Source organism: Enoplosus armatus, chromosome 3 (genome assembly GCF_043641665.1).
Source record: "Enoplosus armatus isolate fEnoArm2 chromosome 3, fEnoArm2.hap1, whole genome shotgun sequence".
NCBI lineage: Eukaryota > Metazoa > Chordata > Actinopteri > Centrarchiformes > Enoplosidae > Enoplosus > Enoplosus armatus.
Window position 1 is genome coordinate 28,313,757 of NC_092182.1, and position 70,588 is coordinate 28,384,344.

General features: G+C 43.2%; 7 protein-coding genes across 7 annotated transcripts in view; 5 read left to right on the plus strand and 2 right to left on the minus strand.

Moving 5' to 3' along the window:
* Positions 1–7,407: 7,407 nt before the first annotated feature.
* On the minus strand, positions 7,408–16,194 carry mkrn2 (makorin, ring finger protein, 2). The gene is made up of 10 exons (XM_070902659.1): positions 16,125–16,194; positions 12,321–12,449; positions 12,066–12,199; positions 10,378–10,506; positions 10,016–10,191; positions 9,192–9,257; positions 8,948–9,096; positions 8,601–8,711; positions 7,894–8,038; positions 7,408–7,789 (listed from the first exon to the last, which is right to left on the minus strand). The coding sequence occupies exons 1-10, from the start codon at positions 16,148–16,150 to the stop codon at positions 7,625–7,627; spliced, it is 1,230 nt and encodes a 409-aa protein (XP_070758760.1). The 5' UTR covers positions 16,151–16,194; the 3' UTR covers positions 7,408–7,624.
* A 1,716-nt stretch (positions 16,195–17,910) lies between these two features.
* LOC139283402 (MKRN2 opposite strand protein-like) lies at positions 17,911–19,621 on the plus strand. Its single transcript, XM_070903402.1, has 4 exons — positions 17,911–18,113; positions 18,461–18,507; positions 19,016–19,184; positions 19,360–19,621. The coding sequence occupies exons 1-4, from the start codon at positions 17,911–17,913 to the stop codon at positions 19,619–19,621; spliced, it is 681 nt and encodes a 226-aa protein (XP_070759503.1).
* A 2,154-nt stretch (positions 19,622–21,775) lies between these two features.
* Positions 21,776–32,692, plus strand: tsen2 (TSEN2 tRNA splicing endonuclease subunit). The gene is made up of 12 exons (XM_070903241.1): positions 21,776–21,946; positions 24,100–24,166; positions 24,257–24,296; positions 27,345–27,584; positions 28,041–28,194; positions 29,383–29,457; positions 29,596–29,646; positions 29,747–29,891; positions 30,148–30,184; positions 30,684–30,795; positions 30,867–30,956; positions 32,219–32,692. The coding sequence occupies exons 1-12, from the start codon at positions 21,776–21,778 to the stop codon at positions 32,276–32,278; spliced, it is 1,242 nt and encodes a 413-aa protein (XP_070759342.1). The 3' UTR covers positions 32,279–32,692.
* An 8,857-nt stretch (positions 32,693–41,549) lies between these two features.
* On the minus strand, positions 41,550–46,088 carry LOC139282984 (pyruvate dehydrogenase [acetyl-transferring]-phosphatase 1, mitochondrial-like). The gene is made up of 5 exons (XM_070902913.1): positions 45,888–46,088; positions 45,395–45,811; positions 44,460–44,560; positions 42,488–43,059; positions 41,550–41,824 (listed from the first exon to the last, which is right to left on the minus strand). Exons 1-5 carry the CDS (start codon positions 46,086–46,088, stop codon positions 41,550–41,552), a joined length of 1,566 nt encoding a protein of 521 aa, XP_070759014.1.
* A 1,826-nt stretch (positions 46,089–47,914) lies between these two features.
* On the plus strand, positions 47,915–55,511 carry cnbpb (CCHC-type zinc finger, nucleic acid binding protein b). The gene is made up of 5 exons (XM_070902843.1): positions 47,915–47,956; positions 51,048–51,164; positions 52,671–52,736; positions 54,671–54,869; positions 55,394–55,511. The coding sequence occupies exons 2-5, from the start codon at positions 51,062–51,064 to the stop codon at positions 55,509–55,511; spliced, it is 486 nt and encodes a 161-aa protein (XP_070758944.1). The 5' UTR covers positions 47,915–47,956; positions 51,048–51,061.
* A 1,825-nt stretch (positions 55,512–57,336) lies between these two features.
* On the plus strand, positions 57,337–63,611 carry isy1 (ISY1 splicing factor homolog). The gene is made up of 11 exons (XM_070902755.1): positions 57,337–57,431; positions 57,694–57,716; positions 58,160–58,211; positions 60,121–60,186; positions 60,606–60,648; positions 60,786–60,898; positions 61,822–61,939; positions 62,032–62,154; positions 62,717–62,835; positions 63,047–63,136; positions 63,412–63,611. Exons 1-11 carry the CDS (start codon positions 57,429–57,431, stop codon positions 63,517–63,519), a joined length of 858 nt encoding a protein of 285 aa, XP_070758856.1. The 5' UTR covers positions 57,337–57,428; the 3' UTR covers positions 63,520–63,611.
* A 2,209-nt stretch (positions 63,612–65,820) lies between these two features.
* LOC139283059 (haloacid dehalogenase-like hydrolase domain-containing 5) overlaps positions 65,821–70,588 on the plus strand; it is a 12,916-nt gene continuing 8,148 nt past the window's right edge. Inside the window, exons 1-2 of the mRNA XM_070903002.1 lie at positions 65,821–65,919; positions 67,212–67,403. Of these exons, the coding sequence (XP_070759103.1) occupies positions 65,821–65,919; positions 67,212–67,403 (291 nt within the window). The remainder of the gene's footprint in view (positions 65,920–67,211; positions 67,404–70,588) is intronic.

Here is a 70,588-nt window from a genome sequence, read left to right on the forward strand (position 1 = left end):
AGTGCTATATCACTACATTTCACCTTATATTATACTGTGTATCCCATACTATATAATACTGTACTATACTATATCATGTTCTATTGATATGTATTCATATACATTTATTACCCAGTTTTAGCACAAAGATAATGGTGAAAATATACAAAGATGATCATCAGTGTTTTTCACCTGACAGGTGAGTTTCAAACAGCAGCCCGTCTGTTGACTGAAGCGTCACCTGTTGGAATATAACAAACACAGGAACAGAAAATATTCATACATAAAAACAGATCAAAGCCAGATATTCCCTCATCTGCTCATTTGTTTAGCATGTTGAATTGCAGATGTGTATGAATTGTGCTTTATAAATAAACCTGCCTTGAGTGGACAAAAAAACATGAATTAGGAAATATATAGATGTATAGATACTTGTTTTTGCAAATGAGCTCAAATGAAAAGTTAACAGCCTCCAGGTGAACGCAGACTGTGGACGAATCACATACACACAGCATGACAGGATGTTAGTATTGATCACTACTCCTGTGTGGAATCACCTGCATTCATGATGTTTCGCTGCTCATTGATTGTTGTTTTAGACCTTTAATTTGTCACCTGTCTGTCAGACTTGTTGAACAGAGTTTGGGGGGATTCTGGCAGCAGCTTATGAAGCCAATGTTGAGTTACATAAAGAAATGTAATATTTCCTGTGTTTGTTATATTTCAGGAGGTGAAGCTTCCGTCAACAGACTGACTGCTGGAAGTTTGAACTTCACTCACAAACTCACCTGCTGTCTGCTGGGCTGGAGGGAACAAATTACAAAGTAGTTTTAGTTTTTCAGAGTACTTTTTTTTATCTTGTACTGACTTATTGGTTCACAGAGGAACTGACGGCAGAGCCTCACTCAGCTCCATGTCTCAGGAGCTCAGTGGGACAGAGACGCTGAGTGGACTGGTAAACAGAGTTCGGCAACAGCTGATAAGTCAGCGAAGGAAAACTAAGCAGGCAAGAGGCAAGAAATGACAGATGTTAATGACTGAAAAAACAAGAAAAAGAGCAGAAATGTGCAGAATGACTGAAGAGAGGGGGAAGTACATCAAATCTGATTTACTTTTTACTTTTAACATTTTTAGATGAGTACTTTTACTGCAGTACACTTTCTTTCCTCTGCCGATCTCTGCCTGTCAGGTGAGAAACTTGTTGACTCTGATGCAGATCAACAGGTTTTCTGTCAGTCAGTAAACAGAGGTCTTCACTCCCTGCATCAAACTATTTACTTTAGATTTAAATGACTTTAAGTAGCATTAACGTCATGTTGTTTGTCAGGTAAATACTCTTTCTTGTTGCGTGTTAGCTGTGAAAGAAATAAACGAAAACATACAACCTGGTTGATGACCAGGTGATGTCAGCCTGTTGGAGAAGCTGGCACTGATGTTAGCGTGTTCTCTTGTGTTGTTAGAGTCAGTGTTTGATTTTAGTGAAATATAGAAATTAAAAAACATATTATACAGTATTACAGTAAAATGCTAATGTTAGCTACAAACGTCTTCTTCACAGACTGCAGATGAAGTTCTATCAGCACAGTAATACCTGATACACAGAAGATCCTGTTAGCCTCTCATTCTGGGACTAAAGGATTTCAATGAACCTTGAAACAAGAACCCTTTTTTGACTTTTGTGGCAGAAAAGGAAGCAACGCACCTCATACCTTCATACCTAAAAAAAAAAAAAAAAAAGTAGTTCAACAGAGCCGTGTCAAGTGGCCTCCTGCCAGCCATCAGAGATTTTGATGAGGATGCAGCCAGAATCAAAACATCAGACCAGGCGGACACTGACAGAGAGCTTCAAACAGAGACTACAATCATTGTCAGCTACACCACTGAGACCACCAGATCCCATTACACCATGAACCATAGGAAGAGGATCGCGCTATCGCAGGCGCCATGACCAGGTGCAAAAGGCAGAGTGCATCTCCAAAGCCATGACCAGAGGCTGCTGAGAGGGCCTAGAGATGGATATGGATCAAGAAGGGCGATCTGTGGGCCAATGCTGCTGGGACACATGTCGGACAGTCAGTGTAGTAGCTGAAAGTTGAGTTCATGGTCTAGCAGCAGTTGCTTTTCGTTGAGTGATATCTGGTTTACACCTTTTAGAAGAGCCTTGCAGCAGTCCAGTCGTGATGAGACAAAAGAATGTACAACTTATGCATCTTTAAAACTTCAAACTGGTCAAATCTTGAGATGTCTTAGATGATAAAAATATTTATTTTCTTATCGATTATAAGAGTTGAATTGAAGAAAATCTGCGGCCATCCAATCTTTCACATCTGCTGATCATTTAACCAGACAGGAGAGATCAGAGAGGTTATTGGGCTTCATGGGGAGATGTATCAGAATATCATCTGTCGAACAATGACATGCAACACCATGTAATGATGTGACCGAATGGGAGCATGTACAAGGAAAATAAGATCCTAAAATCAATCAATCATTATAGCCTTAAATTAAAGATTTACAATCTGTACAACATACAAGATCCTCTATCTGTACCTTCGATTCAAAGGAAAGAAAAACTCCGTCCTCCTGGTCCAGTAGACAGCTGGACCAAAACATCAGAAGCCCCCCTAGTGGGTTTTTCTCTGGATTTGAGCCAGTGTAGTCCATTTCCAGCCTGAAACTGTTTCATTCCTACATGTACTTAAAATATTCAAAACTTATGTTCACGCCTGCTAACAAACACGCCTGTCGCTGCTAACAAAGTTAGCTTGTAAATGTATTTACCATAAAACATGAACAGCCGACTCCTAGAGTGTCTTTTAGTATAACTGAACGCCTCTATCCTGATTGACAGGTCGCTGTGGTTGCAACTTATCAATCACAATGTTGCCCCGCCCTAAAGCATACCCAGCTCTATAGTCTATTTTACTCTAAATGGGACCATAATTTACTAAATGAACATTATGCTGTATTGAAGAAGACTTGAAACTCGCAACTGAGACCATAAACTCATCAGGAAAATTACTGAATAATAAATCAAGTGAGAAGTCGGGTAATTTTCTCATAGACTTCTATACAATCAGCCCAGTGGAGTCACCCCCTGCTGGCCATTAGAAAGAATGCAGGTAATGTTTTTTGGGGGGGTTTTCTCCAAGATTTATTTTTGGCCATTTGACCTTCCTAAGGATTCCTATGCCTAAGCCTATGTAGTACCAATGCAACGTCAATTTTATATCCTGCTTGTGTATGTATGTGTATATATGTGTATATATACAGTTAGGCCCAGAAATATTTGGACAGTGACACAAGTTTTGTTATTTTAGCTGTTTATGAAAACATATTCAGGATAGAGTTATATAATCAATATGGGATTAAAGTACAGACTCTCAGCTGTAATTTGAGAGTATTCACATCCAAATTGGAGGAAGGGTTTAGGAATTACAGCTCTTTAATGTGTCGCCGCCTCTTTTTCAAGGGACCAAAAGTAATTGAACAATTGACTCAGAAGGCTTCATGGGCTCTTCCCTCGTTAACCTGTCATCAATTAAGCAGTTAAAAGGTCTGGAGTTGATTCCAGGTGTGGCATTTGCATTTGGAAGCTGTTGCTGTGAACACACAACATGCGGTCAAAGGAGCTCTCAATGGAAGTGAAACAGACCATCCTTAGGCTGAAAAAAAAGAAGAAATCCATCAGAGAGATAGCAGAAATGTTAGGAGTGGCCAAATCAACAGTTTGGTACATTCTGAGAAAAAAAAGAGTGCGCTGGTGAGCTTGTCCACGGAAGACAACAGTGGTGGATGACCGCAGGATCCTTTCCATGGTGAAGAAAAACCCCTTCACACCCAAGTGAAGAACACTCTGTAGGAAGAAGGTGTATCAGTATCGAAGTCTACCATAAAGAGAAGACTTAAAGAGAGTAAATACAGAGGGTTCACCACAAGGTGCGAACCATTAATCAGCCTCAAAAATAGAAAGGCCAGATTAGACTTTGCCAAAAAACATGTGAAGAAGCCAGCCCAGTTCTGGAACAGCATTCTTTGGACAGATGAGACTAAGATCAACCTGTACCAGAATGATGGGAAGAAGAAAGTATGGAGAAGAATTGGAACAGCTCATGATCCAAAGCACACCACATCTTCTGTAAAACATGGTGGAGGCAGTGTGATGGCATGGGCATGCATGGCTTCCAATGGCACGGGGTCACTAGTGTTTATTGATGATGTGACAGAAGACAGAAGCAGCTGGATGAATTCTGAAGTGTATAGGGATATACTTTCTGCTCAGATTCAGCCAAATGCAGCAAAGTTGATTGGACGGCGCTTCACAGTACAGATGGACAATGACCCAAAACATACTGCGAAAGCAACCCAGGAGTTTTTTAAGGCAAAGAAGTGGAATATTCTGCAATGGCCGAGTCAATCACCAGATCTCAACCCGATCGAGCATCGATGCATTTCACTTGCTCAAGACAAAACTTAAGGCAGAAAGACCCACAAACAAGCAACGACTGAAGACGGCTGCAGTAAAGGCCTGGCAAAGCATCACAAAGGAGGAAACCCAGTGTTTGGTGATGTCCATGGGTTCCAGACTTCAGGCAGTCATTGCCTGCAAAGGATTCTCAACAAAATATTTAAAATGAACATTTTACTTATGGTAATGTTAATTTGTCCAATTACTTTTGAGCCCCTGAAATGAGGTTATACTTTGTATAAAAATGGTTACAATTCCTCAATGTTTCATATTATATATATTTTTGTTCAACCCCTTGGAATTAAACCTGAAAGTCTGCACTTCAATTGCATCTTAGTTGTTTCATTTCAAATCCAATGTGGTGGCATGCAGAGCCCAAATCATGAAGATTGTGTCACTGTCCAAATATTTCTGGGCCTAACTGTATGTATGTATGTATGTATGTGTATATATATATATATATATATATATATATATATATATATATATATATATATATACACACACATATATATATATAATATACATATATATACATATATGTGTATATATATTATATACATATATATGTATATATATAATATATACATATATATATATATATATAATATATACATATATATATATAATATATACATATATATATATGTGTATATATTATATATATATACACACACACACACAGTCAAAAGTTTGGACACACCTTCTCATTCAATGTTCTTTCTTTATTTGTATTATTTCCTACATTGTAGATTAATAAAGACATCAGAACTATGAAGGAACACATGGAATTATGTAATAAACAAAAAAGTGTTAAACAAACCACAATATGTTTTATACTTTAGATTCTTCAAAGTAGCCACCTTTTGCTTTGATGACAGCTTTGCACACTCTTGGAATTCTCTCAATCAGCTTTATGAGGCAGTCACCTGGAATGGTTTTCCAACAGTCTTGAAGGAGTTCCCAGAGGTGCTGAGCACTTGTTGGCTGATTTGCCTTCACTCTGCGGTCCAACTCATCCCAAACCATCTCAATTGGGTTTAGGTCGGGTGATTGTGGGTGCCAGGTCATCTGACGCAGCACTCCATCACCCTCCTTCTTGGTCAAATAGCCCTTACATAGCCTGGAGGTGTGTTTGGGGTCATTGTCCTGTTGAAAAACAAATGCTGGTCCCACTAAACGCAAACCAGATGGGATGGCATGTTGCTGCAGAATGCTGTGGTAGCCATGCTGGTTAAGTGTGCCTTGAATTTTGAATAAATCACCAACAGTGTCACCAGCAAAGCCCCCCCACACCATGACATCTCCTCCTCCATGCTTCACAGTGGGAACCACACATGTAGAAACCATCCGCTCACCTTTTCTACGTCTCACAAAGACATGACGGGTGGAACCAAAAATCTCAAATTTGGACTCATCAGACCAAAGTACAGATTTCCACTGGTCTAATGTCCATTCCTTGTGTTTCTTGGCCCGAGCAATTCTCTTCCTCTTGTTGTTCTTCCTCAGTAGTGGCTTCTTTGCAGCAATTCGACCATAAAGGCCTGATTCACGCAGTCTCCTCTGAACGGTTGATGTTGAGATGTGTCTGCTACTTGAACTCTGTGAAGCATTTATGTGGGCTCTAGTCTGAGGTGCTGTTAATTTGCGGTTTCTGAGGCTGGTAATTCTAATGAACTCATCCTCTGCAGCAGAGGTAACTCTTGGTCTTCCTTTCCTGGGACGGTCCTCATGAGAGCCAGTTTCATCATAGCGTTTGATGGTTTTCGCTGCACTTGAGGATACATTCTAAATTCTTGAAATTTTCCAGATTGACTGACCTTCATGTCTTAAAGTAATGATGGACTGTCGTTTCTCTTTACTTAGTTGAGTGGTTCTTGCCATAATATGGATTAGAACAGTAGCTGAATAGGGCAATTCACTGTATAGAACTGTGTACCGACCCTACCTCTGCACAACACAACTGATGGGCTCAAACACATTAAGAAGGCAAAACATTCCACAAATTAACTCTTGACAAGGCACACCTTGAAAACCAGGTGACTGCCTCATAAAGCTGATTGAGAGAATGCCAAGAGTGTGCAAAGCTGTCATCAATGCAAAAGGTGGCTGCTTTGAAGAATCTAAAGTATAAAACATTCTGGTTTGTTTAACACTTTTTTGTTTACTACATAATTTCATATGTGTTCCTTCATAGTTCTGATGTCTTTAATATTAATCTACAATGTAAAAAATACTAAAAATAAAGAAAAAACATTGAATGAGAAGGTGTGTCCAAACTTTTGACTGGTACATATATATGGTAAATATACATATATATATATATATATATATATACACACACTACTCACAAAAAGTTAGGGATATTCAGCTTTCACATGAAGTCGATTCACATTGAGCAGAAATGATGGTGATGTTTTTATTGTTTCAATAAATTGTTTGAGATGAAGAAATTACCATTGCATGCTTCTACTTAAATGCCCTACTTTCATGATATAATATCACTGTAGCATGAACTTTTTACATTTTCCGTAAATTTCACCCGAAAGTCAAATATCCCTAACTTTTTGTGAGTAGTGTATATGGTACATACCGTGCAATGGTAGAAATGTGTCCACTGGCAGTAGTATTTCCACTGCTCTGCTATATATGAGGCTGGATTCCTGTGTGAGACTGCATGATCTCACAAATTCAACTGCCTTGCAAGGGTAAATAAGTATGCAAGTATGGATGAATCTACAATTGTTATAACTTTTTTCCTCTTTATTTTTTCGTTTTTTTTCTTTCGATTTCTTTTCTTCTTTACTTTTATATTGTTTGAGATAAAAGTTTGAGATAATAGACTGAGTTGGGTAGGTTTAGGGAGGAGGGAGAATGATGACATTTCTGTTATCTAAAAAACAACATTAAAAAAATTCAATAAATTCAATAAGACACCAGTGAATGACTTCACACTGACTCTGTATTTACTTATTTACACAATAAATAAAATGTAATTACCAAACGTGGACATGACATGATGGATTTAGTTTTCCATACTGAAACACACCAGAGAGCTGTGAGAGCACATGATTTAATATTTCAATGACTTGTCCACAAACATGGCCGTCACGTCTAGAATCCCTCCCCCTTAGCCACCGGTTACCACGGAGGCCAGACGACACAGTCCGGTCTCTACTAGTCTGCGCTGGGCGGAGTCTCCGGTCCGTCGCGGCTTGGACCCGACATTTGCATGAAGAGCTCCCTCAGCTCTGTGATGTCATCATCAAGGGACGGCAGGGGCGGGGCCGACCGCTGCCCACGCTCCTCGATGAAATCCCACAGACGGACGCTGTTCATGAACTAAAAGAAAACACACAAAAACAATGTTTATAAACTACAAAACTCAGGAGCACTTAGCTGATGAACCACATCTTTGAATCAAATTGGCGGCTGTGTTTTCTGACCCGGACGTTCCCCTCGGAGCTCAGCTGTTTCCGCGGCCGGTCAGGTTCTGCTCGGGTTCCATCTGGGAAGGCGTGAAGATACAAACACTTCCCTCCGAACGGACACGAACCTCGACCCTGATCGAAGTACTTACAGGCCTTCTTACTGCAGACACAGGAAACAACAACCAAATGGCCTGTAGTTTGTTTAATATTGCATCAGATCTGAGGTCAGTGTGGACATATTAACCTACAGAAGGCAGCAGGAGGTTCACCACGAAATGTATTCAGAAGTTTATCAACAGAAACTATCTTGATCAGCTGAGAGAGAAAATACTGTCCAAGAAGACAAAGAGAGTAGAAAGAAAAAAGTTTAATTAACCTCCTAAGACCTGGCATCCACATACGTGGACATCACATTTTGGGTTATACCATAATACTTAATTCTGCTTATATGGAAATTCAAAATTGTCCCTGTATGTGGAACTACATCATGTCAACAGATGATGCTTAGTTTTTATACTTATCAGGTCCCAATAAGCCCAAATAGCAAAGAGAAATTAAGACAGAGCTTGGGTCTTAGGAGGTTAAACAAGACTGAGACTGTGAAGTCTGTTATAATGTTTCATCTGTTGAAACTGGTACTGTGATACTTCAGGTACTTCAGGTACTTCAGGCACTTCAGGCACTTCAGGCACTTCAGGCGTAGCAGATTTCCAGTCGCTCACCTGACTCCAGACTTGAAGAGATCTATGAGGTGATCCTTGTCGTCCTGGTCCTCCACCCAGTAGACCGAAGGGATGACAAACTCTGAGACGACTCGACACTCTGGACACGACCTGAGACAGAGAGAGAGACATTAGACAGAAAGACTGTCCTAACCTAACAGACCCTGTACAGGACTCATAAACCATCTAGTCTAGATCTCACAGATCCTGTTTCGATCTCACAGATCCTGTTTTGATCTCACAGACCCTGTGCCGGACTCACAGACCCTGTCCTGACCTCACGGAGCCTTTCCCAGACTCACAGACCCTGTTCCGGACTCGTCTGACCCATCTGAAGAGACTCTTACTTGATGATCTTGTTGCTGAAGTTTCTGGTGACGCGCCACTGTCGGATGCAGGCCAGACAGAAGGTGTGACAGCAGGAGGACAGAATGCCGAACCTGCGGTCTGACGGGTTCACCTTCTGCACCACCACCTCCATACAGATAGAACACACCTGAACAAAAAACAACAACAACAACAACAACAACAGTTACTGTCACTGTCATTGTCACCATAACAACCTAACCATCAGCCACTGACTGAACCCACCTTGTCCTGGCTCAGCTGGGCTGCAAACGCCTTCTCCATGTCAGCCTCAAAGGCCAGCAGACACATCTGCAGACAGACAGACAGACAGGTATAATGAGTGCCATCTCATGATCCAGTATCAGGTGATGGATGGTTTACATGTGTTTCCAGGGACATGTCTACATGAAAGCACTAGTTTTCTTTTCACCTGTAAAAGAATAAACAGCTGTTAAGCTCATGCTGTTTGGTTTGTTATGTTCTATCAACCAAATAATTACTAACACAGCGGTCCACCCAGACACAGAACAGTTGTCCGGTATCTAGACCCTATGCTGGTCAGGTTAGCCCGTGAATGTGTAGCTCATATATGATGAATGTAAAAGGTTCTTCAGCTGTACCATTGTGTCTTTGTGTCCCCGTAAGTTACAGAAACAATGGCCAAAGAGAGGTCCATCAGATGAAAACCTAACATTAATCAGCTGAATTGAAGTAGGGCAGACGCTATTTTATTAATCTAATATGTTGCTTTAATTCACACTGCAGGTGTCGTGTTTAGAGAGAGCACGTATGTTAAATTATAACAATCGTGTAATGTAATGTTATTGGTATCAGTATCACTGAGGTCTATTGAACTGTATAGAATGTGTTGTCTCTCAACAACTGAACACATTCACAGTAAAGCAGAGATGTTTGACAGTTAAATCATTCTCATACATCAAAGCAGGTTTACAGTGATGTCATGATGATGGGAACGTTTTCATTAGTTATAATGATTCCACAAAAACAGAAGAACTCCAGACTGCTCCGTTACATTAAATTAAATTAAATTAAATTACAGTGCTCACCTTCTCGTGTGCTCTCCTCTGCTCGGGGTCGTGGGGGTGGAGCACCTGCAGCCCACACACCTCACACAGGTCACCATGGAGATACGTACAGTTGTCTTCATAGTAACAGTGTCCAGCAGCAGCGTAGGGACACAGCTGGGGGAGGTCCTGGTAAGCCCCGCCCACTGGGGGAGGAGCTGCAGCGAGCACAGGTACACATTAAAAAAAACCACATAAATCTGCTTGTCAGCATTAAACATCAGATGTTATTAAACATCAATTAACGTCATCAATCAGGATACCTCATCGTGTACTACCTCATCTACTGATTACATCACAAACACTACCCAGCCAATCACAAGACAGATATTTCTGTAACTGACCTTGTTCCTGTGCTGAAGCGTCCAGACCCGTCCTGATGGCATCCACATACGACTGAGGAGCCGCTGCCGCTGCGACCTCTGACCCCAAACTGTCTGCTGGACCCCCAAACATAGTGTCAACACCCAGGACTGAGAGACAGACAGGAGGAGAGAGAGACAGACAGACAGACAGACATGGTTAAAGATTAGATGGTCAGGTTGTGTTTGTTAACTTTCATCTTAACTTTGAATCAAATTCAAAAGACTTTATTGACACACACATTTCAAAAACGTTACCAAAGATTCAAAATACAACTGACTACAGACAACTACAAGTACACAGAAATAAGAACACGACATTAAGCTTGACATGTATGCACACATATACACACACACACACACACACACACACACACACACACACACACACACACACACACACACACACACACACACACACACACACACACACACACACACACACACACACACACACACACACACACACACACACGACCTCCTGTGTTTCCTGGCATTTAAATGGGGCTTTATTGGCTTTTCACTAACAAAAGTCTTATTGCAGCTACATTAATGAGGGTAGTTGTTATCAACACCATTAAACATTATCTTTCACTTCACCTGGGAGTTTTCTCAAGAGGAGAGACAGTATGCGTGGTCATAAATAACAACAAAGTCATATTTTCTGATCTGCTAATCTCTTCCTAAAAGGAAGTGACACATCTAAAAGGAAGTGATGTACCAAAAAGAAGTGACGCATCTAAAAGGAAGTGATGTACCTAAAAGAAGTGACGCATCTAAAAGAAGTGGCATACCTAAAGGAAGTGACGCATCTAAAAGAAGTGACGCATCTAAATTAAGTGACTTACCTAAAAGAAGTGACACATCTAAAAGTGACACATCTAAAAAGTGACGTACCTAAAAAGAAGTGACACATCTAAAAGGAAGTGACGTACCAAAAAGAAGTGACACATCTAAAAAGAAGTGACATACCAAAAAGAAGTGATACATCTAAAAGAAGTGACGTACCTAAAAGAAGTGACACATCTAAAAGGAAGTGACGTACCAAAAAGAAGTGATACATCTAAAAGAAGTGACACATCTAAAAGGAAGTGACGTACCAAAAAGAAGTGATACATCTAAAAGAAGTGACACATCTAAAAGGAAGTGACGTACCAAAAAGAAGTGACACATCTAAAAGAAGTGACGTAACTAAAAGAAGTGACGTACCTAAAGGAAGTGACGTAGCAAAAAGAAGTGACACATCTAAAAGAAGTGACACATCTAAAAGAAGTGACGTAACTAAAAGAAGTGACGTACCAAAAAGAAGTGACACATCTAAAAGAAGTGACACATCTAAAAGAAGTGACGTACCAAAAAGAAGTGACACATCTAAAAGAAGTGACACATCTAAAAGAAGTGACACATCTAAAAGAAGTGACGTAACTAAAAGAAGTGACGTACCCAAAGGAAGTGACGTACCTAAACGAAGTGACATACCTAAAGGAAGTGACGTAGCAAAAGAAGTGACGTACCCAAAGGAAGTGACGTAACTAAATTAAGTGACATACCTAAAGGAAGTGACGTACCTCTCTACTAAGACCCCAAAGTTCATCAGGTCTGCAGATGGACATTTCCAACATGGCTGACATGTCTGAGCGTGTATAGTCAGGCTGCAGTGTGTTAGTCACCTCTTTCTCTGAGGACCAGTGTCTTCTTAACTCCTCTGCCAGAAGCCCCGCCTCCAGCTCCTCCTACATCTGCCTGATCACCTGAAACTCCTCCCCCTCCTCCTCCTCTGGATGAAGATTTGATGTGGTCGTACCTGCACACAGGTCACACACACAGGAAGTGATAACCACTAACAGGGAGTGATGTAATGGTTTTACCTCTAGTGACAGTAAACACAGGATACAATTGGATGTTCCCTATCAGGTGAGCGTTACCTGCAGCGTTCTCCATAGGCACACACTCCTCTCAGGTAGAACTTGCAGATGGTGGATGGTTTACTGTTGGCTGGGTCATGAGAGAACAGACAGCGGCTTCCCTCCCTGCACACACCGTGGAGGAAGTACCTGAAACACAACACACCTGTTACAAGTGACATCAGCAGCTTCAGCAGGACCTTGGGTACCTCTTCAAGGGCCATTTCAAACTTCTCAAAGACCATTTAACCTTCTTAAAGACCATTTGAACATCTTTAAGGACCCATGGAACCTCTTCAAGGAACATTTGAACCTCCAAAATGTCTTCTCTATGAGCTGTAGGTGAAACTCACTCACTCACAGCATCACGGTTAGCTCGGTGCACTCCAATATGTTGTTTACAGTCACGTGACTCTGATGACACTCAAAATTCAGAATGAGGCAGGAAGTGAAAGGCAGAATGGACGAGATGGAGAAAAGCCTGTACTGTGCTAGTTATTGTTAACTCATTGAGTCGTCACAGTCAACATGTGTGTGACATCTGGAGTCGATAAATTCATTCTTAAATTATGGCTAAAAACCTATTTTGAGGCCACAGTGACCTTTGACCCTTGAGTCAAAAGTGTCCTACCAGCTGTGAAATATGGTCATCCGTTCTTCAGTTATGGCCAAAACTCTAACCTTTAACCTTTGACCACCAAATTCTAATCAGTTCATCCTTCAGTCCAAGTGGACGTTTGTGCCGAATTTGAAGAAAGCTGAAAGAATGAATCAAACTGCTAGCGTTAGCGTGAACATAATAGAACAGAATCATGTGCTTATCGGTTGATTGGATCATATGTGCATCTTTTAGTGTTTCCTGACAGCCTGCTGTTATTCTGACTAGTGAAAGCAGAGTGATGTCTCCTCTGCTTCCCCCTCTTACAGCCTCCTTTGCTCTGTTTGGGACCGTCTGACTCAGGATGCTTTCCTTTGAGAAGCTCAGGGAAGGGGCTGAGAGCTGCACTTTATCGGAGGTGCTGAAGTTAACATTAGTGTGGACAACAGAGCCACACAGAGGTGACATTTATGATCACAAGTGTTCAGTTAGTCTCAGATAAAGAGCAGCAGTGTCCAGACACGGTCCCTAACGGGGTCAGGTGTCTATCAGACTGTCTGATGGGGGACTACCGTATCAGCAGACTGTAGGACAGGTAGACTCTGGCTGCCTTTAATCTCTTTCTGATGCCATAACTGAACTCTGTTCTCAGCTGTCTGGAGAGAACCAGGTACTGCTGCTACATGTTGACGCATACATTATGTGACTGCTTTCGTTTTCTCTGATAATAAGATCAGGTGCTTAATGCTGAAACCTTCAGGTCTTCAACATTATCTGACACATAAAGACACCAAGATATTCTACAGTATTTAGCACACTTTTTCCTCCACATTAGACACGACTGTCAGCTCTCAACAACACACCTGTTCAATGACTGGCTGTTTGTGTGTCACTCAGGGGACTCAAGGGATTTGATAGGCTTTTTAAGAGCCATATTCGTTATGTACTTTCATGGCGGTTTGTATCTAATGCATGAAGTGAAACTATTAAACAGTTTTCATATTGATATTGATGAAGCGTCTGTCGCCTGGTTCATATCATTATCGTTTTATCTTCCAGGCGGTTTACTCTCAACTATATAGCTTCGGTTAACATGACACAGCTTTGTGGGACAGATATAGTGATAGTGACAGTGAGTGATAGTGAGTGATAGTTAGATATAGTGATAGTGATATAGTGAGATGTAGTGACAGTAAGTGATAGTGAGAAACAGTGATAGTGAGCGATAGTCAGCACAATCAGCACCGGCTCCCCTCAAGGCTGCGTTCTTTCTCCTCTACTCTTCTCCCTGTACACCAACAGCTGCACCTCCAGTCACCAGTCCGTCAAGCTCCTGAAGTTCGCGGACGACACCACCCTCATCGGACTCATCTCTGGAGAGGATGAGTCTGCCTACAGGTGGGAGATTGACCATCTGGTGACCTGGTGTAACAGCAACAACCTGGAGCTTAACGCTTCAAAGACAGTGGAGATGGTTGTGGATTTTAGGAAGAATGCAGCCCCACCCGCCCCCATCACCCTGTGTGACTCTCCAGTGGACACTGTGGAGTCCTTCCGTTTCCTGGGCTCCATCATCATCCAGGACCTCCGGTGGGAGCTGAACATCAGCTCCCTCATCAAGAAAGCCCAACAGAGGATGTACTTCCTGAGGCAGCTGAGGAAGTTTAACCTGCCACAAACAATGCTGGTTCACTTCTACACTGCCATCATAGAGTCCATGAGTCTTGCACTGACCCCCCCCCCCCCCCCCCACACACACACACACACACACACAAACACAAGTTATACGTTATATTAACGTACACCACCCTGTCCCCCCTGCATTACATTAACGCACGCACCCCCTACTGGTCAATACTGGACACTTTACCTGGACACTTTATTTTGGTCACTGCACTGTTTGTTATTTATCTTATCTTATTCTTTTACCTTTATATTTTTACATGCTTGTTGTCTGTCAGATGTTATATGTTAAAACAATGTAGCACCATCAGACCACTGCAAATTCCTTATAATGTATGTTACTTGGCAATAAATAGTTTCTGATTCTGATAGTGATATAGTGAGATGTAGTGACAGTGATATATAGTGATATATAGTGAGATACAGTGATAGTGATATAGAGAGGTGTAGTGACAGTGGGTGATAGTGATATATAGTGAGATACAGTGATAGTGAGTGATAGTAATATATAGTGAGATACAGTGATAGTGATATAGAGAGGTGTAGTGACAGTGAGTGATAGTGATATATATAGCGAGATACAGTGATAGTGATATATAGTGAGATACCATGATAGTGAGTGGTAGTGATATAGCGAGATACAGCGATTGTGAGTGATAGTGATATAGTGAGATACAGTGACAGTGAGTGATAGTGATATAGTGAGATACAGTGACAGTGAGTGAGTGATATATATAGCGAGATGCAGTGATAGTGAGTGGTAGTGATATATAGTGAGATGCAGTGATAGTGATATAGTGAGATTCAGCTATTGTGAGTGATAGTGATATCGTGAGATGCAGTGATAGTGATATAGTGAGATGCAGTGATAGTGTAACTGAGTGCTGATTGTGATCCTTGTGGGTGAGTAATTGAGGTGTGCTTTATATTGTATGGCTACATCACACACACAAACATCACATGTTAGATGCAGGTGTTATCAGTGAGAGGTATACTCTCCAGTACTGTACACCCCCCCCATCAATAAAGTATTTCTGATTCTGATGTGTTTACCACTGTTTACCACCTCTCCTCGTGTCTTGTGGCTGTCTACGAGCAGCGACTCGACCCCGGCATGGCTGGTTTTGTTGTTTTTAATGGGGACCGACAGCGGATTATATTTTCATATTGAGGTCATATATTTTTGTCGACACCCAAATGAATGTTCCAACAGACTGTTTCTATTGTAATGTCTCAAAAGACATCGCGTCAACAGCCACGCCTACCGCACACCTGCCTCGCGCACGGGGATGTCAGCAGGTAATTGAACCACGGATCAGATACGTTAGAGTCCAGTCTGACTGACTTTTAACTTCAAACTCAAGTGACAGCGGAACACAAGCTAACAGCTAGCAGCTAAAAACATTAGCACAAGGCTAATGTGTCCGCCGTGATCTCAGACAGAAACAAAGCGCGAGACTGACTGACAGACAGACCGACAGACAGACAGGTGACAGACTGGTAGACAGGTGACTGACAGACGGGAGACTGAGCGACAGACTCACCTGCAGGTCACCTGTTTGGTGCTCATCTTCTTCACGGAGCTTCAGCTACACGGCTGCTTCTAAGTTGTTACGTTGGTGTCCCGTTCAAACACTTCCGACTGACTCCTGCAGTCACAGCAGGAAGGTTCCTATTGCGTTTATCTGACAGAAAGTAACCATATTTACTTAAGTACAAATTCGAGGTACTTGTACTTTACTTTATATTTCTCATCCACCACATCTCAGAGGGAAATATTGACCAGCTGTAGTTACTGCTTCCTTTACTGATTAAGATATTTCATACATATTCAAACATATGGACACCTTTGAAATTATGATGCATTTGTCGCCTCCTTCTTATCAACTAGTTTTAGTCTATAACTGAGTGATTTTCTCTAAACGTGATAAGAAATATTTTTAAGTTTATTTTTTCTTAATTCTGGTGCAGCAACACACTGTATGCTTCTTGTTTAAGGACAGAATCAGCAAAACAAAACCCATGAATTCAAAGAAAACACATAAGATTTAGACTTTCTTATCCTCCAAGAGACCTGGTGTAGATCTGATTCCAACATCCACTGTCCCCCAAAATACAAAGAAATCTTTGTGTCCTCAATTAAAAACCCAGCAATTAAAAGAGAGGAGAGATTCAGGAGGCATTATAATTTGGTACAAATCTGAACTGTCAAAATATATAATAATTATTATTCCTGCTACAACAAAGAAATTTTCCCACATCTGCAGATTTCAGGCCTAGGAAAATGTGCAGATCTGTGGAGACCTCAAAGCACGTACTGCCTCCTGTCCAGACTCAATCTCTGAGATCGAAAACAAACCATATTTGGACAAAACTTTTCCCAAAACACCACTAACCTTCCTCAAAATAATACTGACCCCCCAGGTAAATGAGACCTGCTCCAGCTCTGTCAACGGCTGTTCACACCTGCCATTAACATGCGTCTCCAGTGAACACTTGTGATTGGATCTCACTTCCCGCTCTCTATGCAAATAAATTCCTGTTTGATGTTTTACAGTGTGGTCACGTGACACACTGAAACTGTCTGCAATGCACACACACACACACACACACACACACACACACAGGTTGACAGGTGAGATGGAAAAAGTGTTGACCTACATTCAGTCTGTCTGCTGAGCCAATCAAATCATAGGGCCTTTAAAGTTGCATTTGGTCTTTTATTTTGAAGGTAACTCTGGTTCAGTCAGCACTTCAACATGGAGAAACCAGTTATTATTTTTTTTGTTTTCAGTGTTGAATCAAACTAAATGCTGCTCTATGGATGAGATGATCATCACAGACAAATGAAGGCCCCCAAAATTATAACAGAATTATAATTCCTTCTTTTATTCTGAAGGCCAGACATGTTTGTACAGATGTCTGAGCTGACATCAATCTTCTATGTGACCTGTTTCTTTCTTTTAAGTTGTTAAATGTCAGAGTGACACCAACACCGCTTTGAAGGTCAACGCCGGTCTCCATGACAACGCTGCCAACACAGTCCAAAGGTCACCTGTTCAGACTGAAGCAGGAACAGGTGAGCCAGGTCACATGGCTGTCTGAAAGCACATGCAACCTGATAGACTGGAGCCAGGTAGTGATGTCATCTGATAGGCTGTAATCTAGCAACCAGGTGTGACACGGAGGAGGGGATAAGAAGGACCAGAAGACAGACAGACAGGCGAGAGAAGGAGAGAAGAAGAAAACAAGTCAAAGAAGAGTGAAAAGTGGAGAAAACCGGAGGAACAGAAGATTTGAGGAGTTGAGGAGTAAAAGGAGGAGTTGGAGATGGATCGCAGTGTGATCCGGCTGAGTCACTGTCAGAAAGAGATCTTCTGTTTCTCAGTGCCGGAGGAGTGTCCGAGCTGTGGGGGGGAGCTGAGGGGGAGCAGACTGCAGGAAGCGCCGGTCAGCCTCCCCTCCCCCCTCACCAACGGACATAAGAGCTCCTGCTGCCTGCTGGTTGCACCTGCACACAACAACCTCAACAGGTAAACACACACACACACAGGTGTAACCCAGTGTAACCCAGTCTTACTCATTATATTTTTTATGAAACCAGTTGAGACCAGTATAACCAGTTGAGACCAGTATAACCAGGTGTGACCAGTATAACCAGGTGTGACCAGTATAACCAGGTGTGACCAGTATAACCAGTTGAGACCAGTCTGACCCAGTTGTGACCAGTATAACCAGTTGAGACCAGTCTGACCCAGTTGTGACCAGTATAACCAGGTGTGACCAGTATAACCAGTTGAGACCAGTCTGACCCAGTTGTGACCAGTATAACCAGTTGAGACCAGTTTAACCAGTGTGTGTCCTGCTGTTTATTCCTCAGAGACTTTGATGGGTCAGATCTGCACACCGGCATCTCCAACACAACAGGTAGGTGTCAGGGGTCAGAGGTCAGGCTGTCAAGTTCCAGTGTCCCCCCCCCCCCCCCAGCTGTTCACAGACTCTGGTGGTCTGGTTCAGTCTAAGAGGGTTCAGGTCCCAAGTCCAAGTGGTTGACTGTTTGAGCCTTCATGAACACTAGGTCTGAGAGGAGGTCATATGACTCAGGTCTGTTTGGTGACACCTAAAGTAGCTTGACGTCCTCACAGATCCACGTTCATCAGATGTGTTTGTAGTCTTGTTGTCATCCTGATGGTCCATGTGTCCTCATGTTGGTCTGTTCTGCCCACATCTACATCCGGTCTGTCCGTCCTGTTCGTCCTGACCGTACGTCCTGTCCATCCTGTTTGTCCATCCTGTTTGTCCGTCCTGTCCGTCCTGTCTGTCTGTCTGTCCTGAACATTATACCTGCTAAACATCAGCAACTGTGTGTGTGTGTGTGTGTGTGTGTGTGTGTGTGTGTGTGTGTGTGTGTGTGTGTGTGTGTGTGTGTGTGTAGGAGTTGTGTATAACTACACTCGTGGTGGGGTTTGTAGAGATTTGATTGGTTGGGAGCGCTGCGTCAGCGTTCCTCTGGTCCGACCCGACATGTTCCACCTGCTGGCTCAGTGGGACCAGTACCTGGACTGCTTCTCTGACGGACCCATGTGGGACCCCGCCTGGCACAGGTACACTTCACACCTGTTTTGGTTAAAAACAAAAGTTCCAGTCTGAAACTCTGCAGCTTCCACCTGACTGTCCACCTGTCTCTCCCCTGTCCACCTGTCTCTCTCTCCTGTCCACCTGTCTCTCTCCTGTCTACCTGTCTGCCCCCCCCCCCCCCCCTACCTGTCTGTCTCTCAGGTTCCATGAGGAGGACCATAACTGCTTCAGTTTCTGCCTTCAGTTCATTAACAGTGTCCTGGCAGCAGAGGGGCAGAGCTCTCTGAACAGAGAGACCTTCACTCACAGCTTCATCCTGCCGAGGATGCGGAGGGTCTCCAAATACACCACGTTGTACCAACACATCCAGAGACACCAGTACTACATGGTAGACAGACAGGAGGACAGACAGGAAGACACACCAGTTAAACCAGACTTATTTTCAATCAATTCTGTTTCATAAAGTCTGATCTCAGTTACCATGAAAACTAGTCCTCCAGACTAACTTTATTTTGTCCCTGAAAAGTTATCTTATCCCCTAGTCCTGCTGACCGGTGTTTCCACAGTAACAGTCAGTGACACCTGCTGGCCGGTGTTTCCACGGTGACAGTTGATCAGTTCTTCTGCCACAGCTGAGCAAAATAACATACGTCAGTGTGGACGTGTGGATATAAACAGGATGTATAAATATACATGTGTACATGTTCTGTGTGCATTTGGATGTTTCTTTCGTGTTGACATGAACATGTTTGGGCTGTGGAAAGTCTGTCTCTCTGTCTCTTTGTCTGTCTGTCTCTCTGTCTGTCTGTCTCTGTCTGTCTGTCTCTCTGTTATAACAGTAACATCCTCAACATCAGCAGAGCCCCTCAAAGTGTCCTCAGTCTTTAGCAGCGCTCCACCTCCATCTTGACCTTCACCTTCCCCTCCACCTCTATCTCCACCTCCACCTCCACCTTGCATGTATGTGTAGAATAAGTGTGTATTTCATGTACTGTGTTGATGTTTCTGAGTGGAACATGGAAACAAACCTTCCTCTGGGACAATAAACACTGTCTAATCCAATATGATGTCATCTGTTCGTGAATCTTTGACTAACATCCTGCAGACTTCCTCTCATCACTTTTGGAGCTGTGATGTCATCAGTCAGCTCACAGTATTACTGCATGAACACAGTTTTACATGATGAAGCTGTGCACACACTGGACCGACCACTAAGAGGCGCTACTGAGAGTCTGTTCCAGTTCATTATGACAGTTCTCTGTTTTGCTGTTTAGATGAAAAGTCTCAGTATTTGCAGCAGTGACATCGCTGCTCACATGGAAGCGTCTCAATAACAAACTCTGCTACTGTTATTAACCTCAGTTATACCCCGAACAACAACAATCAGAATCAGAATCAGAATCAGAAATACTTTATTGATCCCCGGGGGGAAATTGTACAGTACCGGTGCTCCCATTCAAGAGTAGAAAGTAGCATAATTTAGAACTAAAAGTTTGTACAAAATATAAAAATAAGAAATAGAAAATACAAAATATACACATTTACAGTATTTAAGTGAAATGAGGTGAAATGAAAAATGAAATGAAAATACAAAATATACACATTTACAGTATTTAAGTGAAATGAGGTAAAAATATATACAATAACAATGTATATGTATGTATGTGTTGCACTAAAGTGTGTGACTATATATGTATTGCACTTAAACATTTTGAATAAATAGTGAGGTGGTGTATGAACAGGTGAGGTAGATATAGATACGGATTTCCAGTCTCTTCCTGAGTGTCTGACACTCAGAGAGAGGAGTTAAACAGTCTGATGGCCACAGGCAGGAATGATTTCCTGTGTCGCTCAGTTGTGCATTTGGGAGGAATGAGTCTCCCACTGAAGGTGCTCTTGTGTCCGACCAGTACGTCATGGAGAGGATGTGAAACATTGTCCAAGATGCCCCGACTTGGAGTGGAGGATGCCATCATCTACACAGAAAAACACAGAAAAAGACACAGAAAAATACATTAATATTGATATTAAACAAAAGCTGGCTGTTGGAAGAGTAATTTGAACTAACTGGAGCTCCTCTGGATCTGACAGCAGGTTTATTGACTGAAGGGCAGCAGGAGACAGATTTAAACATTAAAGCCCGACGTTAAAGGTGTGCTAGGATGTGACGACTGTGTTCAAGGGAGGAAGTGCTTATTTAGGTTTTTAAGGACGACTGGACTGGAAAGACAGCTTTAAAATGAATGGATAATGAGGGAGAGTAGGACCGGAGGGTGGCAGTAATGCAATGTAGTGCATACCAACTGCCACCAAAGAAGAAGAAGAGGAACCGTGAGAGGAGGCCGGTAGCTCCAGTCGGACATAGACTCGGTGACACCGCAGCGTCCGACAAAAAAAACCGAACCGACCAGAGAGTTGTGAATGAATGAAACCAACAAAACGAACTGAAACAGCTGTTAACAGGCTAACAAGCTAACAAGCTAACAAGCTAACAGGGCTATTAGAAAATAAGGTAATGATCTAGATGACTAACAGTTAGCAGCAGAAACATCAACACAGTCCGGGTCGACCAGAGGACTAAAACAGCTTCGACCCGGTCTGACCCGGTCCCGGCAGCATGCAGGCGGAGTTTCGGGCTCCCCGGAGACGCACACGGGTGCGGGAGGAGTACGAGGCTCCGCTACCGGTGAGCCGCACCACTGAGGAGAGGAGCGACTTCAGGGCGGAGCTCATTAACCAACACGTGCTGGTCTGTCATCCGGACCACATCCAGAAGATCCACAACCAGGTCTGAGTCAATCCACATCATGTAAAACCAGGTCTGAGTTAATCATCGTCATCAGAATCAGAAATACTTTATTGATCCCCGGGGGGAAATTGTACAGTACCGGTGCTCCCATTCAAGAGTAGAAGGTAGCATAAATTTAGAACTAAAAGTATGTACAAAATATAGAAACAAGAAATAGAAAATAAAAATATACACATTTACAATATTTAAGTGAAAAATAAAAGTTAAAAATATACCCCCCACAACGTCACTGGCCTTGCGGATCAGTTTGTTGAGTCTTGTTGGAGTCCGCCACCCTCAGCCGGCTGCCCCAGCATGCAACAGCATAGAGGATAGCACTGGCCACCACAGACTCATAAAACACCCTCAGCATAGTCCGGCAGATGTTGAAGGACCTCAGCCGCCTCAGAAAATAGAGACGGCTCTGGCCCTTCTTGTAGAGGGCATTAGTGTTCTTTACCCAGTCCAGTTTATTGTCAATGTGGACTCCCAGGTACTTGTAATCCTCCACAATGACCCCCTGGATGGAAACAAGGGTCATCGGCGCCTTGGTCCTCCTCAGATCCACAGTCAGTTCCTTTGTCTTTGTCACGTTGAGCTGCAGGTGGTTCTGCTCGCACCATGTGACAAAGTTGTCCACAGCAGCCCTGTACTCCTCTTCATCACCCGTTACTGATATATCCAACTATTGCTGAGTCGTCAGAAACCTTCTGAAGATGGCAGGTCTCTGTGCAGTAGCTGAAGTCCGTGGTGTAGATGGTGAAGAGGAAGGGAGAGAGGACAGTCCCCTGCGGGGCCCTGGTGTTGCTGACCACTCTGTCTGACACACAGTGTTGTAAGCGCACATACTGTGGTCTGCCAGTCAGGTAGTTGACAATCCAGGACATGAGGGGGGCATCCACCTGCATCTCTGTCAGCTTCTCACCCAGTAGAGCTGGACGGATGGTGTTGAACGCGCTGGAGAAGTAAAAAGAACATGACTCTCACAGTGCTCGCTGGCTTATCCAAGTGGGCGTAGACGTGGTTGAGCAGGTAGATGATGGCATCCTCAACTCCAGGTTGGGGCTGATAGGCGAACTGAAGGGGGTCCAAGTGTGGCTTGACCAAGGGCCGGAGCTGCTCCAGGACGAGTCTCTCCAGGGTCTTCATGATGTGGGAGGTCAGTGCCACGGGTCTGTAGTCCTTGGAGCCACTGGGACGCGGCGTCTTCGGCACAGGAACGAGGCAGGACGTCTTCCACAGCACGGGGACCCTCTGAAGACTCAGGCTCATGTTGAAGACATGGTGAAGTACTCCACATAGCTGGGGGGCACAGGCTTTAAACACCCTGGGGCTGACACCATCAGGGCCCGCCGCCTTGCTGGAGTGGAGTCTCATCAGCTGTCTCCTAACATGGTCAGCAGTGAAGCACACTGTAGAGATGACCGGTGGGGGAGGGGTGGAGTCGTCAGGTTGAAGAGTGCTGTCAGCCTGGGGACTGGGGAACGAGGTGTTAGGAGAGCTCTCACAGGGGGATGGGGGGCTGTGAGGAGCAGGAGGGGGAGGGGGAGGGAGTGGAATAGGTGAAGGTTAGAGGCAGACAGCAGAAGAGTGGGGGGGGGGGGGGGGGCGGTGAGCAGAGCCCACAGAGTCAAATCTGTTGAAAAACAGATTCAGTTCGTTGGCCCGGTCCACACTGCCTTCAGCTCCTCTGTTGTTGGTCAGCCTGTAACCCGTGATGGTCCTCATTCCACTCCAGACCTCTCTGATGTTGTTCTGCTGGAGTTTCCACTCCAGCTTCCTCCTGTACTTCTCCTTGGCCTCCCTGATCTTTACCTTCAGTTCCCCCTGGATAGTTCTCACCTCCTCCCTGTTGCCAGCTCTGAAACCCTCTTCTTTGCATTCAGTATGGCCTTGATGTCCTTTGTCACCCATGGCTTGTTATTTGAATAACAATGAACAGTCCTTGCTGGGACAGTGGAGTCCACACAGAAGTTGATGTAGTCCGTGATGCACTCTGTGAGCCCATCAATGTCCTCTCCATGCGGCTCACAGAGTGCCTGCCAGTCAGTCATGTAAAACAAGGTTGGAGTTAATCCACATCATGTAAAACCAGGTCTAAATTAACTAAGCTGGTTTTAGTATCTCAGGCTGAAGGTTTTGTTTTGTTTCAGGGTTATTTTGGTAAAGGTGTCCTGTCCAGAGCCAGACCAGACCACAGCATCTCTGACCAATGGGAGGGTGAGTTTACACCCACACCATGACATCATCATCAGTCTGGTCCAATCAGTGCAGATCACTGCAGTCAGCTGGTTTCTGTTTCTGTTACAGAACACGAAGGTTTGTTTCTACCTGTCATCTCACAGTCCAGGTCAGTGACATCACATCCTGTCTGTTCACATGATGACTTGCTCATTCGGCTTGTTTGAGATGAGCCAGTCCTGCACAGTGCATGCAGATTTCTGACCTACTTGAGCCTGACTTGCTGTGATGTCATGCTGACATCAGCAGCGATGACCTCACAAGATGACGGCGGCTGCAGGTTTCAGAGCTCAGCTAAATTATTACTGTAACTTAAACACAATTAAATGCGCTCATGTTCAAAGTAAGACAGGTTTATTTGTACAGCTGCTTTCAACAACGAGATCAGACAGAAAGGCATGAAGACAACAAACACAAGGTACAATAAAAAGATAAAGACACATTTTTTAAAAGAGTAAAATAAACTAGAAGATAGAAGAAACAAAGTAAATTAAAACAGACAAAACAAGAGAATAAAAATTACAGTTGCAGTGTGAGATATGAATAAATGATGCAAACAGAAAAGTTTTCTGCTCTGATATAAAAAAAACAGAGTCGGAGACGTTTCTTTCAAAAGTGAAGCAGATAAACAAACAAACAAACAAGAGCAGGTTTCAGGTATTTCAATGTGAAGCTGCTGTTGATGTGGAGAAGAACGTCCTGCAGGTCGACTCCACTGACAGGAAGTTTCCTGTTTCCATGTTTACCAGCGATGACATCACACACGTGATTTTCAGCTGAAGGAGCCTCTCCCTGCAGGGCCTTGCGATCCTGTTTGGTGCTGTTTCTGTACCAGGCAGATACCCATAATGTCCCCCAGTATCAGAATCAGAATCAGAATTACTTTATTGATCCCCAGGGGTAAGTTTTACAGCACTGGTGGTCCCATTCAAGATTAGAAAGCAGCATAAATTTAGAAATGAAAGTATGTACAAAATATAAACATAAGAAATAGAGAATAAAAAATATACACATTTACAATATTTAAGTGAAAAATAAAAGTTAGAAATATATACAGCAGGAATGTATATGTATGTCTATATATATGTATTGCACTGTCATTTGAGAATAAGTAATAGTGAGGTAGTATATTTAGAATATTTCCAGTCTGTTTCTGTCTGACACTCAGTGGGAGGAGTTGAACAGTTTGATGGCCACAGGCAGGAATAATTTCCTGTGTCGCTCTGTTGTACATTTGGGAGGAATGAGTCTCCCACTGAAGATGCTCTTGTGTCTGACCAGTACGTCATGGAGAGGATGTAAAGCATTGTCCAAGATGCCCCGCAGCTTGGACAACATCCTCCTCTCTGACACCACAGTCCAGCTCCACCCCAACAACGTCACTGGCCTTGCGGATCAGTTTGTTGAGTCTGTTGGAGTCCGCTACCCTCAGCCTGCTGCCCCAGCATGCAACAGCATAGAGGATAGCACTGGCCACCACAGACTCATAGAACATCCTCAGCATAGTCCGGCAGATGTTGAAGGACCTCAGCCGCCTCAGAAAATAGAGACGGCTCTGGCCCTTCTTGTATAGGGCATTAGTGTTTTATACCCAGTCCAATTTATTGTCAGTGTGGACTTCCAGGTACTTGTAATCCTCTACAATGTCCACACTGACCCCCTGGATGGAAACAGGGGTCATTGGCGCCTTGGTCCTCCTCAGATCAACAGTCAGTTCCTTTGTCTTTGTCACGTTGAGCTGCAGGTGGTTCTGCTCGCACCATGTGACAAAGTTGTCCACAGCAGCCCTGTACTCCTCCTCATCACCCTCACTGATACATCCAACTATTGCTGAGTCATCAGAAACCTTCTGAAGATGGCAGGTCTCTGTGCAGTAGCTGAAGTCTGTGGTGTAGATGGTGAAGAGGAAGGGAGAGAGGAGCTTGCCAGCTTTGAAAGCCCTGTTCTTTGCATTAAGGATGGCCTTGATGTCCTTTGTCACCCATGGCTTGTTATTTGAATAACAATGGACAGTCCTTGCTGGGACAGTGGAGTCCACACAGAAGTCCTTGACCGGCCATTATAAGCATTTCATCCCTACAGAGCTGCGTGCCACTGGGTGGTCGCCTTCAGGCAGGCTGGTCTGGTTTTGTTGTGCACAGGAATGATGGTGGACTTCTTGAAGCATGTGGGTATGACAGACCAAGCCAGGGACGGTTTGAATATCACTGTGAACACATAGTTTGAGGACCCGCCCACTGATACCGGCTGGTCCTGCTGCTTTCTTGGTGTTCACGGGTTTGAAGGCCCCCTGTGAAAGGTGCCCCCACCCATCCATGAACCTCTGCTTCAGCTGTTTTGCTTGTTGGCTGCCGATGGCCTCAAAGTGAGCGTAAAAGTTGTTTGACTCACCTGCTAGAGATTCATCAGCACTTGACATATGGAGGGGGCAAGCTTGTGATCTGTCATAGTTCTTAGACCACATGCTTCTGGGATTGCCCTCCTGGAATTGTAATTCCACTTTCTTCCTGTTGTCCCCTTTTGCCTCCTTTACTGTTCTTCTTACATTGTAGGCTGCTGCTTTATTGTCCATGTTTCCAGACTTCAGCCCTGGTTGTAGGCTGAAGATAGTGTTTATGGCATCTCGGATGGTTCTGGTAATCTACGGTTTCTGGTTGTGAAATGATTTCACTGTAGTTGTGGGTACAGTTGTTTTACAAATTAAATCCCCCACAGATTCAGTGAATTCAGTGATGTCATCTGTGACGTTGGCGGTGGGGTCCTGGAACGTGCTCCAAACCATGGATGTATAAAGAGACCTGGATACAGCGTCAGAGGTGGGGCCACGTTCACTGCTATGAAAGTTGCTCAGTGGCGCATGAAGCCAAAAAAGTTTGACATCTGAGTATAAAATTACCCGGATCTTCCACTTAGCTTCCGCATCATGTGGTCCATAGAGCAAGCGCACTAGTATCTCCTCCAGTGACGACGCCGAGGAAAATATTCAGCTGGATTCAGCTATGAACTTTTATGACGCAATGATTAATGATTAATTAATTAATTGAGTAATTAATGAATAAGGGCTATGTACTGGGAAGTTGATGTTTTTTGAACCACAGTGGGGCGGCTCGGTTGGAAACATAGATATAGTGGTTGGAAAGCTCCTCTCCTCCTCCAGGTATGACGAGCTCCTCAGGTGGGCGAGTTCAGCTCTCTCTGCTCAGGGATTGGATGAAGAGGCTGTCAATCAAACCCTGCTCAGACTGTCTCAGCCAGTAGACATGGAGGATTTGAAGAGGGAGGTGGGATGTGGGGAGAACGGACAGCGGGGGGAGGAGCCAGGGCCAGAGGGTGGAGTCTGTCCTCACACAAAGAGGCCGGGGTCAGAGGTCGAGCTGGAGTCCAAGAGAAACTACAGGTAGAGTGGTTCTCTTCACTGTCACCACACTTCTCTGAAGAATCTGCCAATTTTAAATTCTGCTTTGTGTATTGGAAAGCACACAACTTAGAAACTAAATCTTCACACCTTGTCAGTACGCAGTTAGTTCTCTAGTGATACAAGACAACTTAATGAGGTTTCTGGGTGAATTTCACTGTAAACTAATTCAGGTTTAAAAAATCAGTTCACCGAAATTACAAAAAGAAAATCACATTCTCTGTCTTTTTTCTGCCTCAACACAATGGAGCTGAATGGACTTTAGTTTGTGCTGCTTGCAGACTTGAAACATTGAAAACATTCAGACACAAGTCCCTGATAATCCACAGAACACTGGAGACACATTTCGTTGGAACTATTTTAAGTGAAAACGGAAATGTCCTTTAAAACTGTTTGTTGAACACATCCCGTGAATATTTCTTTATTTTTACATTTCAGGTTGAACCCACAAGACCTGAACCCTGACCATGACCCTGATGCCAGCTCAGACCAGGACTCTGACCCCAGCTCTGACTCCGACTTTGAACCTGGTCCTGATCCTGATCCTTTGGTTCCAGGTCCTGGTTTTGTCCTGATGGTCTCTGACAGTGAGGTGAGTCTTCAGGCGGCACTACGACCATCTGACTGTTTGTTGTTAACTTGAGTTGCTGTCTCACTCAGATGATTACATGTTTGATGATCTTGGATGACAGACGAACTGGTCAAAACAGGGACTTCTTTCAAAACTTTCAAAGACTTCTGTTCAGCTACATAAATATAATGACAATACTTCTGATATTTGATGTAAATGTAAAAGTAACATAACATTGAGTGACAAGTGAACTTTATTCTGAACCTTATTTTATGTTTTGTTGAATGTTTAATGTTGTTGATGATAATTTTTTTAATATAAATTATTTGAGTGTCAAAAGAGAAAAGCAGGAAGAAAGTGAAGAAAACGTTTTAGTTTTTTTCCACATGATGAAACGCAGCAGCACCTTCATGAAAAGGCCTGAACTACGCAGCAGGTTCAGCACAACGTCTTCTCCTCATCTGGCTTCACTAACAGCCGCATCACGTTATCAACTCTGTAGTCAACCCACTGTTTCAATACAGCCACGAGCGTTCACACGGAGCAAATAAAACATAAAAATAAAAGCATGGTTCACAGCGGTGAGTAGGCTTACTATCATATCTTCTAAGAACAACAAGAACAAGGCTTCAGTGCTTCAGTCAGTCTCTGCTGGAGGATGATATCAGCACACAGGAGTAAACAGGAGTCATTCCCTCCGACCAGAATCTAAATCTCTCATATTAAACACCGTCAGGGAAAGACAAAGGTCTCTGCCGATCTCTGAATACTCTGCCCCCCCTAAGAGGCCCTCGTGATCCACCCCGAGCTCCACGGGATCTTCTGATTGGTGATGCCGTTTTCCAAGAGAGTTCATTGGTTATACGAGTTGACCTGTTATCTGGAGGAGCAGGTTAGGTGTGCAGCGTAAGTTACCATGGTGATGTACCCCAGTAAGAGGAGAACCACCGCCGTGACCCTGAAAACACAGGGTTAACCCTGAAGGTAACTCGCTGACCTCAAATCCTGCTTCGTAGTACAGGCCTCTGGTCTGACAGTCTGTAAACAAAGAAACAACAAACAGCTGATCACCCGATCAATCAATAATCTGTTCGACAATCAGTTTTATGTCTGGAAGGTTTTTGTTGTTTGATTTCCAGCATGGTCGCTGTCAGACGATCTGTTACAAACTGTAGTAATCATAATCGGTGTGTGTCTGTGTGTCTGCAGGTGTGTCGGGGGGTTAGGGAGGTCCGGCGGACTCCGGTCTCTCTCACAGAGTACCTGCAGCTCAGTCTGGAGGAGGTAACACACCAACACCCCCACTAACCATCACACTGGTTCATGTTCATCACCAGTTTGAATTATTTACAGCTTGTTTTCTGTTTATAAACACTGCACTTCACTGCATTTCTTCAGCTGTCTGTCTGTCTGTACCTACAGGCCTTCTTCCTGGTCTACAGTCTGGGCTGCCTGTCTGTCTACCTGCACCAGGTAACTGTTTGTGTGCATGTTCATTTTAACTTGAGTCTTATTTTCTTGTTTTGTCAAACTAACAATGACCTCATCCATGTCCTCTCCTGTGAATGGTCAGGAGCCGCTGTCAATCATCCAGCTGTGGAGGAAATTCCGGTCCCTGCGGCCCGACTTCATCAGCTCGTTCGCAGCCTATCAGCACTATCGAAGCAGGGGGTGGGTCCCTAAAGGAGGGGGTGGGGCCAAATACGGCGTCGACCTCGGTAAGACACACAAACGCACAGGTGTGTTCCACTTCAGGCTCCGCCTCCAGGGGGCATGGTCTGTGAAGGTGTGCCTATCTGTTCGAAACCAGTAGGAAACTGGGACTCGATGATTCTCCAGTGTCTGTGATGATGTTTGACATGATTGACAGCTGTCAATCGTACACAGGAGGCGGAGCCTGAATTGAAACAAACATTCAGTCTGTTTGTTGTTAATATCACATTTTATGTGATTCACTTTTCTGTGTGTTTTCAGTGTTGTACAGGAAAGGCCCACCTTTCTACCACGCCAGGTAACACACACACACACACACACACACACATTTGTAATTCTAAACCTGTGAGGAACGTAAAACAAGTCTAAACCCTCAAACTGAAGTTGAACAAAGTCGCTCTTTCAAAAAGACTTTCATGAAAAATGTCCTCTCTTTCAAATTGTCCCCAAATTAAAAAAATCGTCCACCTTTTCAAGAAATGTCTTTACTTTTACTGACTTTTAGTTGTCCTAACTAAACTGTCCTCTTTTTCATCTCTTAAAAATGTCCTTTCTGCTCACAAGAGATTGCCCCTAAATTCCAAAATGTTTCTCAATTTCACAAATTATGTTTTCACCTTTGAGAAATATTGTCCTCTTTTCAAGAAAAAATACTCACTTTCCAACTAATGTCCTCACTTCCTCTCAGTGTTCATTTTAAAATATTGTCCTCTATCGCTTCCTTATTTTCAGGAAAACATTTCTCACTTCTCAGATCGTTCTTAATGTCACAAATTGTCCCTCTCCTCTTCCTGTAGTTATTCGGTGGTAATTGAGCGGGTTGATGATGCATTCAAGGGTTCGGTGTTGCGTCCATTTTCGTGGCGTTCTCTGGCAGCTCTCAGCAGGATCACCTCCAACGTCTCCAAGGTAACGAGTCGTCGGATTCCATCAGGTCAGATTTGATTCAGAGTTTTTATTTCACTGTGTTTGTTTTGCAGGAGCTGATGTTGTGTTACATCATCTATCCAGCCGACCTATCAGAAGCTGAGCTGGACTCACCTGTCTGTCTGAGCAGACTGAAGGTTCAGGTAACAAAGTTAGAGACAACAGGAAGCAGCAGCTGGGGGCAAATCAAAGTAGTCAAATCATCAATCGACAGAAAAATAATCGGAAGCTGTTTTGATAATTCAAGAAACCCCATTTTATGGACGAAACAATCCAGATTAGGATGCAGATTATTCTCTCGATTAATCTGCATATTAACTGTTAGTTTCAGCCCTGCTTTGGACATGTTTTGTAAAAAGAGAATTGATGATCTTGATGAAAACTGATCAGTTTGTTTCCCTCCTCCCTGTTTTTATGAATATTTTCAGTATGAGTTTAAAAAAACTTGAGTGGAAACACCAGAAATCAGAAAAAATGTGTGTAGAAAGTGTTTCCTGTCAGTTGTTTGTGGTTAAAACCAGAAACAGACTTGAAGCTGTGACTGAAAGTGAAGAAAGAGCTGGAAACAGCGATGAGGAGGCTGTAACCTTCCTCACAACACAAATGTCATGTTTCCATCATGTTCACCACATGGTTCTCCATTGTTTGAGCTTCGACTGGAGCTCTTTAATGACGTCATCTTGTCATGTCCTCCTTTTCTTCTATGGTGGTTTAATGGCAGTGACTGGAGAATTAGCTCCACCAGCTGTTTATTAGCTCCATCAGCTGTTTATCAGCTCCACCAGCTGTTTATCTCCATCAACCAGTGAACTCATGTTCACACAGAAACAAGCAGCAGGTCATGTCTTATTTGGATGTTTTTCTGGAAGTTCAGTTGATCTTTGAGCTCCATTTGGATGAAACTTGACAATTGATAATGCAGAGTTTAATGAGAGGATGTTATCGGGTCCTGGTTCTTTGTCTTTAATGAAATGAATTAATATCTTGCATCTCTAACAACAGAAGCATGAAATGGGAATCACAGTAACAAATATAAGACAAAACAGTATTTAAACAATTAAATACCCCAAAAAGATTCAGTTTACTGAGATAAAACAGAAAAAACATGAGACTCTGACACATTTGGAGAAACTGGCAGCAGAGACCGATGGATAACAGTAATGATTTTACTGATAATCACAATAGTTGCTGATTAATCTTCTGTTGATCGACTGATCAGTTCAGGTTTAAATTAACTGTTATTAACTTTTGAAAACGTGTGTTTTCAGAAATTAGCCATGATCATATCTTCCATCTCGATTGTTAAATGAAACTCTTCTGATAAATGTTGTGTGGAAATATATTGTGTTAATAAAGTTTGTTCAAACAAAAGAGGAAACAGAGTGACGATGTTTTCTCTCAACAGGAAGTGATCGTCAGCAGGTGGGTTTCCTCCAGAGAACGAGCGGAGCAGGACGGCATCTGATGGGCCGACAAGAGACGGATGATGTCACCCAGTGACTCAAAGTGGTGATGTCACAAAGAGACTGATGACATCAGCCAAAAGTTTTTTCATGAGTCAGAAACAAGAAGAATGACATGGACGTCATGAAGAGACTGAATGTGTCTGTGAATGCAGCAGCTGGTTGGCTTCAGTTTATTAGTGAGTTTGAAGTTCAGATTCGTTTCACTTCATGTAGTTTTCACTTGTCTGACCACAAACATGAGTGCTCACAAGTCAAATAATAAAAATACACATTCAATCAATAAATCAGAGCTCCACCGCTGGCAGAGAGAAGCTACTCATATTAGAGCTCTTTACTTCGAATCATCCTGTTTTATGTGTCAAACTAAGAACTCAACGCGTCCTCCATGTTTACGAGTCAAACTAAGAACTCAACGCGTCCTCCATGTTTACCAGTCAAACTACGAACTCAACGCATCCTCCATGTTTACCAGTCAAACTAAGAACTCAACGCGTCCTCCATGTTTACCAGTCAAACTACGAACTCAACGCGTCCTCCATGTTTACCAGTCAAACTACGAACTCAACGCATCCTCCATGTTTACCAGTCAAACTACGAACTCAACGCGTCCTCCATGTTTACCAGTCAAACTACCAAGTGAGTTGGCTTTGTTTGTGATTCTCCACCTGTTGAACGCCACTCTGTAATCTACAGTCTTGATCAGGATGGAGGTCTTCAGTTTAATCAATAATAAGTCATAAGTCATCTCGTCGTGTCCTCCTCTTCTTCTGTGGTGGTTTAATGGCAGCGACTGGAGAATTAGCTCCACCAGCCAATTATCTCCATCAAGCAGCAAGGCAGGTTTTATTTTCATGATTTTCTGGAAATTTGGTTAAAATTTGAGCTCCATTTGGTGCGTGTGTGTGTAACTCATGTTTACACAGTCACAATATGGGGAAATCATTAAATTTTAGGTTGAACACTAATGTCCTCTGAAGTGATGTAAATATGACGTGCATGCGTGCGTGCGTAGACCAGCAGCAGGATGGCAGATGACCTGGACATCGAGGCGATGGAGGCTCCGTACAGGAAGGTGAGAGTCGGTCTGTCCTCTGTGTTACTGAGACTCTCAGCCAGACTCTACTGCTCCTCACAGCTCAGCTTAACTGAATCAGTTCCACGACCCTGTTCAGACCTGGTCTTAACAAGTGGACAGCTCTAATACCAGGTGTGAACACACCAAAGACGCATTGAGATCTGATCGCTCAGACCACATTCGGAGGTGGTCTGGGCTGCTTGTGTCCACATTCTTTTAGCAGTGTGTATATGAATGCGTCCTGGGCCACACTGAAGGACTCATCAGCTGACGTCCTCTGTGTAAGCGGACATATGAACTCACTCGCTCATCAAAGTGCAAAAACAATTAAAAACAGACACAATCGATTCTGAAGGATGGAGGACACATGAAACACGCTGTCTGATGTCCTCCAGCTGCTCTGCTTTGACTCTGTGATTCAGAGGGCTTTACCTGTTGTTAAAGTAACCGCTAACTGTGGCTGCTGTTAGCCGTAGAGCTAACACTCCAAGCAGCAGTGTTTTTGTATAGTAATCAGTGAGGCCCCCTGAAACACTCCGGCCCGGTGGCATCGTGGCAACGTTATTGTTGTGGTATGATAAACAGTTAATTCATCAAATTCAGATTAAAAATACAGCCCGACCGATTTATCGGCCAGCAAATTAAATTGACCAAGTTTTGTTTTTTATTACACATTTTTTTTACAGAACATTAATGCAGGAAGAGTCTTGTGTTAATTCAGAAGTGGCGTCATGACATAGTTTGTCCAGCCGAGTGTGCTCCGACTCCATTGTTCAGAACACTCCCAGCAGTGTCTGCAGCGCATCACAGCTGAGCAGACGGAGGTCCGCAGTCCAGCTAATTAATAAACAGTTAAAAACAATGAGCCCATCATTTTCCCTCTTCAGTATAATATAACCCTGTCCCTGACAACAGGCATGGCACCCATGCTTATCACACTGTTTGCGATGCTAGCGAGGTAGCTAGCCAGCTGTAGTAACTTATATCTTATCAGTACAGTCAGTAACAGATTGAAAGATCAGCATCAGAGCATCCCCTCCCTTCATGCTGCAGTGATGCTTTGAGTCTGTTGAGCACTGACTTCACGCCATGTCGTTACCTAGTTGGTGAGATGCAAAGCTGGAAAGTAAATGAACAACGTCCCCATATTTTACTCTCCTGCGAAAACCATCAGGTCACTCATACTCATGCTACATTAGCTAGCTAACTAACCACGTAGCTACTTTAATACATTGTTAGGTGAGTGAAAGATAATGTGTTAGCGTTGTTAAGGTTTCCACCTGTGATGTGCCCGAGTCATACCCTCCCCCGCCCCCTCACTTCCAAGTAACAGTTCAAATTAAGTTCAAGTAAACTGACGTGGAGATCTTGTCACTCAAGATGAACTTTAAGTGACCCAATACGGGCCAGAATTCACACCTTTAAAACTGCCAGGAAAACTAACAGTGGACCAGACAGTTTGTGGTTCAACAATAAGCCCGTGGTTTCTGTACCTGACGGATACCCCATGCCTGCAGTGAAGGACGACATACGTCCTGTCGCTCCAGTTTGTTCACAGATCATGTGGGTTAGCAGAAAGTTAAGTCTAACGACTGTGCTTTGTGACCGCACATATTGGCATCCAATAGCTAAGATGATGTTCAGAGGTTGACCTTTTGTGGATCTTCGACACCCGGAGGAGGGGGGTGAGGCGTTTTGGGCTTCTTTTCTTCTTTTTTTTTGATTTTTGGCTTTTTTGCGGCCTTTTTGGTTTTTGCCTATTTTGCTTTTTGTTTACTTTATTTTGTATTTACTTCTTTTTATAAATCTTTTCACCATTTACTCTTTTTGGTAAAGTTAAATAAAACTGGGTTGTAGTTTGTACATTCCAACCAAAGTCCTGTGTTGCTCCTCTATGAGATCATCTAAGAAGCCTCCCTCAGGTAAGACAGCTACTCTCATTGAGATGTGCCGACGGTAGATCATAATTTGGCTTTTTAATCAGTGAATGTTAATTAGGGTTACTATGTTCATATTGCAATGTATAACATGGAAGGACATTTTCAATGGGTTCAGTTCGGTTGTCTGAAGCATTACTGCTGTTGTTATGTTTGGAGCTAAAGTTCTCTGAATGCAGGATTTCCCAAATTAATCTCTAAATTATAAATTAGGGATTAGGGCTTCGAGGCGGCCCAGTGTAGAACCTAAGAGGTAGGTCATAGAACAGCCGTCACTCAGTGTTATATCCACATTGGGTGGGGGTATCGGTTATCATCTCACATCTAGGAACCACTTCACGGCGCCTGAACAGGGACCTCTGAAGAGTTAAAAGGGAACTCTGGGTCCGCAGATATATGACTGGACTGAACCTCGTTTAACACGTCAGAGGGACTGTTAACTATAGGTGTAGAGGCAAAAATAAAGGGGACGCCGTACTTAAGTCATGAAAAATGCAGGAGTGAGGCGCCCCGTAGGTATTAGCTGCCGCGGAGGATGGCCGGGAGCAAATTGTTACCATGCAAAGCCAATAGGAGACCTTAAAGGAACCAAGTGCAAGACACCTCTTACCTCAATGTAGCTGAATCCGTCAGGGTATCCTACGTCAACCTAGGTGCCGGTCACAAAGTGCGCTGTGATACGTCAACAGCCAAGGAAGGGCAGGTTAAGAAAAAGGTCCATAGCTAGGAGTAGGACAAAAGCTTAATGTAACTAGCTTATCCTTAGGGAAAGACAGGCTTAAAGAAACTAGCCTACAGTGGTGAGATAGTCATGGCTTCAGGGGTAGATGATGAAGATGACAGACTTAGTGAGGCTACAATATTAGATGCAGAACCATATGTTGAGAAAGAAAATCCACTATATGAGCCTTTAAAGATAACCCCTCTGCCCGAGATGTTTAAATTTGAACCTCTCTGGCCCACATTAGCTAACAGCTTGATATCACCTTCGCACCATCCTACAACAGAACATCAAATTAGGAAGGTTAGTTCCCCTCCTGTTCTCTCGCAAACAGGAGATATTGTAGATCAACACAACCAGGCTCATGCCTCACAGTTCTCCAACACAGTCCCGCGAGAATCTGACCCTCTCTTCAGATCAGTAGGCCTACTAAATCACCAACTCAGAGTTAGTCCACAAAGAATAGAGCAGTTTACTCCAGAGAACGTAGTGAAGTGGTTCCTAGATGTTATAACCCCCACCCAATGCAGATATTACACTGAGTGACGGCTGTTCTACGACCTAACACAGGTCGTAGAACAGCCCTAACAGGCTTCCAAAATCTACACCACCTTAGGATGCCGAGTTACGTTCCCAGAGTATCTATTCTGTAGGGGCTATAAAGTTGACTATGCGTCAACAGCCGGGTATCAACGGAAATATTTTAATATGGATCTGATTCACAGGATGATGAATATGAGGAGCAACTAGAAATAATACCCACTCCACAGCCGATGCAGCACAGCACCCCTTTAACAACCTCATAAAGAGACAGTAGGGCCAGACCATCAACTCCGAAGCCAGAGAACAGGCTGAAAGGCTCAAATGTAAATGCGCTGAGAAAACCAAGAGCACCTGCGCAGACTAGGCTACTAACAACCCCCTGTAACATCCACCTGCAACATCCACCTGCTGACAACCCCCTATAACATCCACCTGCTGACATCTACCTGTGACATCCACCTGGAACAACCCCCTGTAACATCCACCTGCTGACATCCACCTGCTGACATCTACCTGTGACATCCCCCTGCAACATCCACCTGTAACATCCACCTGCTGACATCCACCTGCAACATCCACCTGCTGACAACCCCCTATAACATCCACCTGCTGACATCTACCTGTGACATCCACCTGGAACAACCCCCTGTAACATCCACCTGCTGACATCCACCTGCTGACATCCACCTGTGACATCCCCCTGCAACATCCACCTGTAACATCCACCTGCAACATCCACCTGCTGACAACCCCCTATAACATCCACCTGCAACATCCACCTGCAACATCCACCTTCAAACGACCCCCTGTAACATCCACCTGCAACATCCACCTGCTGACAACCCCCTATAACATCCACCTGCAACATCCACCTGCAACATCCACCTGCTGACATCTACCTGCTGACATCTACCTGCTGTCATCCACCTGCAACATCCACCTGCTGACATCTACCTGCTGAAATCCACCTGCAACATCCACCTGCTGACATCTACCTGTGACATCTACCTGTGACATCCACCTGTGACTTCCACCTGCTGACATCTACCTGCTGACATCTACCTGCTGACAACCCCCTATAACATCCACCTGCAACATCCACCTGCTCACATCTACCTGTGACATCCACCTGGAACAACCCCCTGTAACATCCACCTGCTGACATCCACCTGCTGACATCTACCTGTGACATCCCCCTGCAACATCCACCTGTAACATCCACCTGTAACATCCACCTGCTGACATCCACCTGCTGACATCCACCTGCTGACATCTACCTGCTGACATCCACCTGCAACATCCACCTGCTGACAACCCCCTATAACATCCACCTGCAACATCCACCTTCAAACGACCCCCTGTAACATCCACCTGCAACATCCACCTGCTGACAACCCCCTATAACATCCACCTGCAACATCCACCTGCTGACATCTACCTGCTGACATCCACCTGCAACATCCACCTGCTGACATCTACCTGCTGAAATCCACCTGCAACATCCACCTGCTGACATCTACCTGTGACATCCACCTGTAACATCCACCTGCAACATCCACCTGCAACATCCACCTTCAAACGACCCCCTGTAACATCCACCTGCAACATCCACCTGCTGACAACCCCCTATAACATCCACCTGCAACATCCACCTGCTGACATCTACCTGCTGTCATCCACCTGCAACATCCACCTGCTGACATCTACCTGCTGAAATCCACCTGCAACATCCACCTGCTGACATCTACCTGTGACATCCACCTGTGACTTCCACCTGCTGACATCTACCTGCTGACAACCCCCTATAACATCCACCTGCAACATCCACCTGCTCACATCTACCTGTGACATCCACCTGGAACAACCCCCTGTAACATCCACCTGCTGACATCCACCTGCTGACATCTACCTGTGACATCCCCCTGCAACATCCACCTGTAACATCCACCTGTAACATCCACCTGCTGACATCTACCTGCTGACATCCACCTGCAACATCCACCTGCTGACAACCCCCTATAACATCCACCTGCAACATCCACCTTCAAACGACCCCCTGTAACATCCACCTGCAACATCCACCTGCTGACAACCCCCTATAACATCCACCTGCAACATCCACCTGCTGACATCTACCTGCTGACATCCACCTGCTGACATCTACCTGCTGAAATCCACCTGCAACATCCACCTGCTGACATCTACCTGTGACATCCACCTGTAACATCCACCTGGAACAACCCCCTGTAACATCCACCTGCTGACATCCACCTGCTGACATCTACCTGCTGACATCCACCTGCAACATCCACCTGCTGACATCTACCTGTGACTTCCACCTGCTGACATCTACCTGCTGACAACCCCCTATAACATCCACCTGCAACATCCACCTGCTGACATCTACCTGTGACATCCACCTGGAACAACCCCCTGTAACATCCACCTGCTGACATCCACCTGCTGACATCTACCTGTGACATCCCCCTGCAACATCCACCTGCTGACATCTACCTGCTGACATCCACCTGCAACATCCACCTGCTGACAACCCCCTATAACATCCACCTGCAACATCCACCTTCAAACGACCCCCTGTAACATCCACCTGCAACATCCACCTGCTGACAACCCCCTATAACATCCACCTGCAACATCCACCTGCTGACATCTACCTGCTGACATTCACCTGCAACATCCACCTGCTGACATCTACCTGCTGACATCCACCTGCAACATCCACCTGCTGACATCTACCTGCTGACATCTACCTGTGACATCCACCTGTAACATCCACCTGCAACATCCACCTGTAACATCCACCTGCAACATCCACCTGCTGACATCTACCGGCTGACATATACCTGCAACATCCACCTTCAAACAACCCCCTGTAACATCCACCTGCTGACATCTACCTGCTAACATCCACCTGCAACATCCACCTTCAAACAACCCCCTGTAACATCCACCTGCTGACATCTACCTGCTAACATCCACCTGCTAACATCCACCTGCAACATCCACCTGCTGACAACCACTGCGAGTCCTCTGACCTCACTGCGAGTCCTCTGACCTCACTGAGAGTCCTCTGACCTCACTGCGAGTCCTCTTACCTCACTGAAAGTCCTCTGACCTCACTGAGAGTCCTCTGACCTCAGACCGACACACTCTGTCAACGATGGCTGACTGATTGGACTGATCTGATGATTCATCGTCTGGTTAAAAACTGTGGATCTGTGTTAACTGTCGGTCTGATTAACAAAAGAACCAGAAACAACTTTCTTCATTCATTAGAAAAATTGTTCACTTCATGATTTGTGATTTAATCTGCATCATGAATAATTCAGGCAGAGCAGTCTTTCAATAGAATAATAATTTCCATTCAGTCACATGAGTGTGATGGGTCGAAATACAGTTTGATGTGAGATATATTTATATCATTTTCACTTTTCCTAAAACATTTGGGCTAATAAATAATTACAAATAATAAGAAATACTGAATATATCAATTTATAATCTATCAAAATCTGAATTATTAAAAAATGTATTAACAAACAGGATATCATTAAATGTAGACAAGATAATTAATGAATAAAATAAACACATTGTTTCAGTAGAAATGTCTTATTGCCATTCAGAGCAGTGAAGTCCATTAATACACGTTAGTTTCACTGATCTGAAATAATCGATAACAATAAATACAGAATATTGCAGCTTTTTATTGATGTGCTGATGTTCGTATAACAGTTAGTTTAAAGGGAAACATTCAGAAGCTGTTCTGTCAACAAATATGGATGCTTTCCTTTTAGATTGACATTTAGTTTTATCGAATTTAATTCTGTAGCAATAAATACAGCAATGATCTATGTTTCAACTGACAGTGAAATAATTATTTACAATTATTTACATTTGATACAAACAAGCTTTTTATCTGACCCTTTTGCTTTAATGACAGCATGGACTCCACAGCTTTGTGCCAAACCTGATGACCCATGTTATCCCAGCATGACCTGACAATGTTCCAGAGGGCTTCTTATGATGTCACAGAAGGCTTGGCTTTCTGAGTCTTCAAGTGCCCCCATAAATAGTTCAATGGGGTTGAGGTCAGGTGACTGTGGATTCATCAGTAAATAGGACTTTTCTTCATCCACAGTAAAATGCTGCTGTTTCTTAGCCCACCCCAAGAGTTTGACCTTGTTTCCCCTTCTGAGAAGTGGTTTAGAAACTGCTACTGGTCCTCTGAGACCACTACAAGACAGCCTTCTTTTGACAGGACTTTTGCTGATTGGAGTGTGGCCTTCTTTATTTAGCAGATTGTGTATCTGTGATGAAGGTGCTTTTCTATCTCTCGGGGAACTAAGCTTGACGTATTGATCTTCTGATGGTGTGGTCACTGTTGGTCTGCCTGATCGAGCTTTGGATACAACTGATCCCGTTTCTGCAAAGCGTTTTTAGAGTTCCATGCACTGCCCCCTTAGAAACCTTTAGTCTGGCCTTGACTTGACTCTGAGAAAGCCCCTCTTTGCTCAGAATAACACTCTGACTTCTGACACTGTCACTTAGTTCTGATGCCATGTTTCCCACTATCACAATGCTGCTTAATGAGCAATGACCTGCTGGAAAGTTGAGGCACAGCCATGTTTAGAACAGGTGAATATATATATACACTCAGTGTCCAGTTTATTAGGAACACCTGCTAAAAATGGTTCAGTCTAATCCAACAGTCCTGAAATATATCCTCCTTCATGAAGGTTATAATAAAGTTTTATTCAGCCTACCCTCCTTGATATAAATAGGTAAGACAAAATAATAGAAACACCATAATTTGGAGGAAAAACAACAACAACATCTGAATCCAAAGTTTATTTTTATTTAAATCCAATGACAAAGACCAACAGAAGTAGAGGTGAGATGAACATTTCACAGTTTAGAGTAAAAACACAAGTTACTTATTTGTAACCTGCCTGATTAATGAGCAAGTAACCTCCTGATTACAGGTCGGGCTCATTCAGGTGGATGACAGTGATGGTAATGTCATCACGGTACCTCCTGGCCAGCTCTGCCGGCAGGCTCAGCATCTTGGCCAGACGGTTTGGTGCCACTGCTCCGTACCCATCGTCCCCCAGGGCGTGGCGGAGCAGGTGGGTGCCAGCGTTCTGGTCTTCCAGCACTGACAGAACCCGCCCCCTCCTCTCCAGCAGGAGGCGCTGTAGGCTGCCCAGCGTCATGTCTGCGCCAGGAATTATTGGTCTCTGTTGCTGAAGGCCTGTACAACAACAAACCATATTAACAGTTTACACTTACACTGACAGTTCAACTGCTTTCAGTGCTTTTCAGTTCAGTGCTGTTTGCACTTCAATTCAACTGCTCTCAGCTCTATCACTTAAACTGACATCTCCTCTCTATTCAGTGCTTAGAACCTAAACTGAAACTGTCATACAATATCACATGTACATATTATAACCAACATATGTCAGTTAATCAGGTCATCTTAATGATAACAATTCACCTACATGCTGTGAGGTGTGGAGTCCCTCAGGGCTCCATCCTCGGTTCGGCTCTGAAACCTGATTCACATCCACAGGATACATTTGACCAAATAGCTCCTAACAAATACAACAGGACATGGCCCAAACCTGAGAACACTGTGTTCCTTCAGGTGGTCTAACGTCTCAGTAGTCAGACCTCCTCACTATCCCACAAACTAAAATGCACTTCTCAGGTGGTAAAACCTTTTCCTGCTGCTCCTCCATCCACTGGAATAAATGCCAAACTGCCTACAAATAAACAGATCCAGATTTTAAATATATTTATTCTAGCTGTCCTGTGATTCAGACTTTATCATTTCAGTGTGATAAAACACAGTGTGTGCAGTCCAGTTTAGGCTCAGCTCAAATGTTAGTCTTAGTGAGGATCTTAGTTCTCTGACCTGTCAGTTGTTCCCCCACCAGCTGGACGACTGCCTGTCGGTGCATCAGCTCCCAGAGTCCGTCAGTCGCCAGGACCAGGAACTTGTCAGCAGGTCTGATGCAGTGTCGTGTGACCTCCGGCTGGGCGGTCAGATATGGCGGGGTCAGGTAGTGCGGTGGTGGCGGTGTCCGGACCGCCTCGCCGACCGCAGACAGGACATCTGGTCGTGTTTCATAGACTCGACTCAGCATCTCTGGGCTCCATTTGAAGCAGACATTGCCAAACGCCCTAAAGGGCAACAGCAGACCGAGCAGGCGGTCGTGGCGGATCACCGTCCTCCATTCTGACTGTGGGTGTTCTCCCAGAATTCTTTGCAGCTCATCTGGGTTCTGTGCATTGTGGTCGTTGGTAAGGCTGACCGCTGACCAGCGCCTATCCGGCTCCTGGACACCGAGGACGGCCCGGCTGTCACCCAGGTTGGCCACATGCAGGACCCCATTGGAGACGCGGGCGACGCAGGCCGTGCAGCCGGACATTGCCACCCGGAGGGGGGAGGAAAGAGACAACGCCTCCCCAGGGAAAAGCACCCGTCTGTGGACAGAGAGAGAATTCACCCGGTGACTAGTCTGACTCACAGGATGTATGTTATATGTATGTTGTATGTTGGTATAAGTCTGCCAGGGCTTAGTGCCACCTAAGACGATTGTGATTTGTGTAAAGAAAATCCCAGAATGATGATGGTTTGAGCCAGACCTTTCTCTGTGGTGTAGAGATACCTCTGGCTATGTGAGACTACCTAGTGACTAAAGTTGAAAGCAGCCAAAGAAAACTTAATCTTTCAGAGTTACTGTCTGTCTTTATTGTCCACCTCTCAACATAATGGACACACTACTTCCTGTGGTGGCACTAAACATTGGCACTGGATGTAAAACAAACACAGAATCATCCAATATGAACATAATTCATAAGATACTGGATTGAGACGGACTGTAGGCATCTTCCATTACACCAGCGGTTCTCAAACTTTTTCTTTCATGCCCCCCTTCAAAAGCTGAAAAGAGTTCATGCCAGTGGAAAGCAATTAAAAAAAACATTGCAACATGAATAACTGTTCTGTGTCTTTGCTGTCCCAGGCTAAATATTCTCTGTGTGAATTGAAATGTATTGATAGTATAATTTTGCACGTAGGCGGGTGCATTCATGTATGCATGTGCATGTGTACAGTACCCTCCCACCCTCCACCCTGAATAATAGGACTCCTTCAAAAGCCAGGATGTAATTCAAACACTGGGTGGATCCATTGTCTCTGGTTCTGCTTTTGTTTCCTCTGTTCTGCCCCCACTTTGAGGATGAGTTCCTGAACCTAAACGTGGTCTCTGATCAGGAGGTGATACTAAATCCAAGTTCAGGTCCTGCTGATGGGTTGTAACACGACAGTAACTCAGGACGTGTGTTTAAACACTTTGTTATCAATGGACAGATGATGTTCTGATTCAGAACAACAGAAATGTGTTTGTTCTGCATTTGTTCTATAAACTGTAGATTGTGTTCAGTGTTGGGGAGAACGTTTAATTACATTTCTCAGGAACATTCAGATACCGTTGGTATTTTCAAAATCATGTAAAATTTCCAGCAGTGGGCTGAACTAAACTCTGTTACCAAACATAACGTAAAGATGACCTCCTTGTCCCGGTGTCACCTCTTCAATGACAAATATCTGAAACATTCTGGTTGGTAAAACACAGCGAAAACAAGGCAGAACTTAGACTAGGTTACAGGTAACTGTTGCTCATATTTTTGTGGATTTTGTCCTCGATCTCTTTCAGTGTAGTTGTGTTATGAAGGGATCACTTCCCAGCCAGAATCTACAGGTGGGATGATTATACACACACCAACAGCTCTTTACATGGAAATGTTAGTGTTTTATTCAGACTGTAAAAATGCCAACCTGCCCTTTAGCTAGTAAATTAAACACACTACAGAATGAGGACCTGGGTGAGGACATGGACAGATGGACCTGGGCCTCCACAGAAAGGTCGTAGTCAAGACGACGGAAAGCGCTGACCATCGCTGATGTCACCCTGCCGCCGTCCTGCAGCCAATCACAGAGGAGAAAGACAATGACATCACATCATGTGAAAGCTTTAAAGCTGCGTTCACTTCCTGTCAGAGAAACTGATGGATCAGGACTCAGGACGTCCAACTTGAATCTAGAATGAAGCCTGAACAAACTGCAGCAAACAGAAGCTCCTCTTCTGACAGTACTGATCAATGAGGCTTTCATTTCAATCTAGCATCCTAAATATAAGTTTTCTAAATATGAAGAAATTAGATCCCTTTTCTGTCCAAAAGCAGCTGAAGGAACAATTTTCTCCTGAAATAGTTCCAGAGATGTTGAATGTTTTAAATATTTAAATACAAACTAAACTACATGGCAGAGATCGATATCTCCAAACCTGGACACATCAAACCAAAACTATCTGACCAGAGAGAGACTGTCTGGCCAAGACCAACTGAGGTCTGACATGTCCTCCTGCTCTCACCTGGTACCAGAGATCAGCCAATAGCAGCAGGACGGGTCAGTACCTGCTTCCACCACCAGATGTCAGGCTTCACACAGATTTGATGGTCAGATTTTCTGAACTCTGTTGTTTACTTAGGGTTAGGGTCTTAAGTCTTCAGAGGTCCACCTGGATCCTAGTAGCCAAGACCCGACCCAGGACCTGAGTCAGGCCGTGTCCAAATTATATTTACTCTAATCAGGTCTGGTGGGTCCCTTTCGGATCAGGTCTCCTTTTTTATGAATTCATACCAGGTTCAGGCAGGTTTTCCATTGGTCAATTTTTGGGTCCATAATTTTGGACCAGTGGAGACTCTAGTCTGTTTTATTGATTTGATTCTCCGAAATGTCTGGATGCCTAGTTACCTCCTCCTCCTCCTCTTCGTCTTTGTCCTCCAGCCTCTCCTGCCAGTAGTTTCGGAGGCTGTGGAAGGAATTCACTCCTCCATCGGTGCAGCTGTGGTCTTGGGGGTGTTTGTGCCACTCTAGCAGCGGTGGTACAGCTCGTTCCTCCTCCACCGCCCGTTCAAGCTCTGCCAGCGACGTCAGTGGCAGCGTTGCCACGGCAATGTAGTAGAAGAGCCTCTGGCTGACAGCGTGAGCGCACACCGACCCCGCGTGGCCGTCAAACACGCCGAATAGCACACCGCCACGGCCCAGAAGGCAGGTGGCGCTGCTCCGACGGTCCTCGCAAGGGTGGTTGGATGGCAACATGTTACTATGGAAACTCAGGACACCATGGGAGGCAGGGCCTCTGGGAAGGGTGTAGCTGTATTCGTTGGCCTGGCAACAGAAGACAGACAGACAGATTGGTGATTTGACTGGTTGACTGACACCTCGAATGACACTCATTTCTCACCTTTAAGATGTGGTTGATCTGAACCGAGCCCATCCGTCCCGCCTCCTGCCCTGTCCTGTACTTCCTGCTCCCGCTGTCTGCTGGGTAATGGAGTCTGGGGAGCTCAGGGGGCGGGGGAGGGGGAGAGGACGAGAGGGAGCCACGGCACTGGTGGATCTCAAACCTGCAATGTCCATTGAAGGTTCTTGTTCTTCCCAGCATGGCCACTCACCAGTAGATCCAGCAGGAGAACCAACAGAAGAACCAGCAGGAGAAACAGCAGGAAAACAAGAGAACCAACAGAGTGAAACCTGGAGGAGAATCAAAAGAAGCATCAACAAAGCTGCACATGATAGACCAGACTGCTAAAGGCTGGTATCCACCGCACAGTGTTCAGAATTAACTGTGCTGATGGTGGTCTTCAGTCCTGTGTCTCTTTGCCCCCCATACCTGACAACTGTTCAGGTGTGCTTCATAACTGTCCCTGGAACCTGCTGCATTCAGGAGCAGCCTGCAGTATTCTGGAGCCAGGTCTACTTGGGAGCAAACTGGTCTACAGGCTTCCAAATGGAAACTGAAATCTGAACACCTGTTTGAATGGATGTGGCAGAAGAACCAACAGAACAGAAACAGAAGGAACCAGCAGAGTATTTACTACATCACCCAGTTTTTGTGTCTGTTATCACAGATTTGCACTGAGCTGACGAACTCATCTCAAGTTATCATACTGAAACTCACTGTGTTTGTTGAGGTGTTTAGTTCCTGGTTAACTCTTCGTCTTAATCTTTGGTTCAGTTGAAGGTGTCTGGTTCTCGGTTCTTTACACAGAGGTCCCAACCTCTTCATGCAGCTGGACAGGTGTGCTGTTGAAGGTTGTTTGTATATTCTGTTGTGGTCTTTTGTTTCTGTCTGTGGCCTTGTAGCCCGCTGTGACCTTTGGCAGTTTTCATATCTCACTCAGTAATCAGTAATCCATAAACCTCCTGCTGCTTGCTGTGAAGCCCGCCCTCCTCGCTGTGACTGCATTCACTGTTTGTGAAAAAAAAGTGTATTTTTTTATTTAAGTTTCAGACAGAAGAAGAGAAATCCCCAAAGCCGGTGAAACTAGAGGGCGGTGTGCTTGTATTTGGGAAGCACTTCCCTTTGCTATGTTTTCTCCACATAGATGCAGATGGACCAGGGCTCCACATGGGTTGTGTCTGATTTTCAGTGGTAGTTGTGCTTGGGTGGATTTGGTGAGACAAAACACTTAACCCTTTAACACCGAGTGTGACGTCGGAGACACGTTTGCGCAAGCGCACTTTGGATTACCATAATTACGTCATGGTTTTGCGCTATCGGAAAGATTCCAACGGTTTCTGAAAGCTGAGACGTTGCGCTTTACAGCCAGGATTTTTTCATGATCATATTATATAAAAAAAATGTCCGCATGGACTTTTTTGCTTATTTTGACTGGGAGGTGCAAGTGAAATTATCGTAATGACACCATATCGGCTGTAAAGCCAGAATAATTCCCGTTATTGAAAAATGTTGTTTAATCTTACGGTGAAATGCGTGTTCATAAAAAAGAGCTTGACTCCGTTTTTTTCATTGCTCTCAATGTTACACACAGAACCAGACATAACAGCTAAGAACAAAGACAACAAAGCTGAACAAAGGTCAAAGAATAGACAGGACGATTATGTAGCTACACAAATAGGTAAAGCACCAATGGCAAACAACACAAATCAAATCAGATATCTATATAAACGTCAAATGTCTCAAATTCAAGTTTAAAAACAAACACCTTCATGAATTCAAACAGGCAGCACAGGACACGTTATCAGATAATCACAATACAACTGAGAAACAACGAGATGATGATTTTATGAAATAATTAAACATATCATTTTATTTCAGTTTGTAAATAGTGTGTGTCAAAAAATAACATTTTTATATTTGTTCATTTAAGTATTTTTAAACTTAATTTCCGATGGTGGATGAATGCAGCAGGATGTGTGGATGTGTGTGTGTGTCTGTGTGTGTGGTGCCGTGTGCAGACCGCGTGTGGCGCAGAGGAGGATAGAAAACAAACAGTTTCGGGGTCTGAGGTGAGTGTGAGCTCCGGCCGAGCAATCCGATCTTTTCTCCCCGCAGCAGGCTCCCCGCCGCCGGGCTGCGATGCCGCGCCGTCCCGGTGTGATGCACCCGGAGAGGAAGCGCCTCGGAGCGAACAATCTCCCGCTGTTTATTCCGCTGTGGAACATATGCTAACCTGCTAGTATGCTAGCTGACAGTATGACAGCGCTGGGCCTGTTGACAGGCTGTCTCTCTCCGCACACAGCGGGGAAACCGGCAGAGCCGAGCCGGAGGAGGGACTGTCCGCCTGGTTGAAGCGGAGTCCATCCCACCTTCGGCTGGTGGCCGCATAAAGCCTCCTGTTAGCGGGAAAGCGGGGGGGGGGGGGGGGGGTAACGGTAACACACTGCCACAGTTAGTTCAATGTGGAAGCAAAATACACCGTGACATATACTATAATAACCGGGGTTTTCATCCAGTCCGGTTCTCTGTGGTCCCCCATGACAACTTTGTGTCTCATCTGCTCGATGAGAACAGACACCTGAACTCATCGGTCAGTGAGGAGGCTGCCGTTACACTGCTGCTGCAAATAAAGTTCAAAAGATTGAAGTGATCAGTCGACCGACAGGAAATGAATCGGCAGCTGTGTTTGATGAATCATTTAAAGTCACTGATGAAGCAGAAACCTCCTCATCCTCAGCTGCCACAGTCTGAAGACTCATGTTGGACATTTTCACTCTTTTCTGATAAAATAATTAGACTAATATAATATGATCATGAAAATAATGGTTGGTTACCGTGTTGTGGCTATTATTACTAACATTACTATTCAGTCAGCAGCAATGTAAAGACTCAATGTAAAGAGTTGTGCGTCATGGCTTAACAAATTACAATTACTTTGTGTAGCCCAAACCAGTCAACCTAGGAGAAACATTGTGTCGCTGTCGTCCTCTTGCGCTCTAAGATGCCCCTTTAATGTTAATAATGTTGATTATAATTTCTTATTTTGTGGGCTATTTGGGATTTTTGGTAATTCATAATAATAATAAAAAACCCACAGCATTCGAATATTGATTTGGACGTTGATTACCATGGCAACGGTCGGAGCTTCGAAGCATTCCGGTCAATCCTAAATGACTTGGGGAATGTTTTTGTTGCAGTACCACGAGAGACCACTGACAGAGTGGAGGCGCCATACCACATCTATTAATGCATGCATGGGTGCAGTGGTGGAAGAAGTATTCAGGTACTTTACTTAAGTAAAAGTACTAATACCACACAGTGAAAATACTACTATGACTAATACTCATGACAGGTAAAAGACCTGCATTCAAACCATCCTGCAGTAAAAGGTATTCTCAGTAACACAGTAAAAGTACTCATGTAGCAGTAAAATGTTCCCTGTCAGTGTTTCTATTAATATTTCTGCTGCATTCATGTGTCTGTGTCATTTTCCTGCTGTAGATGTTTCAGGTTGAGCTCATGTGAAGTACTTTATATACTGTTGGGTACTTTCATCTGCAGCAATGCATCATATTCTATAGACTTAGACTTTTTTTAGACTTAGACTTTATTCATCCCACAACGGGGGAAATTTACAAGTCACAGCAGCAATCAGAATCAGAAATACTTTATTGATCCCCGGGGGGAAATTGTACAAAATTGTACAAAGACAGAAAGGTGCAGAAACACACAGCAGACAAGCACTGTGTCAATAAAAAACCAGAAGTATTTAAAAAAAAAAACAATATACATATAATAAATACAGATATAAAAAATATGGGGAACAAAAATAGATATATACACAGGGAATATAAATATGTACAGATGTGCAGATTTATGTACAGAATTATGCCGTGCTGTTAAACAGTCTTATAGCCGTAGGAATGAACGACCTGCGGTAGCGCTCCTTTTTACACCGTGGGTGTAACAGTCTGCTGCTGAAGGAACTGCTCAGGGCCCCCACAGTCTCGTGCAGGGGGTGAGAGGTGTTGTCCATGATGGATGTCAGCTTGGCTAACATCCTCCTCTCCCCCACCTCCTCAATGGAGTCCAGCGGGCAGTCCAGAACAGAGCCGGCTCGCCTAATCAGGCTGTTGAGCCTCCTCCTGTCCCTGTCCGTGCTGCCCCCCCCCCCAGCAGACCACAGCATAGAAGACAGCCGAAGCTACCACAGTGTCATAAAAAGTCCGGAGCAGTTTCCTGCACACACCGAAGGACCTCAGCCTCCTCAGCAGGTGGAGGCGGCTTTGGCCCTTCTTGTACAGGGCCTGAGTGTGGTCAGACCAGTTTATTGTTCAGGAGAACACCCAGGAATTTGTAGTTTTCCACCACCTCAATGTCCAAACCCTGGATGTTCACCGGTGTAGTGCTGGATGACTTCCTCCTGAAATCGATCATCATCTCCTTCGTCTTGCTGGCGTTGATGTGAAGCTGGCTATAAGATCAGCATGTGTTTGTTGCGTCACTGTCCTATGAGAACCACGAATCTCTATAAAGTCGGCTTTTCCTGTTTCCTGTCAGCTTTGTGACAATGCATTTTCCAGCTGATCTGAGGAGAATTTAAATAGTTTATCTATCTGAAGAAGAAGAAAAAGAAGAAGGAGAATGTTCTCAACACATGAAGGAACACTTCATCCTTCAGTTCATCACCAACATCTGGAGATACAGTTAGTTACATTCCACCACTGCATGGGTTTGATAAAGGAGGCTCAGAAAAGCTCTTATTGTGAAAAGCCTGTCTTGAATGAGCCTAGTCTCCGATCTCCACACTGAACCCATCATCATTGTTTTGATAGTGGAGAGCTCAGTGGTCCTCTAATACCAACAGCCTACATTCGGTGAGCCAGACTGGGATAAGCCTAACGAACTGAACCAGGATCAATCTGTTCCATGAAGCTGGTTTGAAGTTAACCTAAGTCAACTGACTCCAGTCTGACTTTGAAACATCAGGTCACCGAAGAAAACTGAAGTGTTAAAACACAACAGGGATGTTTGAACAAATAAAATCTGTAATATCACATCTATAAAACGCAGAGCAGTGCATTGTGGGATTGTTAGCAGGCAGTAGAGTTCATGTTAGATTCTCTCTCTCTCTGTCTGTCTGCCTGTCTGTGTGTCCAGCCGTCGTTGTGGTGATGAGCAGTAATGAGTGTTTTGGTTGTGGCCGCAGCGGTCACTGGGTGAAGAACTGTCCGAGCGCCAGTCGAGGACGAGGGAAAGGACGCGGCAGAGGCAAAGGTGACATATTCATATATTACAGTATAGTATATTGTATATTACTATGTGCGGTTTGACAGTGCAGATTATTTCACCAACAACAGCACTTGAGGTATGAGCCCCTGGCCTTCAGAATAAAAGTGTCCTCTGCACAATAACACTATTGAAGTTGTTCATCCATAAACCAAATGTGTGAACTCTCCTGAACGCAAGGTGGCAAGATATCTCTTGTGTGTCTTAAATTCACATTTACTAATAAAAGCATTAAATAGTCTTAACTTCTGTTTGGGAATTTCTTTATTTATTGGGTGCTGTAAGCAGTCCAAAGTCACAAAATGCCTGAACATTTCATCTTTGATGAAACCAACAACAGTTGAATTGATGCTTCTGTTATCCTGTTGCAGTGTTGTTGTAAGTTTTTGCTTTTTTTGTGCCTGTCTGGGTGGCATGGAGGGGCTAGCTCATGAACTAACCTGCAGACGCTCTACCAGCTTTCTACCTCGATTCAGACTCTGGCTTGAAGACAGTTGTACTGATTAATATCATTAAGGTTTCATTTTTCACACTAATAAAAGTATTTGGACAAATGTTCTTTAACTCAACCAGTTATTGTCATTTTGCCTTACTTTTTTTGAATTGACAATATATGTATTTACTCAGAGTACGCCTATATTTCACATTTTATGTTTGTTTTTATTGCAAAATAGGTCTTAAATGTAATTAAACTGTGGCGTTAAAAGTCTTACATTTAACTTGCTTAAACATGTAGACGCCCTGTGAAACGAAAAGAAGCTACCAGAGTTTTAATCAAATGTTTTGCTCCAAAAACAAAGAAACATGAAGAGGCCAAGTGCTCACGGTGTTACAGGTGCTGTTGGTCCAGGAAACCTTCAGGTGCAAGAAGAAAATGTTCTTCAGGCAGTCTGAGTCACAACGAGGAGACCACTGATATTTAAAACCTTCATTATGTTGGACACATTGACAGCATAATAAAAATATTGTTTCCACTCTTTCCGGACAGTGAAGTTGAAACTGACACGCGCAACAAAAGTATTGGTCTGTTTATAGTACTTTTGTGCAGATGATGCTTTAATTATGAAGGGCTCGGACAGGAAGTGTTGTTTTAGTATAGAAACCAGCTATGTGTGTGTGCTTTTAATACGGCACCATGTGTTGATATGTTAACCAATAACTCCAGCTGTTAGATAAATGTAATGGAATAGAAGTAAAGAAGCAACACTGGAAAGTACAAGTACCTCATCATTGTACTTTAGTACAGTACTGAAGTAAATGTACTTAATTACTTTCCTCCTCTGGAGTAAAACAACTGTTTTAGATAAAAGACTTTATGTGTCTTTTTTGTCCCGTTTGCTTTTGGTTTTGAATGAGAAAAAGACAAAAAGTGTGAATTGTCCCTAAGCTTGAAAACAATTTAGATTTCATTTTTTGGCCTCATCAGGTTCATTATCTGATCACACATGTTCAATAAGTCTGATAAACCACATCCTCAACCTGTGTGTGTGTCAGATCTGTTCTGTTATCGCTGTGGGGAACTTGGACATGTTGCCAGAGACTGTGAAAGGACTGAGGACGGTGAGGATGCACACACACACACACATACACACACTGTGTATAGTACCTACCTCCTGTACCACACAGCTCCCTCTGGAGATACTAAAGACTTTATACTACTAGTTCATCTTTAAATGCCCCTTTATGAGTATAAGTTTTCACCAGGACTAACACTTTAGTAACCCATGACTAACATGTAACTAACCCATGACTAACACTTAACTAACTAATGACTAACACTTTACTAATCCATGACTAACACTTAATTAACCAATGATTAACACTTTATTAACCCATGACTAACACTTAACTAACTTATGACTAACACTTTATTAACCCATGACTAACACTTAATTAACCAATGATTAACACTTTACTAACAATGACTAACACTTAACTAACTAGTGACTAACACTTTACTAACCAATGACAAACACTTAACCAACCAATGATTAGCACTTAACTAACCAATGACTAACACTTAACTAACCTATGATTACCACTTTACTAACAATGACTAACATTTAACTAACCGACGATTAACACTTTGCTAACAATGACTAACATTTAACTAACCAATTGTTAACACTTAAGTAAACCTTGACTAACACTTTACTAACCCATGACTAACACTTAACTAACTAGTGACTAACACTTTACTAACCAATGACAAACACTTAACCAACCCATGATTAGCACTTAACTAACCTATGATTACCACTTTACTAACAATGACTAACATTTAACTAACCGACGATTAACACTTTGCTAACAATGACTAACATTTAACTAACCAATTGTTAACACTTAAGTAAACCTTGACTAACACTTTACTAACCCATGACTAACACTTTACTAACCAATGAATAACAATTAACTAACCAATGACCAGTGAGTTGAACTGCCATAACTGCGGGAAGTCGGGTCACCTGGCTAAGGAGTGCACCATCGAGGCCACTGCCTAGCTGCCACCCCCCACCCCCTTTTATCTCTTCTTTCATCTTTTCTTTCTGTCTCAATCCTCCTTTTCTCATTGGTCCAGGGGCCTGTCAGTCAGCCTCGCAGCAGCCAGTCAGAGAAGGCGGAGGAAGGGGCGTATACTAAAAAACTAAAAAAACACTTTCTTCAGCATTTCTAAAAGAAAAAACTGAATTTGTGTTTTGAGTGGTGGCGATGTCATGATGTACAAAGCTTTGTTTAAGAATCCTTTCTGCCTCGCCGATTGGCTGAGAGAAAAGAATAAAAGCCCCTCCCCTCAGCCCTAAAGTGGCTTTAAAGGAGGGAAAGTAAGTGATGGACGTTTCTATCTTCCAACACAGTGATTATTTTCTTTTTCTGGACTAAATGTGAACAAATGAAACGTGATTGGGCCCCCGGCTCAAGCAAACAGCCAGTCACCTCGCAGGTTTGCCGCTTCATTGCCACACGCGCGAAGAACAGGCCAATCAGAGCAGACGACAAAAGGAACATTAATAATTAACTAACTAACCAATGATTAACACTTAAGTAAACCTTGACTAACACTTTACTAACCCATGACAAACACTTTACTAACCAATGAATAACAATTAACTAGCCAATGACAAACACTTAACTAACCAATGACTAACACTCTACTAACCAATGATGAACACTTTCCTAACCAATGACTAACACTTAACTAACCTATGGCTAACACTTAACTAACCAATGATTAACACTTTACTAGCCCAGGATTAACAGGTTAGTAGCTGCAGGTCAGTGTGTAGGGATAAACCTGAACTGTCAAAGATCATCCTGCTGTAGTCTGGGTTTAGTTAGTCCTGGTCTAAGACAAAGGGTTTTCCACTCAGTCCTGGACTAAAGGAAGTCTGGGGTATGTGTGTAGTGTAAGAACCCCTTAGTGGTGATATTTATGTATAGAGCAGCATGATGTTAGAGGGTCTGTGACCCTGAGGCTGCTGTCGTCCCTGCAGCCTGTTATAACTGTGGCAGAGGAGGTCACATCTCCAGAGACTGCAAGGAGCCGAAGAAGGAGCGAGAGCAGCTGTGCTACAACTGTGGGAAGGCCGGACACATGGCCCGGGACTGCAACCACGCCCACGAGCAGAAGTGCTACTCCTGCGGTGGCTTCGGACACATCCAGAAATGTTGCGAGAAGGTCAAATGCTACAGGTAAACTAATGCTACAAGTACACTAATACTACAGGTAAACTAATACTGCAGGTAAGTTAGTACTACAGGTAAACTAATGCTACAAGTAAACTAATGCTACAGGTAAGTTAATACTATAGGTAAACTAATGCTACAGGTAAGTCAATACTACATGTAAATGAATACTACAGGTAAATTAATACTACAAGTAAACTAATACTACAAGTAAACTAATGCTACAGGTAAGTTAATTCTACAGGTAAACTAATACTACAGGTTAGTTAATACTACAGGTAAACTAAGGCTGCAGGTTAACTAACGCTACAGGTAAACTAAGGCTGCAGGTAAACATGCTGCAGGTAAACTAATGCTGCAGGTAAACTAATGCTAGAGGTAAGCTAACTGCAGTGGAGGTAAATAAATGTGACAGGTTCAGTTTTAGGTTTAGTTCGGAGCCTCTTCAGTTTGTGTTGTATTTACTGGTTCCCCAGTGTTAGCAGTGTTAGCAGTGTTAACAGTGTTAGCAGTGCATGTGTTTGCTGCAGGTGTGGAGAGATCGGCCATGTTGCGGTGCACTGCAGCAAGGCGTCGGAGTTGAACTGCTATAACTGCGGGAAGTCGGGTCACCTGGCTAAGGAGTGCACCATCGAGGCCACTGCCTAGCTGCCACCCCCCACCCCCTTTCATCTCTTCTTTCATCTTTTCTTTCTGTCTAAATCCTCTTTTTCTCATTGGTCCAGAGGCCTGTCAGTCAGCCTCGCAGCAGCCAGACAGAGAAGGCGGAGGAAGGGGCGTATACTAAAAAAAAAAAAAAAACGACTTTCTTCAGCATTTCTAAAAGAAAAAACTGAATTTGTGTTTTGAGTGGTGGTGATGTCATGATGTACAAAGCTATGTTTAAGAAGAAAAGCCCCTCCCCTCAGCCCTAAAGTGGGCGGGACTTTAAAGGAGGGAAAGTAAGTGATGGACGTTTCTATCTTCCAACACAGTGATTATTTTCTTTTTCTGGACTAAATGTAAAGAAATGAAACGTGATTGGGCCCCAACTCAAGCAAACAGCCAGTCATCTCGTAGGTTTGCCGCTTCATTGCCACACGTGCGAAGAACAGGCCAATCAGAGCAGACAACAAAAGGAACATTAATAATTAACATTTTATTATAATAATGTGGAAAAATAAAAAAATAATATGCGTTTTGTTGCTGTTTAGACCAGATGGAGCGACTCACCAATGGAGACAAAAACTAATAATAAACAACAATTTTATGTTTGGATAGAAGAGAATGTTTTCACAAAAAAATCAAAGTGTTATTTTTATACAATATGTCACTTAGAGCTACTGTAAAAATGTCATCTGGTTGTACTGCAGACTGTAAGTTTAACCTGACAATAAAATCATGGAGGAAGAGGACGGAGCCAAGACACACTCCTGTCTGATCAATTTATTTCACAACAACACGCACATGCAAGAACAGTTCAGCAAGGTTTTAAGTCACAATTTTGACATATTAAGTAAAGATTTGAGAGGTCAAAAATCATGACAGCAATTTAAATTAATGAGAGTAAGTTTAAGTTTTTTTGTCACATAGAAAATGAGCTTCCATAGGTATTTGGTTGTAACTTGGAGATAATGCTAATTTCCTTCAAAGAACTGCTCCATTTAAACCCAGGTAAATATCTTTAATCATTTGTTATTGTAAACTTTATTCTTCACATATGTTTAATTGTATACTCAGCTGTAGACACATTGTCTCATGTTCATGTGCTGTGACTGAAAGACTCTGGAAGTGAACCAAATGAACTGATAAATCAGTTCTTTCTGGAAACATAAGTCAAAAGTAATAGACCCATAAAATAAAGTGTTTACACGATGCTTAAAAACATGAAATATCTAAGAATGTATGGAGATTTGCCATGTTCTGGTGACAGCAAGGCCATTTTGGTTGTCATCTGCCTGACTAGTGATCTTATTGTGTTGTATAATTTGGCATGATGGAAGCATTAAAATGTTAAATAAAAGAGGCATGAGGATTGAGCCCTGGGGAACTCCACATTAACGCTGGTCTATTCAGATGCACACCTTCTGATTCACACAAAATAGCTCCTTTGACAAAACAGTCTCTCATCATAGCTGTTCTGGGGCTTTCAGTCATATCACATGGTCCTCATGAGTTGAATGAGGTGTTGATTTGTAGTTAATAGGAAGTTGTTAAGTGGACATGTGAAGTGAAATTATGCTGAAGATGACACAATATTTTGATATTTAATTGTATTATGTAGTTAATTTAATTTGATTTGGAATCATTTTATTATATTTGATATTTCATTAAATAAATTTTTATATTTGTGTTTTTTATACAGGTTTTATTTTATTTATTTATTTTAGTTTAGTTTAGAGCAGACTCCTCCACTTGGTGGCAGTAATGCAATGATAAAGACGTCACGAAAACGGAAACAGTCGAAGAAGCCGGTGAAGTGCTTCCGGTTTGTGTCGGCGGTATAACGTTAGATGGTGAAGCTCGTTTGCTAATGGCCTTCAGGTCGGCGCCGGATTCTTAACTTAAACATAAAAAGCAGCAGAGATGGTAAGCAGCGGATCTTCACTCTTACACTATTTAACGTAGTTAACCTACACGGCTAGTTAGCATGTTGACCTTTAGCCAGAGCTTAGCTTGTTAGCTTTAACTGGCGGCTAACGCGTCCATTCAGTAACGGTAGTGAATTTTCAGCGGATTAAACTTTTTGAGTCTAAAAAGTTGACCGGCTGGATCCTGGATCCTTGACATTTCATACATGAGCAGATTAATGCAATTCAGCTTTAACTGACATCTGTGTCTGTTTTTTCAGGCGAGAAACGCTGAGAAGGCTATGTAAGTACTGTCTGTGTGTACTGCGCGTGTACTCTGTGTGTGTGTGTGTGTGTGTGTGTGTGTGTGTGTGTGTGATAATAGTGAAGAGTGTAACACCACCGCACTCAGCTGATTGAAGTAAATACAACGGCATCATAATTGTAGCTGAATACTATTAAGTAGCTGCAACTAACTAACAATCATGAATTAACTAATAATTATTTTGTTCAACCAACCGTCCAAAACATATTCCGTTTCCTGTCGTTTAAGAAGCAGGAAGCATCAAGTGTGACTTCACTGATTTGTTGATGATCAAAATAGCTGCCGATTAGTTTTCTGTTGATTAATCAGGCAGCTGGTTTCAGCTTAATCACTAACAGCTGCTTCACTGTTCATAAAGTCTGACTTCTCTTTATCAGGACTGTCTGTGGTCTTTAACTGTGTTCCTCTTCTGTGTCTCGCAGGACGGCTCTGGCTCGGTTCAGACAGGCTCAGCTGGAGGAGGGGAAAGTCAAGGTTAGATTCTACTCTGGGTTCTATTCGGGGTTCTACTGTTCTTTCTCACAGTAGACCCCGTGCAGGGCTCACATGTTAAAGTGTGTTGAACACTGCAGCTCTTCAGCTAATTAATTAATGCTCCTGTGGATGTGAAGCAGCTGTGAAACAGGTAGAGTCCAGGTGTGTCAAATCTCCCCGTGAAGATGTTCACCTGTGTGATGCTGTGAAATAGGAAGAGATGATGTCAGGTATTCATGTAACAAACCTTGCAGACAACAAACAACATTTTCTGCTGCAGAGTTGACTGTCAGCTGATCTGAAAACTGACTGAAGATATGAACTGAGTCAGTGGTTTCCATGGTAACCAGCAGGCCAGGGTCAATAACTTCTGCCTGCTGTTAAACACATTTATTACAACTTAATGTGATTTATTTAGTCAGAATTTAACTTTATTATTTTAATTGAAGCGTCTGAAGGAGAGGACCTCAGTGTCACAGAGTGACTTTACACTGACAGATAAAGATGAAACAGAATCAGAAAAATTAGATATGTATTTAAATGGGGATTTCGTACTGGCAGTCCCTACATGTACCAGGATGCATTGCGTCCAAGCTTCTGACGTCACTGAGCAAGCTAGCTGCTGCTAATCAAAGTTACTTCAAACTACAAACTTTTTCACACATAGCTATATCATTCCCTCCAGGGCATGTCTATAAGTACACTTAGATACAACAACACTCACACACACCGGTGAGGAGCAGAACGGGCTTCCATACAACAACAAAGAAGGCAACACTAGCAGAGCTAGCGCTGCAGCATAAAGTTCCACAAAAAGAAACATGAAAACAGTTTTGTTTGCTTCAAATGAGGCTCAACGTGCACACCGTTTCTGTTGACTGTCCTCAATATTACAACATTAGGCCTGTGGGAGTACCATGCTGGCCTATAGCTATTACTTTGTTGGCAGCGCAGAGATGTGCTGCAGTTGGTCTGCACCTCTGTCCAAGTGATTGAAACTTTAATTCATAGTAGCGCACACACAGGCTCTCTGGGTTGTTTTGTAGTTCTTCCTCCAACTACGTCACTATGACAGCGATGGTGCTGGAAGAACAACAGATTTTGCAGCAAGAGTACTCTGCTTTCTCTATCAATAAAGTACTGAGGAATTTATTGCTTCAATTGACTACATTTACCATCAACACTGAGTGGACATCCATATAAAATGTGGCAAATGTTCCCTTTAATCATAAATGGTAAATGATCTCACTTATATAGCGCTTTTCAACCTTCACAGTTCCCAAAGCACCTTACAGCCAAGTCTCATTCACCCATTCACTCACACATTCACACACCGATGGCGACCGAGCTGCCATGCAAGGTGCTGGTCTCCATTGGAAGCAACGTAGGGTTCAGTGTCTTGCTCAAGGACACTTTGACATGACGGGGGTAGCCGGGAGTCCCCAACCCGCCCTACACTGCTCTACCTCCCATGCGACAGTGCTAACCACTGCATACCGCATACAGATGGCAGATCATTAACATAAAAGTGAAATAGAAGTGGGCCCAATATGGATGCTTGTGGGACACCAGTGGACTGATGGTTATCAACTCTGACAATTTGAGATTGGTCAGAAAGGTAGGACTCTATCCACCTTAGGGCCATCTGGAGAGAAATTGAAGGTAGATAACATGGAGAGGACAGCATGATGATTTCCTAAGATCTAAGAATACTGCCCTTATCCAGCAATGATTTAACCTTCTCTATACAGAAGCAGTTAGCTGTCTCTCTAGAGTGATTGGAAACTCTAATCCCAGCTACAAAATGTTCAAAAAACGCTCACATTAGATGAAACAGGAAAATGTCTTTTCATCCACAGAAAACCATAACTAATTGGCTGTCTGTCTCTTTTAATCTGTCTGTCTGCAGGAGAGGAGACCTTTTCTGGCGTCAGAGTGCAGTGAACTTCCTAAAGCTGAGAAATGGAGACGACAGGTACACTGTAGTACAAACTGTAGTATTAGCTCTGCACTTCCTGTAATATTAGCTCTCCACTTCCTGCGTTTTGCCACTAACAGCAAGCTGAAGCTAATTATCATCTTTGTACAAACAAGATTTTAAAGCTCAGTGATTGGCTGTTGTATAGTAAAATGCAACCTGGAAGTCGTAGTTGACTGCTGTCCTTCAGTTTGTAAGTCCACAGGCTTCTTGTAGCTTTTACTTTTCAAAGAACCAGATATTTTCTAACACCGTTTTTCATCTTTTTTGCTGACTGACAGTTTGTGAAAACAAACTGACAGTTTGTGAAAACTGTCAGTCGGCAACACTGAACATGAAGCAGGAACACTTCAGTATCTACTGCAACAGCATGAGTACAGCTATCTAGCTAATGTGTGTGTGTGTGTGTGTTTCAGATCATCAGTGAGGTCTCAAAGAAAGTAGCTCAGATCCAGAATGGTGAGTATGATGAACCTGACTGACCCACCTGACTCACAGGTAGATTTGACCAGCAGGTAACAGACAGGAAGTGTATATGTGTTAATGTTGCTTTGACTTTTGTCTGACACCCCCCCCTCTGACCTGTCTGTGTGCAGCTGGTCTCGGGGAGTTCAGGATTCGTGATCTGAATGATGAGATCAACAAGCTGCTAAGAGAGAAGGGTCACTGGGAGGTCCGGATCAAAGAACTAGGAGGTCCCGACTATGCGGTAAATATTGTCAGAAACCAGTAACTACTGTAACTGGGTACCAGTGACGCTATTTGACGCCAGTGACTGTATCTGACACTGGTGACTGTATTACCTGGAACCAGTGACTGTATCTGACACCAGTGACAGTATTACCTGGAACCAGTGACTATATCTATTTGGTGAAGCAGTTCTGATCTTTGGTTCATGTTTTGATTTATCACACAGCTCTTTGAACAGAGGTTATAGATACTAACTATTAGTCGATTGACAGAAAATTAATAGGCAGCTAATTTTATCATCAATAAATCGTTTCAGTCTCTTTTTCAAGTAAAAATGTGATCATGTAAGAAAAAGACATCTGAGAAGCTCACACCATCAAAAGAGTCAATAGTCATCAGATTAATCAACAATGAAAGTAATCATTAGTTGCAGCCTTATTGATGATGTGTGTGTCTCAGCGAGTTATTGATGATGTGTGTGTGTGTGTGTGTGTGTCTCAGCAAGTTATTGATGGTGTGTGTGTGTGTGAGTGTCTCAGCGAGTTATTGATGATGTGTGTGTGTCTCAGCGAGTTATTGATGTGTGTGTGCCTCAGCGAGTTATTGGTGTGTGTGTGTGTCTCAGTGAGTTGTGTGTGTGTGTGTGTGTCTCAGCGAGTTATTCATGATGTGTGTGTGCCTCAGCGAGTTATTGGTGTGTGTGTGTGTGTCTCAGCGAGTTATTGGTGTGTGTGTGTGTGTGTGTGTGTCTCAGCGAGTTATTGGTGTGTGTGTGTGTGTGTGTGTGTGTGTCTCAGCGAGTTATTGATGATGTGTGTGTGCCTCAGCGAGTTATTGGTGTGTGTGTGTGTGTGTGTGTGTGTGTGTGTGTGTGTGTGTGTGTGTGTGTGTGTGTGTGTGTGTGTGTGTGTGTGTGTGTGTGTGTGTGTGTGTCTCTCTCAGCGAGTCGGTCCGAAGATGTTGGACCATGAGGGGAAGGAGGTTCCAGGGAATCGAGGATATAAATACTTTGGAGCAGCCAGAGACCTGCCCGGAGTCAGAGAGCTGTTTGAGAAAGAACGTATGTAATCTGTCGTTACTTCCTGTTTTATATCAAACCATCCTTCACTGTACTTTCGTCTGATTGGTCCTCTCTGATCATGTGACACCCAGCTGCACCGGCGCTGCGGAAGACAAGGGCGGAGCTGATGAAGGACGTGGATGCAGAGTATTATGGCTACAGAGACGAAGACGATGGGGTGCTGCTTCCTCTAGAGACGCAGTACGAGAAACAAGGTTTGATTCTTTTATAATCCAGTTATAATATAAATAAATATAAATTATAATTAATTAGTTATTATGAACATGTTTTCACTGTTCACTTCTGAATTTTACAGAACAAACGATGAATCTCAAGATGATCAATAATGAGATATTTCCAGTTATTACATGAACATGGGTTTTTTATTGTTTATTAAATTCAGTATTTCACTTTAGCATGTCAGCATGCTAACATTAGCTAGTTAGCAGGAAACACAGAGTTGTTACAGTTCATCTTGAGGGGACCATGAAGGTCTGAACCACATTTCATCACAGTCCATCCAGCAGCTGTTGAGATGTTTCAGTCTGTATGAATGAATGAATGAATGAGTGAATAAATACAGGTCTCTGTCTTTTCTGTGTCAAACCTGCTGGATGTAGTCACACACACACACACACACACACACACACACACACCATGCAGCAATGAATCAATTACTAAACATATTTATGTGTGTGTGTGTGTGTGTGTGTGTGTGTGTGTGTGTGTGTGTGTGTGTGTGTGTGTGTGTGTGTGTGTGTGTGTGTGTGTGTGTAGCTGTGTTGGAGGCGGTGCAGAGTTGGAGAGCAGAGAAAGAGTCCCGTCTGTTAGGAAACAAACAACAGGAGGAGGAGGAGGAGGAGGAGGAGAGCATCTACACAGTCCAAAATGAAGAGGTAAACTGTCTCCTTATGGTCCAGGAGCATCCAGGGCTCTGTAGAACTGTGTGTATATATCTATAGATATAATAGAAATAATAATAATACTGATGATGATAGTAATAAGAATAATCTCTAAATTGTGAGACAGTTTACAGACTGTGGGCGGAGCCACATGTGTCACTTCCTGTCAGTGAGGTGTGTTTGTTTTGTGTGTGTGTGTGCGCAGCTGGATGATGAGGAGAGCCAGGAGGAGCAGGAGGGAGAGGAGGGAGGAGTCACCTTCATTGCACATGTACCTGTTCCCTCACAGAGAGAGGTGACACACACGTTTGTCTTTCTACACTTGTGAGGACCCTCGTTCACATAATGCATTCCCTGAACCTGAACCTCAAAACAGAGTCTGAATCTTTAAACTGCCTTTTGAAGTAGAGAGCACATCACCTACCTGTCTGTCTCTGTCTGTCTCTCTCTCTCTCTCTCTCTGACCCGTCTGTCTCTGTGTGTGTCTCTCTCTCTCTCTCTCTCTCTCTCTCTCTCTCGCTCTCTCTCTCTGACCTGTTTCTCTCTCTCTCTGACTCGTCTGTCTCTCAGGTGGAGGAGGCTCTTGTCCGGAGGAAGAAGATGGAGTTGTTGCAGCATTACGCCAGCGAGACTCTTCAGGCTCAGAGTCAGACGGCCAGAACTCTGCTGGGACTGTAACCTGTCTTTCTGTCTGTAACCTGTCTGTCTGATGTAAATATTGGTTCATTTTTATACTTGGCCTGTTTCTTATTAAAACATTCTTCAGCTCAGTCTGTTCTTCTCACGTTTTGTTGGTTCTACAGATTTTAAGGTGGTTCTTTAAAAAACGATACGTCCATGCTGTGTTTTGGGACTTTTCTTCTGCACTCAATACAAAGACCACATGTTGTAATGGAAAGAATCAGGAGATAGTAAATGCTGCAGTGTCCTCTCCTGTTATTAGGGAGCGCCATCTGTCCAGGACTAACTCATGGGACGTGTTGATGACACAGTCACTGAAGATGAAAATATTTTTTGGATTGTACCTCATGTGGACAGGACTGTGTTGTACTTCATGTTGTACTTCATGTGGACAGGATTGTTTTGTACTTCGTGTTGTACTTCATGTGGACAGGATTGTGTTGTACTTCATGTGGACAGGATCGTGTTGTACTTCATGCGAGTAGAACTCTGAAACTCCTGGAAACTGAGAGGTGGAATTCATCTTTAAAGTGAAAAACATGACTGTGACCTGTCTGTCTCCCTGAGTTTGACAGACAGACAGAAACAGTCTATGTCCTCTTCCTCTCTCTGTGTTTCATCATGTGGTTTCAATCTGGCAGCTGATTGGTTGATTGGTGGCAGCATTCTGCAGCATGTGATTGGCTGATTAACAGCTGAACGCTGCATGTGATGTCATGTGAGGAGGAAACTGCCATCAGCCGCATTTAATCAGTGTGTGTGTGTGTGTTGCTCTGCAGTGTCTTTTGAGTGGGTGTGTGTGTGTGTGTGTGTTGCTCTGCAGTGTGTCTTCTGTGTGTGTGTGTGTGTGTGTGTTGCTCTGCAGTGTGTCTTCTGTGTGTGTGTTTTGCTCTGCAGTGTGTCCTCTGTGTGTGTGTTACTCTGCAGTCTGTCTTCTCTGTGTGTGTGTGTGTGTGTTGCTCTGCAGTGTGTCTTCTGTGTGTGTGTTTTGCTCTGCAGTGTGTCTTCTGTGTGTGTGTGTTGCTCTGCAGTGTGTCTTCTTTGTGTGTGTGTGTCCAATGAGGTGGAGAGCAGTGACATGAAACATTTGATTTTATTGTCTGAAGACTGTCGAAGAAACCAGAATGCATCCGTCATTCCCACGTTACATCATCATTGTATTTTAATTCAATTCAATTAATTTCCATTTCTCACACAAACAGCGCTGTTCACAATATGTTGGTATGATACCTGGCTGGCAGAGGTTCAGAGGAGCGTTAGCTCTACGGCTAACAGCAGCCATAGTCAGCGGTTACTTTAACAACAGGTAAAGCCCTCTGAATCACAGCGTCGAAGCAGAGCAGCTGGAGGACATCAGACAGCGTGTTTCATGTGTCCTCCATCCTCCAGAATCGATTGTGTCTGTTTTTATTGTTTCACACTTTGATGAGCGAGTGAGTTCATATGTCCACTTACACAGAGGACGTCAGCTGATGAGTCCTTCAGTGTGGCCCAGGACGCATTCATATACACACTGCTAAAAGAATGTGGACACAAGCAGCCCAGACCACCTCCGAATGTGGTGATTCTATTCCATCCATGCTCAAAATGTCAGCCTGGCTAAATATGGGGATGAAATAAAGGATGCTAAAATCTTCAACTGCAGTTTTTTCCAGAACTGCATCAATGATGAAAGAATATTTCATTCATGATTGTACACTTCTCTTAGGAACAGCAACAGTATGCTTTTGAAAAGTGCACCCAAAAGTTTGAAAATGCCCCTATTTCGTAGACATTGGGGGCAAAAGTTGCCTCCCAAATATATATTTTTTATTTCCTGCACTGGGTTTATCTCAGCAAGTTGTTTCCTGTTTCTTCTTATTCTGTTTCTTCATCCATTATCAGCTGTTTACACTGTCGTTGTTGTTGTTTATCAGCTGATGGTAGTAAAAATCTGCTGACTGCTTGAACAGTTTCAGTTGTCGTGATACTCGGACACAAACAACAGACTGCACGACCACATGTGACCTGTGACGACATTGTTATTAATTTATCAATTGATTGATGAATGGGGACCTGCTATTTATTAATTGATTGATAAATTAATGAAGTTAATTGTCAGCAGACTGACATCACTGGGGATATATTTTGATTGAGGAAGCAAAACAAAACAGAGGAGGAGAGGGCAACAGTGCATCATGGGGGTTGATGCATGGTTATGGACATTTTTAATGTGTGTGTGTGTGTGTGTGTTTGTGAGAGAGGGAGCGAGAAAGAGAGGCTCCTCCCCCTGATGATGTCACAGCTCTGTCAGTATAAATGAGCAGCAGACAGCTCGTATCGGACAGACAGACAGGCGTCATGTGGTGTCGAGGTTTCCTGCAGCAGACGGTCAGATCCATGTCGACCAGCAGACAGGTCAGTGTGTGTGTGTGTGTGTCTGTGTGTGTTGGTGTTTTGCGGGGACATAAAGCTGGGACTCACCTCCCTTATGGGGACCTGCTTATTGTCCCCATTAAATTTTAGGCTCAGACTTAGTTATTGGTCAGTGTAATGACATGTCCTCCTGAGTGACAGTTTAGCTGCTTATCATCATCTTTAAACTTGTTTTACATTAAGACGTTTGAAAGATTTCCGAACTTAATTTTATTCTTGATAATGACAGGAGAAAGAAAGACAGAAATGGTAACGTGATTGCCACACAGAAATTTACAAAGAGGACTGGAAATATTCCTGTCTCAAAGTTCACAAATGTTCATTTAATTTACAACATAAATTAATTATTTTAAGATGCTGAACAGAAAATAATCTTCCTCAGAGAAAATGGTGAAATGTGTTTTTATTGTTTTTATCATGTGACTGATTCTGTCAATATACTGTCACTGTGGGTGGATCATGATATATCTATGGACTTTATTAGGTACTAATCGACAGCACAGGTGAATGTTCACATGAAAATATATATGATCATCTCACACTGTGTAATAATACATAGCACAGTATTATTATACACTGTAATTATACATAGTACATACATACTATGTATTATGATTTTTAGACACATTTAGAAAAAATTTAAAAGAGAAAGTTAATATATAGACATTCACAGTAATAAGTATCATTATTTGTATGTGTGTAACATTTTATTAGTTTTTGTGTTAATGGTTTCTCTCAGACTTGTTGTTTTCTATGTGTTTTTTGTTTGGAAGGTTAATAATAGATGAAATTCCTCAATAAATGTAGAAAAAAGTTGTGAGCAACAGGATTACAACAGAATTAGAGCTGCAATGATAATCATGAGTTAAAACTGAGGTTTTATTTTACAGATGTGGTTTTTAATAACTTTGTGGATGTTTTTGTCCTGAAACTTGTAAAGATGAAATATCTGGTTTAAAGGGTTATTCCACCCAAACATCTCTCTTGCCTTTCATGTTGTTTTATCTATCATAGATAGATTTTTTGTCACTGATTTAATAAAAAGAGTGACGTATGTTGGTTATTTACTCAGCAGAACTTGAGTGATGAATTCGTTAGCTGAATGTCATCTTATGAAATATTCAAGATACTTCATACAGTATATTTATCTGGTTAGATACCCCCTGCAGTCAGGTATTATTATTATTATTATTATTATTATTATTATTATCATCATCTATTGAATTCTCTCCTAACCTGTCTGTCTGTCTGTCTGACCTGTCTGTCTCTTTCAGGCGGGCATCCTCTTCGACGTGGATGGCGTCCTGCTGCGCGGCGGCTCAGTGATTCCGGCCGCTCGACGAGCTTTCCGGAAGCTTTTGGACAGAAACAACAACTTCCTGTTTCCTGTTGTCTTCGTCACCAATGCAGGAAGCTGTCAGAGACATCACAAGGCCCAGCAGCTGTCTCACCTTCTCAATGTTCAGGTAGGACAGACGGGTGGAGGACAGACCGGTCAGAGTGTCAGACAGAGAGAGCGACAGACAGGTCAGAGGGACAGACGGGTGGAGGACAGACCGGTCAGAGTGTCAGACAGAGAGAGCGACAGACAGGTCAGAGGGACAGACAGGTGGAGGACAGACTACTGTGAAGGTATCAAAACTTCCACAGAGGAATGCACACAGCCCGTATTCAGAAAGTGTGTCATTAAACGAGCCGTCGGGACTTCTGTAAGGTTGTGATGTCGCAACTATACGGTCGCTGCCCTCAGCCACACCCCCCAGCAGGTCATCTGCTCCAATCACAGCACGCCCACCAAGTACAGGGACGCTTATCCACCTGCTCAGTCTGATTTTTTTCGACCGCTCTGCTCAGGATGACTCTTCAGGTTGTTCAGTTTGTCTCAAACATCTTGTTTCAGACAGACGGTGAACTGAGGGGCTGCATGAAGGGCCAGCAGAAGATGAATATGGACTTATTAAACTGTGAATCAAGCAAAGCTACTGTGGAGTCCCAAAATAAAAATATAGAGCTGAAATTAGCACAATATGGGACCTTTAAGCTACCTCATTAAGCAGATCATATGATTATTGATTATTAAAATATTTGAAATACTAGTCATAGTGATAAATTACTACCACAATGCCATTGTCCATCGGCCCAAAGTACACACAGGACTGTGTGGCCAAGTTCAGCTTAAGTTTGCTGACGACACAGTGGTGGCGGGCCTGATCTCTGACAACAATGAGAAGGCCTACTTGGAAGTGGCTAACCTGTCACTCTGGTGGATAACAGACTACTCGCTCAGACTACCTGTTCCTTAAAGGAGCCATGCTGCTCTTATAACAACACGCTGTCGGTGGAAAAGGAAGGAAAGACAGAGTGAGTAGGTAAGGATTGGCTCAAATGTGCAAAAACTAGAGACAGTATTTAATATCCAACAACAGGTCATTGGCTAGGGAGGCGTCAGCACTCACAGTTGAGGGGGTGCTGCCCTGGTAATTTCTTTTGGATTTTACAGGGAGCCAGTGCAGAGAAGGTAATACAGGAGAAATATGATCTCTTTTCCTGGTTCCTGTAAGTACACGTGCCGCAGCATTCTGGATCAGCTGGAGAGTCCTTAGGGACTTATTGGGACAGCCTAATAATAAGGAATTGCAATAATCCAGCCTAGACGTGACAAATGCATGGACTAATTTTTCTGCATCTGTTTGAGACAGGATCTTCCTGATGTTTCAATGTTATAGAGGTGAAAGAAGGCAGTCCTTGCAGTTTGTTTTACGTGAGAGTTAAAGGACATGTCCTGATCAAAGACAACTCTGAGATTCCTCACAGTGGCGCTGGAGGCCAGGGCAATGCCATCTAGGGTAACAATATCCTTAGATACTGTGTTTCTGAGGCATTCAGGGCTTAGAACAATAACTTCTGTCTTGTCCGAGTTGAACATCAGATGATTGCAGGTCATCCAGGTCTTTATGTCCTTAACCCTTTAACACCGAGTGTGACGTCAGAGACACGTTTGCGCAAGCGCACTTTGGATGACCGCTATCGGAAAAACTTCAACGGTTTCTGAAAGCTGCGACGTTGCGCTTTACAGCCAGGTTTAGGTTTTAAAGGGTTAAAACCTAAGCCTCAAAATGTCGGCCTGGACTTTTTTGCTCATTTTGACTGAGAGGCGCGAGTGAAATTACCGTGAGGACACCATATTGGCTGTAAAGCGCAACGTCTCAGCTTTCAGAAACCGTTGGAATTTTTCCGATAGCGCAAACCGTGGCGTAATTACGGTAATCCAAAGTGCGCTTGCGTGAACGTGTCACCGATGACACACTCGGTGTTAAAGGATTATGGCATGCTTGGAGCTTCGCTAACTGATGAGGTTCTTCTGGCTTGGTCGATAGATATAACTGGGTATCATCGGCATAGCAATGAACATTTATAGAGTGTTTTCTAATAATGTCGTCTAAAGGAAGTAGACAGTGCTGCTTGAAAGTATGTGAACCTCTTGAGTGTTTTGGAGTTTTATATTGTTTTACCATTATGTCTTTATTTAATCAGAACCAATATTTTTAATGTATGTATGTTTATCAATATCATATACTTTTTTTTCTGAGGAAATCAAATGTGTAGTCAAGACTAAATGCAAAATATTTTTTATAAACATTTGTAGGTGCAAAAGTTAGTGAACCCTGAGCTGCATTGCTTAAAACGAGCAGGTAAATACCATCAGGTGGGACAAATTGGTGGCTAAATTAACTGATGACATGGACCAATGAGAGATCTTTAGGGAAGAAATTGGGCAGCACTGATTAAAACACAGATGAAACCAGGTTAGTTCAGTCTTACCAAAGTGAACCCATACAGGTCTGGGGAAAGCTATAAATTCAAAACAATTTGCGCTCCATCAGTCCACCATGAGGCAGATCATCTACAAATGGAGAGCACTGAAAATGACGGCAACCATGCCTAAAAGTGGATGACCATCTAAAATATCTGCACGGGCTGCAAGAAAAGTGATAATTTAGGTAAAAGCCAACCCAAACATAACATCTCAACATTTGCAGATGTCTCTTCCTGCATCCTGCATCACATATTTTTGCATCAATGAAATCTGAGTTTTGTTAAATCAACCACTTTCGTTAAATAAACAATAACAAGATATAATTTTCTTTTGTTTGAGTCCATTATTTGGAATGTCAGTATTATGAATTGGGTTATAGATTAACATTTAATAAGGTTATATTAGTATTTTTTTTTACAAAACCACTTGACTATCTCTGTAGGGTTCACAAACTTTTGAGCAGCTCTGTATATAAGGTGAATAGTATTGGTCCAAGCACAGAACCTTGTGGAACTCCATGACTGACTTTGGCGTACATGGAGGATTCATCGTTAACATGTACAAACTGAGATCGATCTGATAAACACGACTTAAACCAGCTTAGTGCGGTTCCTTTGATACCAATTGAATGTTCCAGTCTCTGTAATAGGATATGATGGTCAATGGTGTCGAATGCAGCACTAAGGTCTAACAAAACAAGTACAGAGACAAGTCCTTTGTCTGATGCAGTTAGAAGGTCATCTGTAACTTTCACCAGTGCTGTCTCTGTGCTATGATGAGCTCTGAAACCTGACTGAAAGTCCTCAAGCAACTTATTGTCATGTAGAAAGTCAC

Bases quoted from the DNA above. Each gene is read 5' to 3' on its own strand.
- LOC139282984 (XM_070902913.1), bottom strand. From the start codon at position 46,088: ATGCTGGGAAGAACAAGAACCTTCAATGGACATTGCAGGTTTGAGATC. The intron at 43,060-44,459 runs GTCCTCATTCTG...CTCTGTCCACAG, and splicing joins CTGTCCATGTCCTCACCCAG to ACGGGTGCTTTTCCCTGGGG. The intron at 41,825-42,487 runs GTCAGAGAACTA...GTTGTTGTACAG, and splicing joins GGTGGGGGAACAACTGACAG to GCCTTCAGCAACAGAGACCA.
- LOC139283402 (XM_070903402.1), top strand. From the start codon at position 17,911: ATGGATCGCAGTGTGATCCGGCTGAGTCACTGTCAGAAAGAGATCTTC. The intron at 18,508-19,015 runs GTAGGTGTCAGG...GTGTGTGTGTAG, and splicing joins CGGCATCTCCAACACAACAG to GAGTTGTGTATAACTACACT. The intron at 19,185-19,359 runs GTACACTTCACA...TCTGTCTCTCAG, and splicing joins TGGGACCCCGCCTGGCACAG to GTTCCATGAGGAGGACCATA.
- mkrn2 (XM_070902659.1), bottom strand. From the start codon at position 16,150: ATGAGCACCAAACAGGTGACCTGCAG. The intron at 9,097-9,191 runs GTGGGTTCAGTC...TTTTTTGTTCAG, and splicing joins CCCAGCTGAGCCAGGACAAG to GTGTGTTCTATCTGTATGGA. The intron at 8,712-8,947 runs GTAAGAGTCTCT...TCTCTGTCTCAG, and splicing joins TTCAGCAACAAGATCATCAA to GTCGTGTCCAGAGTGTCGAG.
- tsen2 (XM_070903241.1), top strand. From the start codon at position 21,776: ATGCAGGCGGAGTTTCGGGCTCCCCGGAGACGCACACGGGTGCGGGAG. The intron at 29,647-29,746 runs GTAACTGTTTGT...GTGAATGGTCAG, and splicing joins TGTCTGTCTACCTGCACCAG to GAGCCGCTGTCAATCATCCA. The intron at 30,957-32,218 runs GTAACAAAGTTA...TTCTCTCAACAG, and splicing joins TGAGCAGACTGAAGGTTCAG to GAAGTGATCGTCAGCAGGTG.
- cnbpb (XM_070902843.1), top strand. From the start codon at position 51,062: ATGAGCAGTAATGAGTGTTTTGGTTGTGGCCGCAGCGGTCACTGGGTG. The intron at 51,165-52,670 runs GTGACATATTCA...TGTGTGTGTCAG, and splicing joins AGGACGCGGCAGAGGCAAAG to ATCTGTTCTGTTATCGCTGT. The intron at 52,737-54,670 runs GTGAGGATGCAC...TCGTCCCTGCAG, and splicing joins CTGTGAAAGGACTGAGGACG to CCTGTTATAACTGTGGCAGA.
- isy1 (XM_070902755.1), top strand. The intron at 60,899-61,821 runs GTAAATATTGTC...TGTCTCTCTCAG, and splicing joins TAGGAGGTCCCGACTATGCG to CGAGTCGGTCCGAAGATGTT. The intron at 62,155-62,716 runs GTTTGATTCTTT...GTGTGTGTGTAG, and splicing joins GACGCAGTACGAGAAACAAG to CTGTGTTGGAGGCGGTGCAG.